The following is a 71725-nucleotide window of genomic DNA, read 5'->3' as shown; positions in this document are numbered from 1 at the left end:
ATCTTTTAGGACCGAGATGAGGAAAACATTTTTTACACAGAGAGTGGTGAATCTCTGGAATTCTCTGCCACAGAAGGTAGTTGAGGCCAGTTCATTAGCTATATTTAAGAGGGAGTTAGATGTGGCCCTTGTGGCTAAAGGGATCAGGGGGTATGGAGAGAAGGCAGGTACAGGATACTGAGTTGGATGATCAGTCATGATCATATTGAATGGCGGTGCAGGCTCAAAGGGCCGAATAGCCTACTCCGGCACCTATTTTCAATGTTTCTATGAGATGAGAAAATCATTTTTTACACAGAGAGTGGTGAATCTGTGGAATTCTCTGCCACAGAAGGTAGTTGAGGCCAGTTCATTGGCTAGATTTAAGAGGGAGTTAGATGTGGCTAAAGGGATCAGGGGGTATGGAGAGAAGGCAGGTACAGGATACTGAGTTGGATGATCAGCCATGATCATATTGAATGGCGGTGCAGGCTCGAAGAGCTGAATGGCCTACTCCTGCACCTATTTTCTGTTTCTATCAACAGTTCAACGCCTTGCTGAATTTCTTGCTTCGATGCGGTCAGATTAGCAAGAAAGGAAAACTGTTGTGCAACTTCACCGTACACAGTACCTCTTCTTTTTAAAGGTACACAAAATTGCTGGGGAAACTCAGTGGGTGCAGCAGCATCTATGGAGCGAAGGAAATAGGCGACGTTTCGGGGTTCGGCCCGAAACGTCGCCTATTTCCTTCGCTCCATAGATGCTGCTGCACCCGCTGAGTTTCCCCAGCAATTTTGTGTACCTTCGATATTCCAGCATCTGCAGTTCCCTTTTGAACACCTCTTCTTTTTAAATTGGTTTCAGTGCATCTCATATCGGAATAAAGGATTTTATCCTAAACTTATGTCTTGAAGAGAGTTTATCTAAAGCACTAGGACCAGAGGCACTTCCATCATTTCCTTGCCATTTCCTTACTCTTTGTCTTCCTTTGACAGTTCTGTAGTTAACATCTGGCAAGGTGGCCTTTGCTTGTTGCTCAAGCTCATCACAATCTTCTCTAATTTTGTTTACAAAATCCTGAAGTAAACTGTACAAACTTGCACAAGTACTCAATAACAGTTTGGTTTTCTGAATGGCTTTGTTGACCTTGTGGAAATAACCTAGCAGACGGGTCAAAGAATGCAGCATAAACACAAATTCCAGTTCTTCCATTTTCTGCAAAAGATTGTTAGCTTGAAGCCTGGTATCACCCTTCACATTATCATCAGAGTACAAATGACTGAGGGCATCAGTGATAGCGCTGTAACTTTCCAAAATAGCTTTTGTGGCTTTTGCTTGTGCCTCCCGTTGGGTACTATTTCTTAAAGGATTGTTCCTTATTGACCATTATATTGCAAAACCTGATTCAAATCTGAATTAAATCTACTTGAAAAAGGCTAACATAACAAAACAAACTTCTTAATAAACAGACAACTCACAAAGCAGTTTGGTAGACCAATTCAAAACTTTCTAATTATCGGCCGATGGAAGTGGCAAGGAAAACAAACCCCAGCCAAGTGAACAACACAGATAATTGGCTGTCCTCTCTCCACTTCCCTGAACACAGAATTACATAGTATTGTATACTGTTGAGGCGGTTGATGTGCCGCCGGCAGTTTAAAATAAAATGGTCTAAGGCCGGAAGATGGCCATGAAGGGGGGGTCCAAGAGGAGGGGGTCCGTTGGAGACGGGAGAAGGGATCATCAATGGGGGCGAGGGCTCCTTCCCATGGAAGAACGGTGTGAGGCGATGTCTGGTGGGGGTGGTGGGTGGTCAGGGGATAGGGGGGTATGAGGACTGTAGTGTGGGTGAGGAAGAGCTGGGGTCACATGGTTTGAGGGGAATGGGGAAGACCCAGTGGAACAGCCACTAAGGTTACCAGTGTTGGGGGGACTAACACCAGGACCCAGCGCAGTCAAACCCAGGGGAGTGGGAATCTGCAGCGTGGAAACTTTAGGCCCGGTGCTGAATCCAGGCTGCAGGTAAGGCGACGGCTGTGGGCTGCTGGAGGGCGGTGGAGTGGCGAGGGTCGGCGGGAAAAACCTGGGAGGTCCCGGTGGGCGGGTGGACGGTGGGGAGGAGAGGTTCGACGAGTCCAGAACTGCTGTAGCTTTGGGAGCAACAACAGCAGCAGCAGGAGGAGATTAGCAAGAGATACGACTGATTGGCTCTAGCCCAAGTGGGAGGAGAGAAGTGAAAACAGTTTAAGTACAGGTCAAGGACAGGCAGACTTGACTCAGAACTGCTGTAGCTTTGGGAGCAACAACAACAGCAGCAGCAAAAGGAGATTAGCAAGAGATACGACTGATTGGCTCTAGCCCAAGTGGGAGGAGAGAAGTGAAAACAGTTTAAGTACAGGTCAAGGACAGGCAGACTTGACTCAGAACTGCTGTAGCTTTGGGAGCAACAACAGCAGCAGCAGAAGGAGATTAGCAAGAGATACGACTGATTGGCTCTAGCCCAAGTGGGAGGAGAGAAGTGAGTCAGTGCTGGGAAAACAGCTGAAAACTGAGGAATTTGGTTTGTAAATTGGTAAATCAGGCAATTTATCAGTCAATTTAAGTAAGACTGCTCTTAAGGAGCGGCAGTGAGTGAGCGCCCTGTGAGAAAAGTGTGAGTCTTTGGCTCGAGAGTCTTCGGAGAGGAGGCTGAGGAGAGGAGACTACGCAAAACACTGCAGAGGGAGAGACGAAAGAAGGAGATGTCAGGCAAGCTGATTCAGTGTGATGCTTGCAGTATGTGGGAGGTCAAGGACACCGCTGGTGCCTCTGGCTGCTACAAATGCGAAAAGTGCATCCAGGTAGAGCTCCTGAAGGGCCGTGTTGGGGAACTGGAGAAGCAAGTGGATGACCTCCGGTTCGTCCGAGAAACGGAGTCGTTCCTCGACAAGTCTTACAGTACGATTGTTACACCTAAGGTACTGGAAGAGAGAAGGTGGGAGACAGTGAGAACGGGAGGGAAGCTTGGAATGCCAACAGCCCCGGGTGTTGTACCTCTTGTGCACAGGTTCACCCACTTAGAAGCTGTCGGGACAGAAGAGGTGTTTACACTGGGCGGCGGACTGGCTTGTGATGCGAATAGGGCTGTTGAGCCAAAACCAAAAAGGCCTAAGGCAGGCAACGCCATTGTAGTAGGAGACTCCATTGTGAGAGGTACGGACAGGGGTTTCTGCGGCAACAGACGGGATGCGAGGATGATGTGCTGCCTTCCTGGTGCCAGGATCCAGGATGTCACGGACAGAGTGCAGAAAATCCTCAAGGGCGAAGGTGAACATCCGGAAGTGGTAGTGCATGTCGGCACAAACGATGTCGGAAAGAAGGGGATGAATATTCTGCAGCGCGACTTTAGAGAGCTCGGAAAAATGCTGAAAAGCAGGACCTCCAGGGTTGTTATCTCCGGTTTGCTTCCAGTTCCTCGTGCTGGCGAGAGCAGGAACAGGGAGATACGGGACCTGAACGTGTGGCTGAGGAACTGGTGCACGGGGCAGGGATTTAGATTCTTAGATCACTGGGATCTGTTTTGGGGTAAGGGGGAACTGTACAAAAGGGACGGATTGCATCTTAACAGGTGTGGGACTAGCATTCTGGCAGGCAGGTTTGCCACTGCTACACGGGTGGTTTTAAACTGAATAAGGGGGGTGGGGTGTCGAATGGGCTAGTGGAGGATGGAGTTAAAGGGAAAGGGTTTCTTAAATGTGTGAGCGTAGAGACAGAGGGGTGTAAAATGAGGGTAGAAGCAATAGGTAGCAAGGTGAAAAGTAAAAGTGGCAGGCCGGAAAATCCAGGGCAAAAATCAAAAAGGGCCACTTTTCAACAAAATTTTATAAGGGGTAAGAGTGTTGTAAAAACAAGCCTGAAGGCTTTGTGTCTCAATGAAAGGAGCATTCGTAATAAGGTGGATGAGTTGAATGTGCAGATAGCTATTAATGACTATGATATAGTTGGGATCACGGAGACATGGCTCCAGGGTGACCAAGGCTGGGAGCTGAACATCCAGGGATATTCAATATTCAGGAGGGATAGAGAGAAAGGAAAAGGAGGTGGGGTAGCGTTGCTGATTAGAGAGGAGATTAACGCAATGGAAAGGAAGGACATTAGTTTGCAGGATGTGGAATCGGTATGGGTAGAGCTGCGAAACACTAAGGGGCAGAAAACGCTGGTGGGTGTTGTGTACAGGCCACCTAACAGTAGTAGTGAAGTTGGAGATGGTATCAAACAGGAAATTAGAAATGCGTGCGACAAAGGCAAAACCGTTATAATGGGTGACTTCAATCTACATATATATTGGGTGAATCAAATTGGCAGGGGTGCTGAGGAAGAGGATTTTTTGGAATGTATGCGGGATAGTTATCTAAATCAACATGTAGAGGAACCAACGAGAGAGCAGGCTATTTTAGACTGGGTATTGAGTAATGAGGAAGGGTTAGTTAGCAGTCTTGTTGTACGTGCCCCCTTGGGCAAGAGTGACCATAATATGGTTGAGTTCTTCATTAGGATGGAGAGTGACATTGTTAATTCAGAAACAATGGTTCTGAACTTAAAGAAAGGTAACTTTGAGGGTATGAGACGTGAATTGGCCAAGATTGACTGGCAATTAATTCTAAAAGGGTTGACGGTGGATATGCAATGGAAGACATTTAAAGACTGCATGGATGAACTACAAAAATTGTTCATCCCAGTTTGGCAAAAGAATAAATCAGGGAAGGTAGTGCATCCGTGGATAACAAGGGAAATCAGGGATAGTATCAAAGCGAAGGATGATGCGTACAAATTAGCCAGAAAAAGCAGCATACCGGAGGACTGGGAGAAATTCAGAGACCAGCAGAGGAGGACAAAGGGCTTAATTAGGAAAGGAAAAATAGATTATGAAAGAAAACTGGCAGGGAACATAAAAACTGACTGCAAAAGTTTTTATAGATATGTGAAAAGAAAGAAATTAGTTAAAACAAATGTAGGTCCTTTGCAGTCAGAAACGGGTGAGTTGATCATGGGGAACAAGGATATGGCGGACCAATTGAATAACTACTTTGGTTCCGTCTTCACTAAGGAAGACATAAATAATCTGCCGGAAATAGCAGGGGACCGCGGGTCAAAGGAGTTGGAGGAATTGAGTGAAATCCAGGTTAGCCGGGAAGTGGTGTTGGGTAAATTAAATGGATTAAAGGCCGATAAATCCCCAGGGCCAGATAGGCTGCATCCCAGAGTACTTAAGGAAGTAGCTCCAGAAATAGTGGATGCATTAGTAATAATCTTTCAAAACTCTTTAGATTCTGGAGTAGTTCCTGAGGATTGGCGGGTAGCAAACGTAACCCCACTTTTTAAGAAGGGAGGGAGAGAGAAAACGGGGAATTATAGACCAGTTAGTCTAACATCGGTAGTGGGGAAACTGCTAGAGTCAGTTATTAAAGATGGGATAGCAGCACATTTGGAAAGTGGTGAAATCATTGGACAAAGTCAGCATGGATTTACAAAAGGTAAATCATGTCTGACGAATCTTATAGAATTTTTCGAGGATGTAACTAGTAGCGTGGATAGGGGAGAACCAGTGGATGTGGTGTATCTGGACTTCCAGAAGGCTTTCGACAAGGTCCCACATAAGAGATTAGTTTACAAACTTAAAGCACACGGCATTGGGGGTTCAGTATTGATGTGGATAGAGAACTGGCTGGCAAACAGGAAGCAAAGAGTAGGAGTAAACGGGTCCTTTTCACAATGGCAGGCAGTGACTAGTGGGGTACCGCAAGGCTCAGTGCTGGGACCCCAGCTATTTACAATATATATTAATGATCTGGATGAGGGAATTGAAGGCAATATCTCCAAGTTTGCGGATGACACTAAGCTGGGGGGCAGTGTTAGCTGTGAGGAGGATGCTAGGAGACTGCAAGGTGACTTGGATAGGCTGGGTGAGTGGGCAAATGTTTGGCAGATGCAGTATAATGTGGATAAATGTGAGGTTATCCATTTTGGTGGCAAAAACAGGAAAGCAGACTATTATCTAAATGGTGGCCGACTAGGAAAAGGGGAGATGCAGCGAGACCTGGGTGTCATGGTACACCAGTCATTGAAAGTGGGCATGCAGGTGCAGCAGGCAGTGAAGAAAGTGAATGGTATGTTAGCTTTCATAGCAAAAGGATTTGAGTATAGGAGCAGGGAGGTTCTACTGCAGTTGTACAGGGTCTTGGTGAGACCACACCTGGAGTATTGCGTACAGTTTTGGTCTCCAAATCTGAGGAAGTACATTATTGCCATAGAGGGAGTGCAGAGAAGGTTCACCAGACTGATTCCTGGGATGTCAGGACTGTCTTATGAAGAAAGACTGGATAGACTTGGTTTATACTCTCTAGAATTTAGGAGATTGAGAGGGGATCTTATAGAAACTTACAAAATTCTTAAGGGGTTGGACAGGCTAGATGCAGGAAGATTGCTCCCGATGTTGGGGAAGTCCAGGACAAGGGGTCACAGCTTAAGGATAAGGGGGAAATCCTTTAAAACCGAGATGAGAAGAACTTTTTTCACACAGAGAGTGGTGAATCTCTGGAACTCTCTGCCACAGAGGGTAGTCGAGGCCAGTTCATTGGCTATATTTAAGAGGGAGTTAGATGTGGCCCTTGTGGCTAAGGGGATCAGAGGGTATGGAGAGAAGGCAGGTACGGGATACTGAGTTGGATGATCAGCCATGATCATATTGAATGGCGGTGCAGGCTCGAAGGGCCGAATGGCCTACTCCTGCACCTAATTTCTATGTTTCTATGTTTCTATGAGGTGGGTAGGCCCGGTGCGGCGGTGAGGTGGGTACGCCTGGTGCGGCAGTGAGGTGAGTAGTCCCCCGGTACGGCGGCGAGGTGGGTAGGCCCCCGGTAGGGTGGCGAGGTGGGTAGGCCCGTTGCGGCTGCGAGGTGGGTCGGGCCCCGGTACGGCGGCGAGATTTTGCGGGGGGGGAAAAGGGTTAAATAAACTACATACCTTTTGCTTTGTCCTGCATTTCCAATGATCCAAGGATCTGTGGAGCAAATTCCTCTCCACAACAAATATATACCTCACATGCATTTTAATCCCTCCCCCCGCCCCCCTCCACATCACCAAAGCCTCCGGAATCGCAAGCACAACGCCACCGATGGTAGATTTTGTAACAACGCCACCATCTCAAATGTTTAACATACCTTGGTGCAGCGAGCAGAGGTCCTCCTAGATCTCGAGGCCCTATGTTTAAGCTTATCTAGTTTATATGTAATTCTGGCCCTGCCCACACCTTTCGTTGCTTTTGTTTTTCAACTTGCTCTCATGTGCCTCAGACTCTATAACTACAATGTGTTTCACTTTACGAATTTTGTTTCTTATGAAGATTGCCAAGCAAGCATTACTTTTATGATTGGTATTAACTTACAGTCGTAGGTTACAAGGAAGTTGTGATGAGAGAAAAATCAATGCTATTTTGGCTAAGATTGTTTTGGGAGCAACACCCTTTCCATTAATAAACCATTTGAAATTGAACATTAGCAGACACAAATGCAGACCGAACAAAACAAATTGTAAATGTCGGCTACACAACTACACCTCATTTTTATTTTAGCCTGCTTCCAGTAATCAAACTCAGACAATGAACACAGTTGGCCTCTAATTTTTATTGGAGTGATCACATTTACAATAATAGAAGTCAGAAAATGAATGAATCACAATATTATGGCACTCAATATTTCATAATGCATTTGCTTACATGTCGCAGTACATGGAACAGTGTCACTCATTTTTCATTTGTTGCTTCCCTTGACATCTCTTGGCTTTAACCAGCCAGTCAACATCGGGGGTACACAAAATTGCTGGGGAAACTCAGCGGGTGCAGCAGCATCTATGGAGCGAAGGAAATAGGCGACGTTTCGGGCCGAAACCCTTCTTCAGACTTCTTCAGTTTCACAACCTTACTCCAGTCAACATCGGGGACCAGTTTCTGGGCAGTTGTGATTTTCATGTCATTTAGATGTCTGTGTGTCAGCTGCGAGCGCAGTTTGGATTTGTTAATGTTCATTATGGAGAGGTGTTTGGTCTGGGGGGGTGTTGGGTCTGAGAGGGTGTCTGGAATAGGGGAAGGTGAGTGGTCTGGGGGCTGTCTGGCCTGGGGGGAGGGTGTGACTGGTTTGGGGGGATGGGGGGTGATGCGCTGTCTGGTATGGGGAGGGGGATGTCTAGTCTGGGGGGGAGGGGGATGCCTAGTCTGGGGGGTGTCTGGTCTAGGGGGATGTCTGGTCTGGGGGGGTGTCTGGTCTGGGGGGGTGGGCAGTGTTGGGTCTGGAGTGAGAGTGTGTGTGGTTTGGAGGGGAGGAGGGGGTGCCGGGTCTGGGGGGGGGGGTGAGCAGGTGTCTAGTCTTGCGGGAGGGAGGCGTCTGGTCTGGGGAGGTGTCTGGTCTGAAGGGGTGTCTGGCCTAAAGGGGTGTTGGGGATGGGGTGTCTGGTCTGGGGGGGGGATTGTCTGGTCTGGGGAAGAAAGGGGGTGGCTGGTCCGGAAGGGGGGGGCGACGCGAAGACTCACCTGCTGGCAGGCGGTGTCCGGAGGGACACTGCGATCCACCCCGAGGGTCAGGAGCGGTCTCCATCAGCGCAGTGAGCAAGGCAGTCGCTGATGGCGATGGCGATGATGAGCCGGGTGCTGGGAGCGTCCATGGCGGCGCCGGGTGGGGGGCGCCCAACCGCCAGCGCAATTCAAACTGCGGCGGCGCGGCCTCGCGCTCCCTCTCCCGCCGCGCGCGCAGTGGTCCCCGCTCGCCGTCGCATGGGCGCGCAATGGTTGCCGCCCGCGGGAGCAAAGATACGAGAGGAGCTAACCTTTGCGCGGGAGCGCATCCCAGGTTCCGCTCGAGGCGCCGCCGCCCGCATCAAGTGAAGGGTTTAATTGTCAAATGTTCATTCTCACCTCTGGCATGCCGCCTGTCCCACTCAGCTACTCCAGCATTTGTCCGTCTATCTTCGGTGTACAATGTACAGATACATAATAAATAGTCCTGAATATACTTTATTTCCCCCAAATCATCCCGCGGGCCCCTTTCGAGTTTGACACCCCTGCTCTACAATCAGATGATACTAAACATAAATACAATCAAGTTAAAATCAAGTACAGTAGGTAGAGCAAAGGGGAAGTTGCAGAGTGCAGAATATAGTTCTCAGCATTGCAGCACATCAGTTCCAGGGAACAATGTCCAATGTTCACAATGGGGTAGAGGTGAATAAGCGAGTTCGGTATTCCGACTGCCCATGCCCAGGTCATAGGTCACTATGCATAAACATTGCTGTAAAGCAGTGGAGCTGTGTACATACACATTCATTTCTTCCGATTTTACCAGCTTTGATTCTTCAAGATAAATAAATACTGCTTTCAAACTACAAAAAAATTTGCATTTATTGTTCCTTTGTTGTCGTCAGTCCGGGGCTGTCGGTTGGCCCGGCGGGAGTTGAGCTACTTCTCCGCGCTGGCTGTGGGCACAACCCGCATGGTCGCGGGGAGAACATTAAATCTCCGTACAGACAGCACCCATAGTCAAGATCAAACTTGGGTCACTGGCGCTGTGAGGCAGCAACTCTACCGCTGCGCCACTGTGCCACAAACATCTCTGGTGTGGAGCCTGAGGAAACTATTTCATATTGACTTCATCAAATGGAAATATTTTCCCAAACACAACATAATGTTAACGTGAAAGACACAAAAAGACTTTTCTTGGAGATTGACCAATTCTTGATTAGTAAGGGTGTCAAAGGTTATGGGGAGAAGGCAGGAGAATGAGGTTGAGAGGAACTAATAGTGGAGTAGAATGGCAGAGTAGACTCAATGGGCCGAATGCCCTAATTCTGATCCTTTGACTTATGAACTTATTAAATTGCTGGAGTAACTCAGCGGGTCAGGGAACATATCAGGGGAACATGGATAGCAGACGTTTCGAGGAGGGAACCTTGCTTCTGATGCTGTCTGACCCGCTGAATTACTCCAGCACTTTTTGTCTTCTTTTTTTGTAAACCAGCGTCTGCAGTTGCTTGCTTTGTACAATAATTCTCAAGCTCTCTCTGTGCTTCCACAGCTGGGAAATGCTTGTCTACCTGGGCGTGATGCTGTTGTTCTGCTTCCTGTACTGGTGGTACAGAGACATTAAGCAGATAACGGCGGTATCGGACAAGCACGTGTACATTACGGGCTGTGACTCTGGCTTTGGACATCTTCTGGCCCAACACCTGGACAAGCAGGGTTTCCACGTCCTGGCTGCTTGTTTCACCGAGCAGGGGGCCCAAGAACTGAAGGACAAGACTTCTTCAAGACTCAAAACCTTCCAGCTTGATGTCACCAACTCCGAAAGCATTGGGAAGGCCGCAGAATTTGTCAAGTCCCAGGTTAAAGACAAAGGTCATCTCAAACATTTTAATCTTTGCCATAGAGAACATAGAGTGTACATTTCATCTTTGCCATAGAGAACATAGAAACAGGCCTTTCGGCCCAACTTGTCCATGCCGACCAAAATGCCCCATCGACACTTGACCCTTTTACCCGCATTTGGCCTCAAAACTTAGATGTAGAGATACAGCGTGAAAACAGGCCCTTCTGCCCACCGAGTCAATGCTGACCAGCGAGCCGCCCATACACTAGCACTATCCATTACGGACAATCTAAAGCCAATTAACCTACAAACCTGCATGCCTTTGGCGTGTGGGTGGAAACCAGAGCACCTGGAGAAAACCCAGGCGGTCACGTGGAGAACATACAAACTCCGGACAGACAGCACATACTGTATAATCAGGATCGAACCCTGGTCTGGGGCCATGTAAGACAGCAACTCTAGCGCTGCGCCACGCATAAACCTCTCCTATCCATATACCTGGTATGTCATAGAGATGTACAGCATGGAAACAGTACAATTGGCCCATGGCCCTCTAAACCCTTCCTATCCACATATCTGTCCAAATGTCTTTGTAAAGTTGTAATTGTATCCACTTGTATAGCTTCCTCTGGCAGCCCGTTCCAGATACAGACTACCGTGCGAGTGAAACAGTTGCCCGCTGAGGTGCCTCTCCTCTCATCTTATGCCTGTGCCCTCCAGTTATAGGATCATCTATCCTGGGAAAAAGACTGTGAGCGTTCACTTTAACCATGCCCCTCATGATCTTGTACATCTCTTGTCACCCCTCAGCCTTCTACATTCTAAAGTAAATGATCCCAGCCTGTCAAACCTCTTCCTATAACTAAAGCCTGCTACCCCAGACAGAACTCTGTCTCCATTTTAGTAGTGGAATTACGAAACATGTATTAGGAAGGCACAATATGATGCAGGCATTAAATAACACAGAGTGTTGGAGTAACTCAGCAGGTCAGGCAGCATCTCTGGAGAACATGAATAAGTGACATTTAGAGTCTGAGAAGGGGTCTCCAACCAAAGCGTAGCCTATCCATGTTCTCCAAAGATGCTGTCTGACCTGCTGAGTTAAGCCCCTGTCCCACTTAGGAGACTTAAACAGCAACCTCTGGTGACCTTGCCCACCACCCAAAAAAAAATCAAGGTCGAGGTGACCTGCAACCTCCTACCACCTCCCAGGCATATGTTGAAAATCTTCCTCGACTGAAAAAAACCGGCTTCGACTAGACCTGCGACTAAAAAATCATCGATTTAAAAACGGCAACCTATTGGTGAAGCCATGGTGAAAAAATAGCAGCAACCTAGATGAAGCCTCGACACGTGGAAACCACTTTCGACCATTAGGGAGAGTGACCAAAACCTCCGGTGGCCTCATGGAAACCTTGGGTGGGGGGGGCAAGGTCACCAGAGGTTGCTGTTTAGGTCTCCTAAGTGGGACAGGGGCTTTACTCCAGCACTTTGTGTCCTTTTGTGCATTAACCAGCGTCTGTGGTTCTTTGTTTCTAAAACACAGGCACCTCACGTTTTACATGTGTTTGATTAACTGTAAGTGTTTTTGAAACAACTCACTTGTAAGTTTAATAGCAAAACTTGATTTGCACGCTGGTATTTTTGGAATACTGTGCAGGTATTGACTAGTGATAGTGGTCACATATACGTTTTTGACTTGCGTGCAGATCTTCAAGCATGTAACCCACGCATAAAATGCAGGCTGCCGTATAATAGGAATGCTCCTCCTGCATAGCCACCTGCATTTTATGCTGGTGCTACGTACAATTCTGATGTGTTATTACGTATAATTGTTGCCTCTATACATTCTGAAGAAGGGTCCCGACCCGAATCATCACTCATCCCACAAATTCCACCAGCATGTGCAGTGCCCTACCAAGGGCTCAAACATGCTGGATAAAGTGTCCACCAACATCAAGGATGCATACAGAGCTCTCTCCTGCCCATCCCTGGGACAAACCGATCACCTCTCACTGTTTCTACTGCCTGCATACAAACCCCTCATCCGCAAGACCAAACCTGCAATAAAGACTGTCAACATATGGCCCGAGGATGCCACCCTACAACTCCAGGACTGCTTTGATCGCACCGACTGGGACCTGTTTGCACAACAGGCAACCAGTGGTACAGAGGTAGACTTGGAGGAGTACACATCCACTGTGCTCTCCTACATCAACTGCTGTGTGGAGACTGTCACAGTGGACAAGCAAATAAAGATGTTCCCAAACCGGAAACCCTGGATGAACAAGGAGGTTCAGAACCTGCTAAGGGCACGCAACAATGCCTTTAAATCCGGGGACACTTCTGCCTACAGTGCTGTCAGGTCAAACCTGAACAAAGGTATAAAGAAGGCCAAAGGCATCCACAGGCAAAGGATTGAAGACCACTTCAATACCGCGGACACCAGAAGCATGTGGCAGGGTGTCAGGGACATCACTGACTACAAGAGCAGCCCCGCCTGCCCCCACGGTGATATCACACTGGCCAACGAGCTTAACACCTTCTTTGCCCGCTTCGAAACTGGCAGGAGTGGAATAACCCCGGCCATGGCGGAGGGACAGGTCTTAACACTGAGCACTCAGGAGGTACAGTGCGCCCTGCGTAGAATCAATCCACACAAGGCTGCAGGCCCGGATGGAGTCCAGGGAAGGGTACTAAAGGATTGTGCTGTACAGCTGGCGGAGGTATTCACGAGAATCTTTAACCTGTCTCTATCTCTGGTAATGGTCCCCAAGTGCCTGAAGTCAGCTACCATTGTGCCGGTGCCGAAAAAGTCTAAAGTCACCAACCTGAATGACTACCGCCCGGTTGCCCTAACTCCAATACCAATGAAGTGCTTGGAAAGGCTGGTCCTCTCCCACAACATATCCATCATCCCTGCCTCACTGGACTCTCATCAATTTGCATACAGGGCAAATAGATCCACAGAGGATGCCATCTCTCTGGCCCTTCACACTGTCCTGACTCACCTGGAAAGACAGGGCACGTACGTGAGAATGCTCTTCATAGACAACAGCTCTGCCTTTAATACGGTCATCCCCACCAAGCTCACCACCAAACTCCACCAGCTAGGCCTCAGCTCGCCGATATGCGATTGGATCCTGAATTTTCTGACGGAGCGACCGCGGGCAGTGACACTCGGCCCGGCCTGCACCTATCCTCCACTATCACCCTGAGCACCGGCACACCACAGGGCTGTGTACTGAACCCCATGCTCTACTCCCTCTTCACACACGACTGTGTTCCTGCATTCGACACCAACACCATCGTCAAGTTTGCAGACGACACAACGGTGATCGGGCTGATCACCAACGGTGATGAAACAAACCACAGAGCGGAGTTGCAGAACCTGGCGGACTGGTGCTCACGTAACAACTTGTCCATAAACACCTCCAAGACCAAGGAGCTGATTATCGACTTCAGGAGGTCACATAATGGAGAATACACGCCAACCTCCATCTACGGGGACGGTGTGGAGAGAGTGTCCGGCTTTAAGTTTCTGGGCACTCACATTTCAGAGGACCTCACATGGTCCACCAACACCGCTGCTCTGGTCAAAAAGGCACAGCAATGACTGTTCTTTCTGAGAACATTGAAAAGGACTGGTCTGCCCCAACAGCTGCTGACAACCTTCTACCGCTGCACCACAGAGAGCATACTATTGTATGGCATCTCTGCATGGTATCTCAGCTGCACGGAGGCGGAGAGGAGAGCTCTTCAGCGCGTCGTCCATAGAGCGCAGAAGATCATTGGGACACTGCTACCAGCCTTGGAGGACATCTACCGCACACGGTGCCTCAGGAAGGCCGCCAGCATCCATAAAGTCTCCTCACACCCTTGTAATGGACTGTTCAAACTACTTCCCTCCGGCAGACATTACAAGGCCTTCTACGCCCGAACCTCCAGATTCAGGAACAGCTTCTTTCCCAGAGCTATAGCTGCTCTGAACCGGCCCTGCTGAGTGCCCCCCACCCTCACGGACTGTCTCCCTCGGATGGTCATGTTGCACAGACACATCTGCACTTTAGTCTGTTTTGACTATTTTACTGTTGTAATGTTCTTTGTCCAAACCATGTTCTCGGGGTATCTAAACCTAAATTTTAGTAGTTACTTAAGTTATGATGTCGGATGGAAGCTGCATACTCAAATCTCGGTGCACTTATGTGCAATGACAATAAAATATATTATTATTATTATTATTATCCTTTTCCTCCAGAGATGCTGCCTGACCCACTGGGTTATTCCAGCACTTTGTGTTAACCAGCGTGTGCGGTTCTTTGTTTCTACATTAAAGCTGCTCTGTTGTTTTGTTGAACGATCGCAGGGCTGTGGGGCCTGGTGAACAATGCCGGGATCTCTCAACCCAGTGGTCCGAGTGACTGGCTGACCATTGATGACTACAAGGTGCAGCTGGACGTTAACCTGATAGGACTGATCGAGGTCACGCTCAGCATGATCCCGCTGATAAAGAGGGCGAGAGGCAGGATTGTGAACATGGCCAGCATATGTGGCAGGGTGAGCAACGTCGGAGGATCATACTGCATCTCCAAGTTTGGCGTCGAAGCTTTCAATGATAGTCTCAGGTCAGTACAGCAATGAGAACAGTACAGTACAGTACAGTGAAACTCTGGTAATAGAGTCATACAACATGGAAACGGCACTTCAGCCCAGCTTGTCCACACCGGCCACCAAGTCCCATCTCTGTATTAGTCCCACTTGCCTGCATTTGGTACATACCCCTCTAAACCTAACCTATCCACATACCTGTCTAACTGTTTCTTAAACGTTGCGATAGTCCCAGCCTCAACTACCTCCTCCGGCAGCTCGTTCCATACACCCGCCACCCTTTGCATGAAAAAGTTACCCCTCAGATTCCAATTAAATCTGTGCCTCTACCCAATCTATTCCTCTCATGATGTTATACACCTCTAGAAGATCACACCTCAGCCTCTTGTGCTTCAAGGAATAGAGTCCGAGCCTGCTCAATCTCACTCCATTTCTCATACCCTCAAGTCCTAGCAACAAATCTGGCATCAAACACTGTTCTGGAAGGACTCAGTAGTTCAGGCAGCATCTGTAGATCCATAGTCATAGAGTGCGAAAACAGGCCCAGCACAAATTGCTCCCGCGATCATCTACACTAGTCCCAGCTGACTATCCCAAATATTATCTGCCAGAGCCATCTCCTGTCCCCTTTTTGCCCCCCTGATTTCCTTTTTTAACTTGCTGTTCAGTTTATTTTAGTTTAGAGATGCAGCGTAGAAACAGGCCCTTCGGCTCACCGAGTCCGTGCTGATCAGCAATCCCCGCAGACTAGCACTATCCTAAACCCACGCTGGTCATGGGGAGAACGTATAAACTGCACACAGACCCTCCCCACTCCGCGCCTCCCCACTCTGCCCCCTCCCCACTCTGCCCCCTCCCCACTCCCCACTCTGCCCCCTCCCCACTCTGCCCCCTCCCCACTCTGCCTCCTCCCCACTCTGCCCCCTCCCCACTCTGCCCCCTCCCCACTCCCCACTCTGCCCCCTCCCCACTCTGCCCCCTCCCCACTCCCCACTCTGCCCCCTCCCCACTCCCCACTCTGCCCCCTCCCCACTCCCCACTCTGCCCCCTCCCCACTCCCCACTCTGGCCCCCTCCCCACTCCCACTCTTCCCCCTCCCCACACTGCCCCCTCCCCACTCCCCACTCTGTCCCCCTCCCCACTCCCACTCTGCCCCTTCCCCCACTCCCCACTCTGCCCCCTCCCCACTCCCCACTCTGCCCCTTCCCCACTCCCCACTCTAACCCCCCCTCCCCACTCTGCCCCCTCTCCACTCTGCCCCCTCTCCACTCTGCCCCCTCCCCACTCTGCCCCCTCCCCACTCCCCACTCTGCCTCCCCCCCACTCTGCCCCTCCCCACTCTGCCACCTCCCCACTCTGCTCCTCCACTCTGCCCCTCCCCACTCTGCCCCCTCCCACTCTGCCTCCTCCCCACTCTGCCCCTCCCCACTCTGCCTCCTGCCCCCACTCTGCCCCTCCCCACTCTGCCTCCTCCCCCACTCTGCCCCCTCCCCACTCTGGCCTCCTCCCCACTCCCCACTCTGGCCCCCCTCCCCCACTCCCCACTCACTCTGCCCCCTCCCCACTCCCCACTCTGCCCCCTCCCCACACTGCCCTCATCCCCCTCCCCACTCCTGCCCCCTCCCCACTCCCCACTCTGCCCCTCCCCACTCCCCACCCTGCCCTTCCCCACTCCCCACTCTGCCCCCTCCCCACTCCCCACTCTGCCCACTCCCCACTCTACCCCCTCCCCCCTCTGCCCCCCCCCCCCCTCTGCCCCCTCCCCACTCTGCCCCTTCCCCACTCTGCCCCCTCCCCACTCCGCCCCCTCCCCACTCTGCCCCCTCCCCACTCTGCCTCCTCCCCACTCTGCCCCCTCCCCACTCTGCCCCCTCCCCACTCTGCCTGCTCCCCACTCTGCCTCCTCCCCACTCTGCCTCCTCCACACTCTGCCCACTCTGCCCCCTCCCCACTCTGCCCCCTCCCCACTCTCCAAATGCCTCCTCCCCACTCTGCCCCCTCCCCACTCTGTCCCCTCCCCACTCCCCACACTGCCCCCTCCCCACTCCCCACTCTGCCCCCTCCCCACTCTGCCTCCTCCCCACTCTGCCCCCTCCCCACTCTGCCCCCTCCCCACTCTGCCCCCTCCCCACTCTGCCTCCTCCCCACTCTGCCTCCTCCACACTCTGCCCACTCTGCCTCCTCCCCACTCTGCCCCCTCCCCACTCTCCAAATGCCTCCTCCCCACTCTGCTCCCTCCCCACTCTGCCCCCTCCCCACTCCCCACACTGCCCCCTCCCCACTCCCCACTCTGCCCCCTCCCCACTCCCCACTCTGCCCCTCCCCACACTGCCCCCTCCCCACTCTGCCCCCTCCCCACTCCCCACTCTGCCCCCTCCCCACTCTGCCCCTTCCCCACTCCCCACTCTGCCCCCTCCCCACTCCCCACTCTGCCCACTCCCCACTCTACCCCCTCCCCACTCTGCCCCCTCCCCACTCTGCCCCCTCCCCACTCTGCCCCCTCCCCACTCCCCACTCTGCCTCCCCCCCACTCTGCCCCCTCCCCACTCTGCCACCTTCCCACTCTGCCTCCTCCCCACTCTGCCTCCTCCCCACTCTGCCCCCTCCCCACTCTGCCCCCTCCCCACTCTGCCTCCTCCCCACTCCCCACACTGCCCCCTCCCCACTCTGCCCCCTCCCCACTGCCCCCTCCCCACTCTGCCCCTTCCCATTCTGCTCCTCCTCACTCTGCCCCCTCCCCACTCCCCACTCTGCCCCCTCCCCACTCTGCCCCCTCCGCACTCTGCCTCCTCCCCACTCTGCCCCCTCCCCACTCTGCCCCCTCCCCACTCTGCCCCCTCCCACACTGACCCCTCCCACACTGACCCCTTATTGTGATTCTGGACAGCAGGTTATTGGGTCACATCAGACGCTGCCGACTGGGGCATCGCAAACACTGATCCCTCTTTTGCCCAAAATCAATCGGATGAACGAAAGCACACACCTGCAAGATGCTTGAAAGTCCGTAACAATGCTATACTCTGTGCTCTGATGTTTCAGGAGGGATCTACAATGCTTCGGAGTGAAGGTGGCTTGCATCGAGCCAGGCTATTTCAAAACGCATATAACCAACCCTGACATAATAAAGGAGAAATTCATCAAGCTGTGGGACCGGTTACCACGAGATGTGCAGGAGGATTACGGGGATGACTACCTGGACAAAAGTAAGCAGTTTCTATACATACCTCATGTCCTTTCATGTCAATTCAATCTAATTGGATTTGACAATGATCCATATGGATAGTGCCACTGCCTCACAGCGTCAGAGACCTATAGATCGTAGTTAAGTTGGAGTAATAGAGGCCAAGAGTCATACAGCATGGAAACAGACCCTTTGGCCCAACTTGCCCACACCGGCCAACATCATAAGTGATAGCAGAATTTGGCCATTCGGCCCATCACACCCAGGCCATTCAATAATGGCTGATCTATCTTTCTCTCCTAACCCCATTCTCCCGCCTTCTCCCCATAACCTCTGACGCTCGTACTAATCAAGAATCTATCTATCTCTGCCTTAGAAATATCCACTGACGACCTCCGCAGCCATCTGCGACAAAGAATTCCAGATTCACCACCCTCCGACTAAAGAAATTCTTCCTGTCCCATCTACACTTGTTCCACCGGCCTGCATTGGGCCCCTCGAAACCTGTCATAGAGTCATCAATTGATACAGAATGGAAACAGGCCCTTCAGCCCAACTTGCCCACACCGGCCAACATGCCCCAGTTACACTCGTCCCACCTGCCAGCATTTGGTCCACATCCCTCCAAACCTGTCCTATCCAGGTACCTGTCTAACTGTGTCTTAATGAATGCATAGTTCATGAACCTGATGGTTGTTGGGAAGAAGCAGTCTTGAACCTGGAGATTATGGTTTTTAGGCTCCTGTACCTTCTTCCCAATGGTCGTAGGGAGATGAGAGCGTGGCCAGGATGGTGTGGGCCTGTGATGATGCTGGCTGCCTTTTTGACGCAGCGCCTCCTGTAGATCCCTTCGATGGTAGGGAGGTTAGTACCCATGGACCGGGCAGTGCCCACCTCTCTCTGTAATCTCCATCATTCCTAGACGTTCGAGTTGCCGAACCAGGCCATGATGTAGCAATGTTACAAAATTTTGAGATTTTAAAAAGCAAGTCTGCAATTTATCCCATCAGATAAAGCATAAAAAGAAGTTTAATTTGACACCTAATTCACTTTCATATCTTCAGTATTAAAACAGTTATGGCAATTTTCATATTCGGAAATTAGCATCTTGTTCCCTATTGATTTTCCATTGACTTAACACAAAAGCTGTGATCGAGGACAGTCTAAAGTCAAGTCAAGTCACATTTATTTATATAGCACATTTAAAAAACAACTCTCGTTGGCCAAAGTGCTTTACATTTGTTATAAGAATAGCACAACAAAACAACAAAAACTACATACATATATACATGTAGCCCTCACTCAGAGGACGTCAGGAAAGGCTTGGGAGTATAGATATGTCTTTAGTCTTGACTTAAAAGAGTTGATGGAGGGGGAAGTTCTGATGGGAAGGGGGATGGTGTTCCACAGTTTAGGAGCTGCAACCGCAAAGGCGCGGTCGCCCCTGAGCTTATGCCTAGACCGTGGGATATTCAGCAACCCCAAGTCGGCCGATCTGAGGGGCCTGGAGGTGGAGTGGTGGGTGAGAAGACATTTTATGTAGGTGGGGGCAAGCCCATTGAGGGCTTTGTAGACATGGAGGAGAATCTTGAAGTTTATACGGAACCGCACAGGGAGCCAGTGGAGAGAGGCCAGGATCGGGGTGATGTGGTCCCTTTTTCGGGTGCCCGTCAGGAGTCTCGCTGCGGCGTTTTGGACCAGTTGCAGGCGGGACAGGGAAGATTGGCTGATGCCAGTGTAAAGAGAGTTGCAGTAATCTAGGCGGGAGGAGATGAATGTGTAGATGATCCTTTCCAGGTCATCAAACTGGATGAATTTTTTAATTTTAGCTATCGTCCAAAGCTGAAAGAAGCTAGCTTTTACCACGGCATTGACTTGTTTGTCAAATTTCAGTGCTGAGTCAAATATCATGCCAAGGTTTTTGACCTTGACCCTAAAGCCCATAACTTTCTTAAAAATTAAGAGAACTGAAAGAAATTTTCAGTTATTATAGATTGAAGCATTCTGAAACAAATATTAAACAATCTTATTTGGATGACCTGAAATTAAAGCATATAATTAGTTAGTTACCCAATTGTAGCTAATTCCAAAATTCAATTACTAGATCTAAACATCTATCCATTTCTTAAGGAAAGATTAACATTTTTAAATAGCCTAAGTGTCCAAAGAACATTCGCACAAGAATTCACAATAAAACATGATTTTTAAATCTCATTGACATTAATTTATAGGCCAAATGGAAGGGATTTAGTGTTCAATTGCTGTAAATTAATGGCCATTTAAATCAGCTTGCCAGTGGGATTCTGTGGAACGCGCTGGTTTAGAACGCTGCCATTGCGGTGAATTTGTAACCCATGTCAGCATGAAAGATATTGCGGAATTTGAATGGGCCCCCAAGTCAGCTACTCGCAACATAACATTTTGTATAAAGGGATCTTAAGAAGCCCTTTTTAATGTAATAATAAACAACCTACCTTGCCTTGTCCCCTACATGAGATCCATTGTCGGGGTTCGCGGCTTTAAAGGATGATTTTTAATTTACTATAACAATTAAATAATCCAATTTAGTTTCAAAATACCTGCAGCGAACAAATTTCGCAGCGATTTTTCGTCAGCAACTAAGTAGGCTGAACAACCTCGATTTCAACAGCCTAGAGAAAATTGCGTTTTAAACCCCCCTCTCAAAGGCACCAAAGTTGCGCACACGGGCAGCGGCAGAACTGCAGCACCGCTGAAGGTAAGTTTTGCAACATACCTACATGATGCAACCAGTCTCTACTGTACACCTGTAGACGTTCAAGAGAGTATTTATTGCCATGCTGAATCTTCTTAGGAAGTAGAGACATTGTGCGGATGTATGCCCATCTTGGTCTTAACTTTTCCCAAATGATAATGGAAGTTTTTTTACTTGAAACTCTGCCTGTAGAAGCTTAATAGAGTATTTATCAACAGCCCTAATCTCCCCGATCTTCTAGAAACAAGGAACTGCAGATGCTGGGTTATACCAAAGATAGACACCAAGTGCTGGAGTAACTCAGCGGGGCCGGCAGTATCTTTGGTGAACATGCATAGAGATGCTGCCTGATTCACAGAGTTACTCCAGCACTCTGTGGAACATCACCTATCCATGTTCTCCAGCGATGCTGCCTGATCCGCTGAGTTACTCCAGCACTCTGTGAAACGTCACCTATCCATGTTCCCCAGAGATGCTGCCTGACCCGCTGAGTTACTCCAGCACTCTGTGAAACGTCACCTGACCCGCTGAGTTACTCCAGCACTCTGTGTCTATCTCTTTAATCTTCAGATTGACAACATGAGCATGATTAATAAATCTAAACCTAATGCTCTCTGGTGTGGAGATGATTTGTTTTAAACCTGCTGTTGGGATTGTGTTGCAGCTTGTTCACTCATCAAGAAGTATATTGAGAAGCTGGCCGAGCCGAACCTGATGAAGGTCGTGTGGCGGATCCACCACGCTCTGACCTCCGTTCACCCTCGCTCGCGGTATGCCGTGGGAATAGACGCTAAACTGCTCTGGATTCCTCTCTCCTATATGCCAACAGCATTCACTGATTTTCTGTTGGAGCGGGACAAAGTTAAGCCAGCAAAAGCTGTCTATTAACAACTTCCTTGAGACTGATGTGTAGGAAAGAACTGCAGATGCTGGTTTAAATCGAACATGGACACAAAATGCAGGAGTAACTCAGAGGGACAGGCAGCATCTCTGGAGAGAAGTCGAAACCCTTCTTCAGACTGGAGAAGGGTCAGTCTCGACTTCAGTCAAGACCCAAAACATCACCTGTTCCTTCTCTCCAAAGATGCTGCCTGTCCCGCTGAGTTACTCCAGCATTTTGTGTCTATCCTTGAGACTGATATTGTACAATGAAAGGGAATTGGAATAGAATCATAGAGTCATTGGAATATGGTAGAATAAAATTCTATTCTATCAGGACCATTTCTAATCAAGTATCATCAGATAAATCATGGTAAAATGTCAACGCTAAATTACAATTATTTGTTGATTATTTTTATAAACTTGATGGATATCAATGTATTGATTAATTGTAAGTGTGATGTGGATTCAAATGCATGTATCACCAATGGACATACATTTTGTCAAGAAAAGGTCATAATCCCGATGTATGTGTCTTCCTCCATTCTTTTGTTAGCACTAGTGTATAGACTAATCTTCTACAGATTGCTGGACAGGATTCAACAGCTTCCCTGTTAACTTTTTGCAAAACAACGAGGAACTTTCCAAGGCAGGATCGCCATAAACATTTGGTGTAGGTTAAAGTAGCCAATGTTTATCATGAAAAATGTGGTTGGAATTGAGATCCAATTGCCTCTTCCCAACAAGACATCAAGAGTTTCAAAGAAATAAAGGAAGAGAAGAATGGTATCAAATGTGTGACACACAATGTTCATCCACAAGTATGGAGAGAATTTTGCTGGAAGAATCTATCTCGCTTTTTTATAACACCCAAAATAAAAAGCAGACAACTTGCTGTCCAACAACACTGTTGGAGGCTGTGTGGGAGTACGGAGGCAGACCACTCGCATATTTTCTGGAACTGTGTAAAGATAAGGCCATACTGGGAAAATGTTAATGTAGCTGTAAATAATATCTTGGGTTATAAAATCCCAAATACCTGCCCTGTGATGTATCTGGGGCGTATTAAAGATAGTGTAAAAATAGAAGATACATATTTGATTAAAGTTTTGCTTGCAGCAAGTAAGAAGGCCATTACCAGGCAGTGGCTTAATGAAAAAAGTCCAAAACAGGAACAGTGGTTGGCAATTGTGCGAGACATCTTTAATATGGAGAAATTGACATATTCCTTGAGAGTCAAGGAGAATTCATTTGAGAAGATCTGGAAAAAATGGACTGTTTATTTGAGCCATGACACCAATTAGATAAATGCCGAGCTAGATATGGGAAGATTGCGTTATATAGAACTAGATGGTATGTTTGTATGAATGTTGAATTATCTCCAGATAACTAATCAATGTAATGTTTTTTCTTTTTTTAATTTGGTAAGTGAACCACACGGTCTTATTCTAATTTTTTTATTTATTTACTTCTTTTTTTTTTTCCCCCCCGATCTACTTATTTTTTTATTTTGATTGCTGTTTTTCTTCCTTTGTTTTATTTATGGTGATGGTGTTGCACTGTTTTGAAAATATCTCTTAAAAATCAATAAAAATTTAAGTGGAAAAAAAAAAGAAATAAAGGAAGAAAAAAGTCATTTTGAGATTGTCAGATATATATACAGCAGGGGATCAGGCCCTTCAGCCCATCTTATCCACGCTGAACAAGTTAACACACTGGGATAGTCCCATTTTCCTGCTTTTGCCCATTTCCCTCTAAACTCTTCCTATCCATATATCCACCCAAATGTCTTTTAAAAGTCATTATCTGCTTCCATGGCTTCATCTGGCAGCTCGTTCCAGATACAGACTACCCTCTGAGTAAAATAGTTGTCCCTGAGGTCCCTACCAAATCTCTCCCCTCTCTCCTCAAACCTGTGCCCTCTAGTTTTGGGATCCTCTACTGTGAAAAAGATTGTGAGCGTTCACTTTATCCATGCCCTCTTATGATCTTGTACACCTCAATAAGGTCACCCCTCAGCCTCCGACGCTCCGAAGGAAAATGACCCAGTCTGTCCATCCTCTCCCTGTAACTCCAGCCCGCAAGCCCAGGTAACATCCTGGTGAACCTCTTCTGCACCCTTTCCAACTTAATGATATCCTTCCAGTAGCTGGATGACCAGAACTGCACACAGTATGCCAAGTGTGGTCTCACCAACAACTTGTACAGCTACAGGATGAGTGTGGTCATCTTTACTGTCCCCTAGTGTTTTCTCTTGGCCTTTGTGCAGTGACGCTGAGTCTGATAAGATAGTATTGGAATCTCACTCGTATTCAGACGTATGTACAGTAAATATAGACAATTAAAAGTTGTTTGCAATATGCTTTGCAAGGTCAAGCCTAGATAGTTGTCACTAAATTTAGTTTATTTATTGTCATGTATACTGAGGGACAGTGAAAAGCTTTATTTTTGCATATGATCCAGTCAGTGGAAAGACTATACATGATTACAATCAAGCCGTCCACAGTACAGATACAGGATAAAGGTAATAATGTTTAGTGCAAGATAAAGTCTAATAAAGTCCGATTAAAGATAGTCCAAGGGTCTCCAATGAGGTGGATGGCAGGTCAGGACCGCTCTAGTTGTTGGTAGGGTAGTTCAGTTACCTGATAACAGCTGGGAACAAACTGTCCCTGAATCTGGAGGTGTGGGTTTTGACACTTCTGTACCTCTTGCCTGATGGGAGAGGGTGTGACTGCAGTGTGACTGGTCTTTGATTATGCTGCTGGACTCGCTGAGGAAACGTGAAGTGCAGATGGAGTCAATGGAAGGGAGGTTAGTTTGCGTGGTGGTCTGGACACTAGGCATCATGTATCATGAAGGATGTGCTGGCACTGGAGAGGGCCAGAGGAAGTTTACAAGAATGATCCCAGGAATGAATGGGTTAACATATGATGTGCATTTGATGGCACTGGGCCTGTAATCGCTGGAGTTTAGAAGAATGAGGGGGCAACTCATTGAAATGCACCGCATAGTGAAAGGCTTAGATAGAGTGGATATGGAGAGGATGTTTCCACTAGTGAGTGAGTCTAGGATTAGTCATGGCCTCAGAATTAAAGGAAGTCCTTTAGGAAGGAGAAGGAATTTCTTTAGTCAGAAGGTGGTGAACCTGTGGAATTCTTTGCCACAGGTTGTGGAGGACAAGTCAATGGATATTTTTAAAGCAGAGATAAATAGATTCTTGATTAGTATGGATGGATGTCAGGGGTTATGGGGAGAAGGCAGGAAATTGGGTTAGGGAGTTAGGAGGGAGAGATAGATGAGAAATGAATGAATGGCAGACTTGATGGGCCGAATGGCCTAATTCTGCTATTACTCCTATGACATGACCTTATGAGTTTTATATGACTTTGGTTATAGGACTTTATATAAACTTTGGTTAGGTTGCATTTAGAGTATTGTGTGCAGTTCTGGTCGCGGTAATACAGCAAGGATGTGGAGGCTTTGAAGAGGGTGCAGAGAAGGTTTACCAGAATTATGCCTGGATCAGGAAATATTAGCTACAGGGAGATGTTGGGCCGACTCGGATTGTTTTCTCTGGAAGTTGTGGAGAGAATTATCTAAAATTATGAGAGGTAGTGATGAGTTAGATCATCAAAACCTTTTTCTCTGGATGAAAAATTTAAATACTAGGGGACATAGCTTTAAGTTGAGAAGGGCAAAGTTTAACTGCAGAATGAGTTTTTGGTTTACACAGAGGGTGGTGGGTGCCTAGAACGTACATGCATGTGCAAGGAATGGAGGGATATGGTTTATGTGCAGGTGAAAAGAAGATAGGTTTAGCACCAGGATCAGCACAGACATTGTGGGCCGAAGGGCCTGTTCTTTTGCTGTACTGTTCTATGTGCTACGACAAGTTTTAATCTGCGTTCTAAGCGATTGAAACTGGACGTACTCTGATGATAATTCTATATCTTGTTTCAGGACATTAAACACAACCTTGTTTGAAAGTTGGGAGATACTAGGTCCCTATCCATCCTGTTGTCTCCGGAATGCCGGGGGTTGTGCCGAGACGGTTGGATGTATAAAAAATTATGAGAGACGTAGATGGGGTAGACAGTCAGAACCTTTTTTCCATGATGGAAAAATCATATACTAGGGAGCTTAGCTTTAAAGTGAGAGCTGCAAAGTTTAAAGGTGGTGTGTGGGGCAAGTAGTTGACACAGAGGTTTAATTTAGTTCAGAGATACAGCATGGAAACAGGCCCTTCTGCCCACCGAGTCCACACCGATCATTGATCACCCATTCACACTAGTTCTCCCACTGCACACTCGGGGCAACTTACAAAGGTCGATTAACCTACAAATCCAGGTGTCTTTGGATTGTATGTGAGAACTTGCAGAGAGAACGTACAAACTCCACACAGGCAGCACCCGAGCCTTTGGTGCTGTGAGGCAGCAGCTATACCCAGTGTGCCACTGCAACTCTTATGTTGGCGTGTGCCTGTAAGTGTTTGATTCTAATGTTGACATGAGAGAGGAGAATGAGTAGAATATTCCAACAGTAATTAGGAGAGCTGAGAAGCATAATGGGATAATGGGGAAGGGAGTTAGGTACGTGCAGGAGGGAACTGCAGATGCTGGTTTAAACCAAAGATAGACACAAAAAGCTGAAGTATCTCAGCGGGACAGGCAGCATCTCTGGAGAGAAGGAATGGGTGACATCTCGGGTCGAGACCCTTCTTCAGAATCCAAAGAAGGGTCTCGGCCAGAAACGTCACCCGTTCCATCTCTCCAAAGATGCTGCCTGTCCCGCTGAGATACTTCAGCTTTTCGTGTCTATCTTCAGGAATTAGTTAGTACAGGAAAGTGGAAAAACTTAGGAAAGTCATGACTCTGCTTCTGGCTGGAGGTAGTGCAGGAGGAAGCCCCTGATTCAGGCAGGATGAGAGATACAAAGTGATAAAAAAAGATGCCACGGCCAAAAGATGAAGAGATGTAAGACAGACCCATCACGGAAAAATATGTCCAATTATCCCATTAAAATGTTTTCGATGGACTCACATGGCCTTATAAGCAATCTTCACAAAAGCGACAAGCTTACACCATGTAAGAGGAACAGACTGGGCCGTTAATATACCATGGCCCTGGAGTTACTCATTAACTAATTACCAACTAATTACCAACAATGGCAATGCTGGAAGGCGCTCCCGTGTGGGCGGCCCGGCGCGGGGCTGGAAGGCGCTCCCGTGTGGGCGGCCCGGTTCCCGGCTGGAAGGTGCTCCCGTGAGGACCGCCCGGCTCCCGGCTGGAAAGCGCTCCCGTGGGGTCAGCCCGGTGCGGGGCTGAGACGCTCCCGTGTGGGCGGCCCGGTGCAGGGCTGAGACGGTGCTCCGGCGGCTGAGGCGGCGTTCTGGCGGCGGCGACCTGAATCCGGGGCTCGGCCGCGGGCCAGTGGATGACATCGTCGGGAGCTCGCGGGTCACAGGTTGATGCCTGTTTTCCAGGGCTCCCGTGGCAACAACTGCGTCCGCTGGACTGGAGGGCGGCCAGGGAGGTCAGAGCCGATGATGGACTGGGCAATGTTTACTACTTTTTGTAGTCTTTTCCCCTCCAGGGCGCTCAAGTTGCCGAACCAAGCCAAAATGCAACTGGTCAGCATGCTCTCTACTGTGCACCTGTAGAAGTTAGAGAGAGTTCTCCCTGACAAACCGACTCTCCGTAATCTTCTCAGGAACTATAGGCACTGATGTGCTTTCTTAATAGTAGCATCAGTGTTCTCGGTCCAGGAAAGATCGTTAGAGATGAGCACGCCCAGGAATTTGAAGCTCTTGACCCTTTCAACCATCGACCCATTCATATAAACGGGACTGTGGGTCCCCATCCTACTCCTTCCAAAGTCCACAATCAGTTCCTTAGTTTTGCTGGTGTTGAGGGCCAGGTTATTGAGCTGGCACCATATGGACAGTCGCTCGATCTCTCTCCTATACTCTGACTCATCCCCATCAGTGATACGTCCCACAACAGTGGTGTCATCAGCGAACTTGAAGATGGAGTTTGCACTATGAACGGCTCCGCAGTCATGAGTATAGAGTGAGTACAGCAGGGGGCTGAGCACGCAGCCTTGAGGTGCTCCCGTGCTGATTATTATCGAGGCTGACACATTTCCACCAATACGAACAGACTGTGGTCTGTGAATGAGGAAGTCGAGGATCCAATTGCAGAGGGATGCGCAGAGACCCAGTTCTGCAAGTTTGGTAACCAGCTTGGAGGGGATGATTGTGTTAAATGCCGAGCTGTAATTAATGAATAACAGCCTGACATATGAGTTTTTGTTGTCCAAGTAGTCCAGAGCAGAGTGGAGGGCCAGCGGAATCACATCCACCGTTGATCTGTTGTGGCGGTAAGCGAACTGCAGTGGGTCCAGGTTTTTGTCGAGATAGGAGTTGATTTGCGCCATGATCAACCTCTCAAAGCACTTCATCACCACAGGCGTTAGTGCCACTGGTCGATAGTCATTGAGGCATGTCACCTTGCTCTTCTTGTGCACTGGTATAATTGATGCCCTATTAAAGCAGGTGGGAACCTCAGACCTCAGAAGTGAAAATGTCCGTAAAAACTCCAGCCAGTTTGTCTGCACAGGTTTTTAGAACACGACCGGGTATACCATCAGGTCCAGGCGCATTTCGAGGGTTCACCCCTCTGAAGGATTTTCTGTCGGCCTCTGTGACTGAGACTGAAATACCATCACAGCGAATGGGGCTCGGGAAAGCACATCAGTATTCTCCCTATCAAAGCCTGTGTAAAACGCATTGAGCTCGCCAGGAAGAGATGTTTCGCCAACATTCGAGCTGCCTCCGGATTACGCCTTGTAGGAGGTGATTGCATTCAGGCCCCGCCACAGCTGCCGAACATCTCTCTCATCCACCAGTTTGGAGCAGAAGTCCCTTTTGGCCTTTTTTATGGCCTTACCAAGGTCGTATCTGGACTTCTTGTAGACCACTGTATAATCAGACATGAATGCCCGGTGGTACACAAAATTGCTGGAGAAACTCAGCGGCTGCAGCAGCATCTATGGAGCGAAGGAAATAGGCGACGTTTCGGGCCGAAACCCTTCTTCAGCCCGGTGTCTGGTCTTCAGATGAGTGCGGATCTCAAAGTTCATCCAAGGTTTCTGATTGGGAAACCCTCGGAAGGTTTTGGTAGGGATGCAGTCCTCCACACATTTCTTTATGAAGTCTGTAACAACTGTGGTCTATTCGTTCAGGTCCATTTGCGAGTCCTTGAACATCGCCCAGTCTACAGACTCCAAACAGTCCTGTCTGTTGAACTGTTCTCACCTCCGGGGGTACGCTCTTTAATTGCTGCCTGGAGGAGTCATAGTCATAGTCTATTTGAGTCATAGAAACCTAACAAAAGACAGTGCGAGTCAAAATATAGATGTACCCGACATTCTTTTTCAAATTTTGAGAGAACCAGTAACATGTATTCAATCAGGGCTCGAAATTAGCGGTTGCCCTGGTGCCACTTATCACCCAAAGTGCCGCCAGGCAACCTAAACGTCGAGTCATTTTGCACGGCTTAGCAACTTAGTTTATACCGAAGTTAGACACAAAAAACTGGAGTAACTCCGCGGGTCAGGCAGCATCTCTGGAGAAAAGGAACGCGACATTTCGTGTCGGCAATGGCTGTCGTGCAGGGCAAAGATACTAGGTGCGTGGTTACGAAGGGTCGGAGCGAATGACGGAGCAGCAGCGGCCGCAACAGTGGCTCTAACTCTTTATCCTCCTGCACCCCGCCCGCCCTGATAAGGGCCGCCGCTTGCAAACCCGCTAATGGCGCTTTCAAAACAAACCCTCCCGCACGCCGAAGGCTCCCCCTCCCTCCCTCCTCCCTGCCTCAACGTGCGGGAGGATTTGTTTTGAAAGCGCCGTTAGCGGGTTTGCAAGCGGCGGCCGCTATCAGGGAGGGGGAGGAGGAGGCGGAGATGGAGCCTCTGTCGTGGCCGCTGCTGCCGCTGTGCAAGGCCCGTCATTCGCTCCAACCCTTCTGAAGCAGCTGCACCATAGACCTTATAGCTATAGGATCTTTGAGCTGCACCGCTCGGCCCCGCACCTTGCTGTTGGCTGGCGGAGGAGGGAGGCAGTGGCGAGGAAATCCCAATGGCCAAGGCAGCGGGGCGATGTTGTTCGAGGAGCGCTGACCCTCCTTCCTTCCTTCCTCCCCACCTCTCCCCCCCCTCTCTCTTGTACCCCCTCCACTCCTCCCTTATACTGGGCCCCTCCTCTCCATCCTGCACTGATCCCCATTCCCGCCTCTATTCAGTCCTCACTGACATCCCATGGGTTTCCCTCCCCATCTACTCCCCCCTCCCCTATCTATTCATCCTGCACTGAGCAACCTATCCACCTCGCATTGATTCTCCTGCCTCCCGCCCATCCATCCTACACTGGTTCCCTAATTCATCCTGTACTTACCCCCCTTCCCATCCAACCTGCACTTCTCCTCCATTAATCCTGTACTGATCCCCCATCCATCCTGTACTAATCCACGCATTCATCCCGTACTGACCCACCCTCTATTTACCCTGCACCTTCCCCTCATTCATCATGTAGTGAAACACCATTCATCCTGCACAGACCCTCCGATCCACACTGTACTGACCCACCTCCCCCCATTCATCCTATGCTGACCCCCCCCCATCCATCCTGTACTGATCCTACCATTCAAGAAGAATGGGGGGAACAGTCTGAAGAAGGGTCTCGACCCGAAACATTGCCTATTTCCTTCACTCCATAGATGCTGCCTCACCCGCTGAGTTTCTCCTGCACTTTTGTCTACCCCCATCCATCCCGTACTGAACCTCCCCATTCAACACCACTGACATCCCCCGTGCTCTCCCCTCACAATTTTACCGACTGCTTTCTAACCCCCCGCCCCCGCCATCTATCCACCCCGCACTGATTCACACACACACCCCTCCCTGACCCTATTGTGCTGGAAATGTTTGTTTTAGTCCATAAGGATGGATTAATTATATTGTGAACACGTGAAACATTAAAACCGCAGTGTTCGATTGTCACTGCTGCCGTTGACACATTATTCCAAAATTAACGGCAAATGAATGCTCTTAATATGGAGTATCAGTACTGTAGTTATTTAATGAGCAATATTCACAACTATACTTTGGATGTATCCAGGCTTTACTACTACAGTCGATCATATACATCACAAATTTGGTCAGGAGATATTTCAGTTGAAATTTTAACGTTAATTCTGAAGTGGGAATGATGGAAAAAGAGTTTATCAATGATTTTATTTAAATCTGGTGCTTACAAACTGGGTATCTTCATTGCTGTTCACAACACGTACATCTAATCTGAATGTCTGGTAATGTGGTGTCTTGACACCTTTAACTATATTACCAAAATAACATTTGCTGCAGTTATGTCCTTTGGCCATCTCTTGTCAGTTAGTGTAATGTTTAACCTGTCAGATGGGTACAGTCGGTTTTAACAGCTATTATCATAAAATGCCTATAGAAATTTCCTTCCAACCTGTATATTTTGTTGTTGATAAATTAGGTGGGAAGCGAGAATGTTTCTGTACCAATAGCAATAACGACCCATGCTATAAGCATGTTATGGTAATTTTCAGTCCTTCACAGAAAACATGCTTGCATCAATCTGTAGTGTGCATGGTTAAACATATATGTTACCATGGTCCAGGATTTATTGACACAGGTTGATCATATGCTGAATAATCCAGCCACATTTTAGTTTGGGAGTGGAAAGAACTAATAGAAATTGCATTAATTGCAATGTGTAAAAAGAGTTCAGATACTGTATTATAATTTTGCAGCATGTCATTGTGGAATATATCATGTCTTGATTGGTGAATATGTTTAGTTTGTGACTTTATTTGAAGCAGAAATAATATGTGAATGCTTCATTGAGTATAATTCCGACTGGTTAACTACGCACTTCGTCCTAGCACATTATCTCACGCATCATGCAAATAGTCTTAAATGACCACCTAAGCTGTTATTTGGCAACCTAAAAAGCTGCCAAGGTTGCCCGGCTGGCAACAGGGAAAAAAAGTTAAGCGAGAGCCCCGTTCAAGCACTTCATTAATGAACAAATTGAAAATGCAGTTTGAATCTAAGTACCTGGTATTGCAGTAGTTCACAGTTCATATCAAAGGTGCCAAATTTCACAACACACCGAGTCTCATGCTAATTGTCATTTGTAGATTTACGCTTGCGTAGGTTTGCCGTTTGTTTTCTGTCTTGCTCCACAACTTCACTGCTACTGAATCACTGTGAACTGGTTGAAGCTAAATCAGCCATCTCTTGGTGAGCTTCTTCCCTTCGTTTTGCTTTAGCATTTGCACATGCTTCCTTGCACTGCATCTTTCCAGCAAGTATCTTGTCACTAGATCCGAATGATGCGGTACGATCTGTCTTCATTGATTGAAGAAATTGAAGATCTTCTTGAATTTTTTATCAACCTCTCAGCATTTGGTGGCCATTATTGAAAAGTCTTATTCAGACTTGAAAAGTTCAGTGTCCATTTGTTTGAGCTTAGCAAGAGTAGCTGGTGCTGTTCTGGTATAGCCCTGATTTTTGCATTTTCATCTAACAGTTTTATCATCTTCTGAGAAGCCTTGATCTCAGAAATCACCGGAATGTTTGCTTTTCCATAAAATGGAAGAACTTTGGCAAGAAATTTTTTTGCAGCTTCAGGTCTAGCTCGGGATTCTGAGACTCCCTTCTGAAGGTGATGCATCAAACAGCGTAGTACTTAGCGACATGTTGGTAGACGTGAACCTGTGATTTCTGCATCTGAAGATGTAATTCCACTTCCAAGACCAAAGATTCCAGCTGTTTTATGTGTCACCTTTGCGGCAGAAGTAGGTGTGCTAGATCGTTCTGATGGTGGAGTTGATGGTGCTTGACTTCCAGTTGATTGGTCGTCCATTTTCAGCTGTGTAAAACTTTATTTCACAATAGGCAAATGAAAGCAAGAAAAGTCACAAGATGCAAAAGCAGGGATGAAAATGATAAATAATCCCAATTCACCAACACAATGAGGCTTGCAGACAGTCCCCATCTCTACAAATAGACAGGGGAGTTTCCACACACATGCAATTAGATATTCCCATTGTCAAGCTTTTGGTAATGTACTTTCCAGCACACTAAAAATAGACTTGACTTAATCTTTCACAGAATTGGAAGAGAAACCAAATATCATCAATTACCAATTTGTATGAGAAAGCACCAGCTGTAAAACCACATGTATTTCTATGAAATTCGCCCAAACTTGCAAAAAATATATATGGCAGTTATTATTGTGCACATATTTAAACTCCAAAAAAGCTGCCTTATGTTGTTTTAAACATATTATTTGAACAAAAACGACTCACTAGAACATAGCATTAATATGCACAATAACCACTAAAGGCAGCTAATATATGTTACATTCATTAATGGATCCTATTCGAATAGTTGCCGTATGCACATAGTAGAGGACGTAGCCCTCCAACTACCGGTGGACCCCCTAAACAACTTCCGATTTAATTTAATATTCACAGAGGTTATTATTTTCTCCAATAGAACCTTTTAAGACTAGGCAGAAGTTAATTACTTACTATGAGCACCCTGTGTGTGTGCACATGCGCACAGCTTAGAGGGAACATTCAAATGATTGCATAAAAACCAAAAGGAATTCAAGTGGCTGCATAAAAAAACAGTTGAATCCATATGCTGTTAATATTGGCCAAGTAAAACATGTCACAAATTGGAGAATCTCTGCATTTGCAAAGCCTGCTTGTCCTCTTTCTGTGAAAGGTTGCAGGGCTATAAGTCATGGCTCCAAGGTATCTGGACCCTGGGAGGAAGTTGAGGATAAGGTGAGGACCAGATGTCCTTCTTATTGTTAATATGTATGAGGGTTTTGCGGAAGGAGCTGAGCAGGTTTGCAAATGTATGATTGGGATTGGTCATAGGATGGGGTGTTGTAAAGTATTGTTAATTATGTTGCAGAGGGTTTGTGCTGTTATCTTATGATTAGTTAAAGTGAGGAGCCTTGTTCAAATCATTTATACTACCTGGGGAAATGTTCCTTTACTTTGGTGAGCTGCCTTCCATCTGGAAGTTTCAGTGGAAACAATGTAATGGGGTAGTTTGCGATTGGGTTAGGAAACTGTCAATAAATATATTATATGATCTATATTTGTGATTGGCTTCTAGGGGCTGTCCCCTCATATAGTTTCGCGCCATGGGTCCGATACCTGATAAAAGAGGGGACACCACATAGATCGGAGTCGATCTTCTGGGAGTGCCCTCGGGACTGTGTGACTTGCTGGAGGTGTCTATTCGCACAAGGCTGAAGCGCTTGGACGAGTAGAGACAAGAATTGGACCCGCGGTGTGGTTAGGTATTGTATAGGAAGTTTGTTTGTGTTAGTGAGAATAAAGAATTAGTTAATCCAGCACTGGACTCAGTGTTTGACTGAACCAGACTGAGGGGATAATCTGTAGGAGCATAATTACAATGCAACCAGTTTTTATGCAACCAGTTGAATTCTTTTTGTCTACCAGATGAAGTCAGACTCACTGTGTGGACTGGAGATATTCTTAGTACAACTCTCACCAACTTCTACAGATGCACTACAGGAAGCATTTGATCAGGATGCATCACAGCTTGGTTTGGGAACGGTTCCATCCAAGCGCAATTGTAGCAAATTGTGGACACAGCCCAGACCATCACACAAACAAACCTTCCTTCTATTGACTCCATTTATACCTCACGCTGCCTCGGCAAGGCCAGCAGCATAATCAAGGACGAGTCACACCCTGGCCACTCCCTCTCTCCCCTCTCCCATCGGGCAAAAGGTATAGAAATGTGAAAACGCACTCCTCCAGATTCAGGCACAGTTTCTTCCCAGCTGTTATCAGGCAACTGAATCATCCTACCACAACAAGAGAGCAGCGCAGAACTACTATCTACCTCATTGGTGACCCTCGGAGTCTCCTTGACCGGACTTTGCTGGCTTTACCTTGCACACAACGTTATTCCCCTATCATGTATCTATACACTGTAAATGCATTGATTGTAATCATGTATTGTCTTTCTGCTGACTGGTTAGCACGCAACAAAACCTTTTCATTGTACATCGGTACACGTGAAAATAAACTAAACTCAATTCAACCGGCTGAAACTGAACTGAATATTAATAATAATAATAATAATACATTTTATTCATGGGTGCCTTTCAAGAGTCTCAAGGACACCTTACAAAATTTAGCAGAGTAAAAACATGTAAGCGGAATGAAATAAATAGTAAAAACATCACCAGTACACAAATTAAAGACAGAATTCAATCCAAAGACAAAAATCAAAAACACAATATGAAGAGAGAGCAGCGGCAGCTAAAGCGCGCCAACATACACTCTCCCTTCCGGCAGCCATCTTGGACACAGAATAAAATAATCATTTACACTCAAAAAAACATCCCCCCACAATGGTTACCACTGTGGGGGAAGGCACAATGTCCAGTCCCCATCCCCAGTTCTCCCATAGTCAGGCCTATTGAGGCCTCCACAGTTGCCTCAACGGAGGCCCGATGTTCCTGGTCGTTCTTGCCGGGTGGTGTTGCTCCGGCGTCGGGAGAGTCCTCACAGCGGCTGGGACGGCTGGAACGGCCGATTCCCTACCGGAGTCCGTGGCATTCCGAAGCCGACAGGGCCGCGTCGGTTGGTGCTCCGAGGCTCCCGATGTTAAAGTCGGCGCCGCCGCCCGCGGCTGGCCGCTCCACAGTCCCGCAGCACGACGGTGTTGATCACGGTGGTCTCAGCATACCGGAGCTCCAGCGCGGCGACCCAGCGCGGCCACCCAGGCAAGGCATCGCCCGCTCCGCTCCGTGATAGCGCTCCAGCGCTGTGCCGCCACCAAAGCTGAAGGTGCTGGGCGGTATTAGCATATGGAAGGTATTAGCAACCCCCTTCCCATCACTGGTATAATGGCACTTTAATTTATTAAAGCTTTATTTCAGACACAGGTCCATATAACACATCAAACAGTACAAAGAATTACAAAGATACATGAAAAAATTGCATATTAGCCTAAAATATATATAAGCTATTGCACCAATGCTGTCTTAGCCTAGAAGTGAATCTATAGCAGCTTTTCAGAGGGCTGACTAGGGCTTCAATTATGTGGTTCTCTGATTTGTCCAGGCGACACATAAATCTAAACAGCGTCACGTGTGCAAAGCACAGTGAAATTCTTTGGTGCAAACACCACGTCTCTGTGCGTCCTTCCACCCACCTTTCCTTGTGGGCATCTCACCAAGTAAACAAACAGCGTTCATGGATGGGTGGAGATTACCGACTCTCATTTGAATTGGACAAGAGATCTGATAAGGAAACGTGCCGATTAGATTTGCACAGCTTTGCTTAAAACTTTCTCCTTCCCTGGAGAGGAAGTGTGAGTGCCGGCAGGGAAAGGGTTGGCATTAGTGCAGGAACTGCATGATGTGAAGGAACTGAGGTTGTGCTGTTTCTCACAGTGGTTTAAGGAATGTAGTCGGAGAGCTGAACTTTGCCCTTATTTGTGTCAGCTGTTCCGTGCTGCTGTGGGAGGAGCTTTTGTCATTGCAAGTCTTCACTGTTCCTGGAAAATCTACACAGAGAAGACCACACACACACACACACACACACACACACACACACACACACACACACACATAGCTGGAGGGAAGCAGAACAGAGGCAACAGACAACGCCTCTGGTGCTCCAGAGCACATCAACATTAGGGCAAACTCTTTGCTGCACAAACTGCCGAGGTCGATCCAAGGTAAGGAAAGTTTGAGGTGATCTTCTCATGGCCTTTCTGAAGCTGTTGTTCTGGAATGTTTAAACTGTGAAGTGGCTCGGTCACTATGTACCCGGTATGTACGCACAGACCTTGGTGACTGTTTGGGTTCACTGTATTCTCTAACGCTCCAGCAATGCCAAATCCCTCTCCCAATCTTCGCCAGTTAATCTGTACTGAGAGGAAAGAAGGAGGGGGAAGGAAAAAAATCCCTTGGCTGTTGTACATCTTGTTCCTTCCCAACGGTGCCTCCTTCTTCAATAACTCATTGTGAATTCAGTTCAGATTAGGGTTGCCAACTTTCTCACTCCCAAATAAGGGACAAAAGGTAGCGTGCCCGGCTAATACGGGACTGTTGGCAACCCTATGTGCAACTGATGCGCATATGGGGGCCTGTGATTGTCTGCATGAGATAACCACTGATGAGGTGTTTGCACAGTAATCAACCTGAACCAGGACAGGTGAATCACTCGTGTGTGGCATCAACAGCACATGCAACACGCATGCTGTTGTATCAGATCTAGGATCTGTCTGTAAGCCTGCCCTCTGGTGGTTACAGAGTACAGATGCTCCACGACTTACGATGCTTCGACTTACGATATTTCGACTTTACGATGGTGCAAGAGTGATACACATTCAGTAGAAACCGTATTTCATTAGCCTGGCCTCATGGCAGATTTAAGGGGCATCGGTGCTCAGGGAATTGGGGAACGCTTCGACCGAACAGGGGCGGTGGTGGGAGTGGGGGTGGGGTGGGCGGTTGAGAGACGACAAAGGGATTTCATAATTAAAACGTGGAAATTAAAAACACTCCCAGAGGCAGAGGACTGAAGAGGAGAGAGAGGGAGGGGAAACTAACCCGGAGAATGAAAGCCCACAAGCGCCTGGCGGCCCAACCCTGAGCACTCTGGTGATGGTACAGAAGATTAGGTGTATTAATATATTAATTGCATTTTCGACTTACGATATTTTCGATTTACGATGGGTTTATAACCCCATCGTAAGTTGAGGAGCACCTGTAGTGGCAGTCAAATACGGGACAAGGACGGTCCCGTATGGGGCAAACCAATTTAGTCCAATATACGGGACGAACCAGCTAATACGGGACAGTTGGCAACACTAGCCGTTGTACATCTTGTTCCTTCTACAATAACTCACGTTTTAGTCAGTTCAGATGTGCTTTCCCCTGCAAAATGTCACCAAAACATTTCTGCCTCTCCAACTGTTTAAATCATAGAGTCAGAGAGTCTTGTGGAGCATACAGCATGGAAACAGGCCCAACTAGCCCACACTGGCCAACATGCCACATCTACACTAGTCCCACCTGCCCATATCACTCCAAACCTATAATATCCATCTACCTGTCTAAATGTTTCTTAAGTGATAGCACCTGCTCTGGCATTTTGTCACATACATCTACCACCCTTTGCGTGAAAATGTTACCCCTCAAGTTCCTATTAAATCTTCCCCCCTCTTTCAAGAGAGTTGAAGAGTGTTTACACAAATATCAAAGTGATTAAGATCTGACCACCATCTACATGGATTCAAATTGTTCATGCTGTAATCTATATTACTAAAAGTCTGATCTTGACCGCTTTTGGCCCACTGTGCTGCGATTTCCGGCCGTCATTTTTGGCCACCTCGCTCAGAGCCCCCCTCCGCCTTCCGGGACCAGAGGATTTTTCCCATCGATGATAAATCAGAGACATATTAATGTTTTTTTTTAAATCCCCATTCTCTCTGCTGCCCCCGCTGGCGGCAGGGGGAGGGACTATAACACCCGGAAGTGTAGTGCCTCACTCAGTCTCTGCCAGACCCAGGAAGCGAGAGGGTCACGGCTCTCTGAGCAGCGAATAACACTGAGCGCACGTCCACTCCACGGCGAGACGCCTCGATGCGGCTCTAAAGTGGCTGCAGCCCAATTGTTTGCCTCGCCTTTTTAACAAGTTTGTGTTCACAAAATGAATTTTGGTTGTCAGGTGGCTGCAGCCCAATTGTTTGCCTCGCCTTTTAAAAAAGTTTGTGTTCACAAAATGAATTTTGGTCGTCAGGTGGCTGCAGCCCAATTGTTTTCCTCGCCATTTTAAAAGGTTTGTGTTCACAAAATGAATTTTGGTCGTCAGGTGGCTGCAGCCCAATTGTTTGCCTCGCCTTTTTAACAAGTTTGTGTTCACAAAATGAATTTTGGTAGTCAGGTGGCAGCAGCCTAATTGTTTGCCTTGGCTTGGCTTTTAAAATCGAAGGTAGACACAAAATGCTGGAGTAACTCAAGGGGACAGGCAATATCACTGGAGAGAAGGATTGGGTAATATTTCAGGTTGAGACACTTCTTCAGACTGATGTCAGGGGAGTGGGCAGGACAAAGATGGAATGTAGTCAGAGACCATAAGACTGGTGGGAGAACTGGGAAGGGGGAGGGGATGGAGAGAGAAGAAAAACAAGGACTATTTGAAGTGCGAGAAGTCAATGTTCATACCGCTGGGGTGTAAGCTACCCAAGAGAAATATCAGGTGCTGTTCCTCCAATTTGTGTTTGGCCTCACTGACAATGGAGGAGGCCCAGGACAGAAAGGTCAGTGTGGGAATGGGAGGGGGAGTTGAAGTGCTGAGCAACCGGGAGATCAGGTAAGTTAAGACAGACTGAGTGGAGGTGTTTAGCGAAAAGATCGCCAAGTCTGCGCTTGGTTTCGCCGATGTAGAGAAGTTGACACCTGGAACAGCAATACAGTAGATGAGGTTGGAGGAGGTGCAAGTGAACCTCTGTCTCACCTGGAAAGACTGTTTGGGTCCATGGATGGAGTCAAGGGGGGGGGGGGGGGGGGGTAAAGGGACAGGTGTTGCCTCTCCTGCATTTGCAGGGGAAAGTACCTGGGGAAGGGGTGCTTTGGGTGGGAAGGAAAGAGTTGACCTGGGATTTTCGGAGGGAATGGTCTCTGCAGAAAGCAGGAAGGGGTGGAGATGGGAAGATGTGGCCAGTAGTGAGATCACATTGGAGGTGGCGAAAATATTGGAGGAATATATGCTGTATGCGACGGCTGATGTGGTGGAAGGCTAGGACAAGGGGACTCTGTCCTTGTTATGAATGGGGGGAGTGGGAGCAAGAGCGGAGCTGTTGGATATCGAGGAGACACCTGTATGGGGCTCATCTCCTAAAGAATGAGGACATCTCCGATGCCCTGGTATATAAAACCTCATCCTGGGCGCAGGTGCGGCGTAGACGGAGGCATTGGGAGTAGGGGAGTAGGGGATTGATTCTTTACAGCTCAGGATGTAGATATACAAATGCAGGCTGTGTGTAAAACAATGTGCAGAAATTCAATCAACCTCTTTGATCTTGAGGCGTGACTGTGTGGGAGTTGTAGAGATATGACTGGTTATTATTGGCAGGGCAACCATTCAGTTCCCTTGTCCTCATTCTGAACAGTTCAGTAACTCTGCGGGTATGATTGCAGTGGTCTTCTAAAGCAGACAAAGCATAGCTAATAGTACTTTGTACTTACACCCCAGCAGTATAAATATCGACCTCTCACTTCAAGTAACCCTTGCTTTCCCTCTCTCTCCCTTTTACACTGTGTTTACACAAATATCAAAGTGATTAAGATCTGACCACCATCTACATGGATTCAAATTGTTCATGCTGTAATCTATATTACTAAAAGTCTGATCTTGACCGCTTTTGGCCCACTGTGCTGCGATTTCCGAGAGAACAACGCCACCTACGGCCGTCATTTTTGGCCACCTCGCTCAGAGCCCCGCTCCGCCTTCCGGGACCAGAGGATTTTTCCCATCGATGATAAATCAGAGACATATTAATGTTTTTTTTAAAATCCCCATTCTCTCTGCTGCCCCCGCTGGTGGCAGGGGGAGGGACTATAACATCCGGAAGTGTAGTGCCTCACTCAGTCTCTGCCAGACTTAGGAAGCGAGAGGGTCACGGCTCTCTGAGCAGCGAATAACACTGAACGCACGTGCACTCCACGTGAGACGCCTCGATGCGGCTCTAAAGTGGCTGCAGCCCAATTGTTTGCCTCGCCTTTTTTAAAAGTTTGTGTTCACAAAATGAATTTTGGTTGTCGGGTGGCTGCAGCCCAATTGTTAGCCTCGTCTTTTTAACAAGTTTGTGTTCACAAAATGAATTTTGGTTGTCAGGTGGCTGCAGCCCAATTGTTTGCCTCGCCTTTTTAACAAGTTTGTGTTCACAAAATGAATTTTGGTTGTCAGGTGGCAGCAGCCTAATTGTTTGCCTTGGCTTGGCTTTTAAAATCGTTCGATGTCAGCACAAGAATCCATTCGGCCCACAATGTCTATACTAGCCCTCTGTAAACCAGTACCTTCGGCCCGCAGCACCCATACAACGCAACAGACAGCCCCCCCCCCCCTCCCCACCACTGGCGAGCAATATTGGAATTGGTGGAGAGGTGGAATATTGTGTTGGTGGCCAGCCCTCCCGTGTGATGCTGGGACCCAACGGGTCCCACTTTGTCTAGTAATTAATAAAGCCCTTGTTAGAATCAAGTACACAGGACAAGATGTTAAGAAGTCCCTTGTGCAATAGGTGGGGAGCATTTCACGACATTCGTTGATTGTTGAGAGTGATAGACGCTCAACATCGGTGGGGGGCGGGGGGGAATACGTATATCTTGGCCTGTGTATCCTTCAGGACAGTTGGGCACAGGACACATCATCAGTAGTGTACCCTTGCATCACTGGGTGTTTCGGCCTTTTAACACTATACACCCTCCACAAGGGCGGCCCGCTGCAGGATGATCAGCCCTCAGTGCGTGTCCCGTGTCAAACCGTCCCAAAGATTCACCCTGACGTACTTGGGGCCCAGCATGGGTCTTTCTGCTTGAGCCAAATCCACCGGCTGCTTCTTTCAGCCGCCGCTGAGAGTGATCTTATGGTCTTCCGCAGAGCCTGACCGTGGATTCCAAGCTCCTTCAGCAGTCTGATGGTAGATGACGCAACAAATCCTCTGCATCCCACTTCAACTGGATAGACTTTGGTGTTCCAGCCACGCTGCGTTGCCTCTGCAGCAAGCTCTGCGTAGCGCAGCTTCTTACGCTCATAGGCCTCCTCAACAGAGTTCTCCCATGGAACTGTGAGCTCTATGATGTAAGCAGTCTTCTGTGAAGGGGACCAGAACACCAAGTCTGGCCTGAGGTTGGTGGAAGCAATTTCAGGTGGAAAAATTAGTTGTCGGCCGATGTCCGCCAGCATCCTCCAGTCACGGGCCCTGCATAGGTTTCCTTCTTCTGATCTGGTGGAAGGATGTTTAGATGTTTTCAGTCCTTCTCGGACAAAGGTTGTTGCCCTTGGGGGGGGGGGGGGTTGCTTGCTCTCGGAGGCAAGGAGTTGGTCGCACACCGCCTGTTCTCAAGGGCTGATGCCAGGCTTTTTAGTACCAGATTATGCCGCCACGTGTATCTCCCTTGCGTGAGGCTGGTCTTGCAGCCGACCATGATGTGTTTGAGGGTCGCTGGAGTTGGGCAGAGGGCACAGGTTGGATCCTCGCCGTACCACTGATGGAGGTTCTTTGGTGATGGAAGCACGTCATAAGTCGCTCTGATGATGAAGCTGATCTTGCTTGCTTCCATTTCCCATAGTTCTTTCCAGCTGATCTTCCTCCGCTCCACACCTTCCCACTGCATCCATTGCCCCTGTTTGGCAAGAGAGACCACCTTTGCACTTCTTGCGGCCTCCTCCTGTCGCCGCACCACCTCGACCACCAATGTCCTCCGCTCTGATGTGGTGGCCTTTCGCCAAGTTGGTTTACTTGTCGTAAGGCCAAAGCCTCCTCTTCCCTGCTGGACTTGCCCCACGATGTCTTTGTGTCTCAGGGCTGATGAAGCTTGCTGTACTGCATCAGATGGTGTCCACTTCCGGCCAGTTACTAGGGGCGGCGCAACAGCACTGATGGTCTTGTCTCTAGAGTCCTTCAGTGTCATCTGGAGTCTTACTTTAGAACACTTGTATTCCTCTGTTAGACTGGTGAGAGGTAGTTCCAGGACCCCTTTGCCATATAGGCCGATGTTAGTTAGACATCGTGGGACCCCGAGCCATTTCTTCGCGTATGAAGTTATGGTTCGCTCCATCTTCTCCACAGTTGTTATTGGGGCTTCATAAACGGTCAGTGGCCACATTGTCCGAGGAAGGAGTCCAAACTGTAGGCACCAGAGCTTCAGTTTCCCAGGCAGTAGGGTCTGATTGATGTTCTCCAGGCCATTGACAATTTCTTGCCTTAGTTGTTGCACCTGCTCTTTGTCCTTGAGACTTGCGTTGTACCATCTGCACAGGCTTTTAACTGGCTGTTCAGACACTGTTGGTATTGGGTCGTCACCGATGCAGAACCTTGTGTCTCTAAGCACCCCCTTGACTATGGAGATGCTTCGAGATTTACTTGGTTTGATTTTCATTCGGGCCCACTTGATGTTCTCCTGCAGCTTTCCAAGTAGCGCTTGGTGCATGCTGCAGTAGTGGTTAGTGTTGTCATGTCGTCCATGTATGCCCTGATGGGTGGCAGACGGAGCCCAGCCCTGGTTCGTTCACCGCCCACCACCCATTTTGAGGCCCTGATGATGACTTCCATGGCCATTGTAAAGGCCAAGGGTGAGACTGAGCAGCCTGCCATGATGCCTACTTCCAAGCGCTGCCATGTTGTACTGAAGTCAGCTGTTGTGAAGCACAGCTGCAGGTCTTGGAAACAGCTCTTGACCAGTGTGGTGATGAGCTCTGGCACATGGAAAAAGGCAAAAGATTCCCAAAGGAGTTCATGGGGAACTGAACCAAATGCATTGGCCAGATCGAGGAAGATCACATGTAGGTCTCTCTTGTCCTTCTTAGCTGCTTGGATCTGGTGCCAGATCATGCTTGTATGCTCCAAGCAGCCCGAAAATCCTGGAATTCCTGCTTTCTGTACAGATGTATCAATGTACTTGTTTGTTACCAGATAGGTGGACAGCCTTTGTGATACAATGCTGAAAAAGATTTTTCCCTCGACGTTGAGGAGACATATTGGCCGGAATTGGCTGATGTCTGACGCATCCTTTTCTTTAGGTATTAGCACGCCACCGGCCCTTCGCACGCCTTGGGTATTGTTTGCTTCTTCCACACCACCCTCATGAGCTTCCATAGAAAGCGTAACACATCCGGTGCGTTCTTGTAGAGCTTGTATGGTACTCCGTTTGGCCCCAGAGCTGATGCTGCTCTTGCTCGCCGGACAGTGTTCTCTACCTCCTTCCATCTCGGAGGGCTGGTGTCCAGGTTGAATTAAGGTGGTTGAATAGGCGGGATGTCATGTGGGATGACTAACTGCTCATGCCTTTTCGTGTCTTGGTGGGCCTTTTCCAGGTGTTCCTCCAATTCCCGTTTTGATGTTTTCAAAGTTCCACTTTTTTCCTTTGCGAAGAGGTCTTTGATGAACTTGAAAGGGTCTTTGTAGAACCGTGTTCTTGTGTGTACTTTCTTCTTGCGAAGTTTCCTCAAGTTCTCTGCTTTTCGCAAGTTTGCCAATCGGGTCTTAATGTCCTCTTGGAGTAGCATGAGACCTTCTCTCTCTGCCTCAGTTGCTTTTTTCCATTGCTTTTTCAACTGTCTCCTCTCTCTGATTAGCCTCTCGATCTCCTGCTGCCTACTGGACTTGATTGGTGTTGGTAATTTCTTTCCACCTCTCCCTTTACTCACCCCAAACCGTTCTTCTCCGTAGCTGTAGATTGTGTTGCCCATCCTTTCAAGCTTTTCCACTGCTGTGCCCGCTTGTTGCTCCAAGATATGTATAAGGTCACTGTTGACCGTCTCCCACTCTTTCTTTTCAACAGCTTTGGACCATTTCACTCCAGGTTTGTGCCCTTTGATCTTTCCCTCCAATGGAGGTCTTTGTCGTTGTTGCGTGGGCTCCTCCACCGGCATTTCTGTGCTTGTATCACCCTCTTCAGTGACATGGGTGCTGATGCTCTGCGAACTTTGGTTTGAGTCCCGTCGCTGTGCTTCACTCGACTGATTTGACTGGTTGCTTCGTAAGAAGTACTGGTCAATGCGAGGCCCATGTCTCTGCTCTCTCAAGCACTTTTTCTTCCCTTGGTGGATCTTCAAGCCCTTCACTGATGTAATTTTCTCCCAACCACAAATGCACACCTGAAGTTTGTGTCCCGCAGCTGTTGTGGATGTCTCATGTGCCATGCTCTCCTTGTCCGTAGTCGTTTCCGTTCCTGGGTCTGTAACCGTGTTATCAATCGGTGAGCCATCTTGCGCCCCCGCTCTCGCAGGCTCTAGGGGTATTTTCTTTAGTTTACTTTTAGTAGCATTTTGCGGGTGTCTCCAACTAGCTGAAACACCGTTGGGGACTGCTGTCATGGGTAGCTAGCCCATTACGGCCCCAGTGGGGTCTGTTCCCTCCTGTCAGCTGTCTCTCCAAGCTGTCACGTGGACTTTCCCATGTTGTCAGCTGTCCTTTCACAGCAGTCACTGGACGAGTCCAGATTATCAGAATCAAGTACACAGGACAAGATGTTAAGAAGTCCCTTGTGCCAATAGGTGGTGAGCATTTCACGACATTCGTTGATTGTTGAGTGGTAGACGCTCAACATCGGTGGGGGGCAGGGGGGAATACGTATATCTTGGCCTGGGTAACCTTCAGGACAGTTGGGCACAGGACACATCATCAGTAGTGTACCCTTGCATCACTGGGTGTTTCGGCCTTTTAACACTATACACCCTCCACAAGGGCGGGCCGCTGCAGGATGATCAGCCCTCAGCGCGTGTCCCGTGTCAAACCGTCCCAAAGATTCACCCTGACGTACTTGGGGCCCAGCATGGGTCTTTCCGCTTGAGCCAAATCCACCGGCTGCTTCTTTCAGCCGCCTCTGAGAGTGATCTTATGGTCTTCCGCAAAGCCTGACCGTGGATTCCAAGCTCCTTCAGCAGTCTGATGGTAGATGACGCAACAAATCCTCTGCATCCCACTTCAACTGGATAGACTTTGGTGTTCCAGCCACACTGCGTTGCCTCTGCAGCAAGCTCTGCGTAGCGCAGCTTCTTACGCTCATAGGCCTCCTCAACAGAGTTCTCCCATGGAACTGTGAGCTCTATGATGTAAGCAGTCTTCCGTGAAGGGGACCAGAACACCAAGTCTGGCCTGAGGTTGGTGGAAGCAATTTCAGGTGGAAAAATTAGTTGTCGGCCGATGTCCGCCAGCATCCTCCAGTGTTCAATGTTCTCTCAAGCAAATAATGAGAGCAAGATTATTCCACCAAGATAGACTACTGAGGCTCAAAGGAAATTGGAGGAACAGTCCCTCACATTTAACTTGGGCAGCTTACACCCCAGCGGTATGAATATAATTTCTCTAACTTCAAGTAACCCTTGCTTTCCATCTCACTCCATCTCTCCCGCATCCTAATTCCCCGCCCAGTCTGTGTCTTCCTGATTAAATTTTATCTTTGTATGCCTCGTTGTCACCTTCCCCGAGCAAACAATAATCTATCCTACATTTTCCTTGAACTTCATCCCCTTTCATGTCTCGTTTTCACACTTTACCCTTCCATATCTCCGAAGAGTTACTCCAGTATTTTGTGTCTATCTTCAGTGTAAACCTGCATCTGCAGTTCCTTCTTACACAGTAGTTTGTGCACGTTTGGGTAGGAGGGAAATCTGTTTATGAAGCGCAAGACGTGTTCTACGCCTTCATTAGTCAGAGGGTGGTGGATCTGTGGAGGCCAAGTCAATGGGTATTATTAAGGTGGACATTGATGGATTAGTGATCAGTACGTGTGTCAGGGTTCTGAGGAGAATGAGGTTGAGAGAGAAAGATAAATTAGCCATGATCGAATGGCAGAGTAGTCTTGGTGGGCCAAATGGCCTAATTCTGCTCCTTTTGACGGCACGGTGGCACAGTGGTACAGTTGCTGTGTCACAGCTCCAGACACCTGTGTTTGCTCCTGGCTACGGGTGCTGCCTGTACGGAGTTTGTACTTGTGACCTGCATGGGTTTTCTCCGGGTGCTCTGGTTTCCTCCCACATTCCAAAGAAGTGCAGGTTTGTTGGTTAATTAGCCTCTGTCAATGGTAAAATGTCCCTAGTATGTATGATAGTGTTAGTTTGCATCGCTGGTCGGCCGAAAGGGCTATTTCCGCACACTATTTCTAAATTAAACAAAACATTTGAAATGCTGAACTCATGAGGACATGAAGGAATGAGCTTTAAAAACATTCATGCCACTGTCTGGGGTTAAAGTAAAGGCAGCAGTGATACTGAGGCCACAATAACAGTGTGGTACGGCACTGTGATCTTACGCTCTACCTACGAATCATATGTCTTCAAACTTTAGAGATACAGCGTGGAAATTGGCCCTTCAGCCCGAGCCAACCAGCGATCATCATCATAGTTTCATCCTACACTAGGGACAATTCACAGAAGACAATTAACCGACAACCTTGTGCATCTTTGGAAAGTGGGGGAATCCAGAGCACCCGGAGAAAACCCACGTGGACACATGACCATAAAAACACTTTTGTCTCTTGGCTTTTGACTTTGTCTTTCCGCTGACTGGTTAGCATGCAACAAAAGCTTTTCACTGTTCCTCGGTACACGTGAAAATAAACTAAACTAAGACACTTGTCTCTGGCACTGTAAAGCAGCAACTCGACCACTGTGCATCCCCTGGATTTAGGTTTATGTTTATTGTTGTTCCGTGAACCGAGGTGCAGTGAAATGTTTGGTGTTTGCACACTCTACAACAAAACTCATTTTAGATCACGGGCCGGATTGAGCAAAATGCGACCATGCGGGCCGGAACAGTTGTGCACGGGCGAACGCATGCGCGTGTCCTCCCACACCTTTCGTTGCTTTTGTTTTTTCAACTTCCTCTCATGTGCCTCAGTCTCTGCTATAACTACAAAGTGGTTCACTTTACGAATTTTGTTTCTTATGAAGATTGCCTAGCAAGCATTACTTTTATGATTGGTATTAACTGGTATTGGTAGGGTACAAGAAAGTTGTGATGAGAGAGAAAACAATGCTATTTTGGCTAAGGTTGTTTTGGTAACAGCACCCTTCCATTAATAAACCATTTGAAATCGAACATTAGCAGACACAAATGTAGACCTAACGAAACAAATTGTAAATGTCGGCTACACACCTAATTTTTATTACCCTGCTTCCAGTAATCAAATTCAAACAATTGACACAGTTAGCCTCTATTATTTATTGAAGTGATCACATTTACAATAATAGAATAGTCAGAAAATGAATGAATCACAATATTATTGGTCAGTGGGGGCGCTACAAGCCTGCAGCCCTGCCAGCAGCATGTTAGTTTTATCTACATTTTTAATTAATTTTGTGTGTCCTAATGTGTGTTTTTGGTGTCTCTCTGTGTGTCTTGTGTGGGGGGGTGGTGTGGGGGGGTAAGGGGGAAACCGTTTCGGTCGCCTCCAACACAGAGAGGCGACTTTTTCCATGTCGCCTCCCCTGTGGCCTAACATCGAGGATCGGTGCGGCCTTTCCCGGAGACGTGCCCGGGGCTTCAGCAGCGGGCGCAGCGCAGACTATCGTTGCAGAGCGGGCGAGCCCTCGCCAGGGGTGGCTAGCGGGGAGCGCTCCGTTCGCTAGCCCACGGCAGCCTGAACTCGCGGTCTGCGGAGATCCAGCTGGCACGGCGTCCGGGGCCTGGGATCCCCCGCTGGGGACCCCGGAGAAGAGCTCCGACCGCCGGCCCGCAGCCTACTTCTACAGCAGGCGCGGTGGGGATTTACCATCAGGAGCGAGGTTCCTCGCCGGGGACCCCTGGAGAAGAGCTTTGACTGCCGGCCCTGCAGTCTGCGGTGCTTCCGGCCGCAGCGCAGTGGGGACTTTAGATCTTCGACCGCCGGCCTGCGGCCTACACCATCTGAAACCGCGGTCTCCGGTGGGGAAACACCGATTCTGGACTTACCGGGAATTTTACCTTGTCTGCTCATCTGGACACCCACAGCGGCGGCTGTGGAGGGTTGAGGTCTCGACCACGGGGGAAAATGGAGGAGGACTGGCCAAATTTTGTGCCTTCCACCACAGTGATGAATGCTGTGGTGGATGTTTGTGTTCCATTTTGATTGTGTTTTTGTGTGTTCTTTTTTCATTGTACCGCTGCTGGCAAATTCAATTCACTTGCACTTTATGCATTTGCTTACATGTCGCAGTACATGGAACAGCGTCACTCATTTTTCACTTGCTGCTTCCAGACGCCTGACATCTCTTGGCTTTAACCGACCTGTCAGCATCAGGTAGGTATGTTGCAAAGCCTACCTGAAGTGTCGCTGAAAATCTGTCGCTGCGGGTGTGCGCGATTTTGGCGCCTTTTAGAGGGGGGCGGGTTTAAAACGCGATTTTCTCTAGGATGTTCAAATCGAAGATGTTCAGCCTAGTTAATTATTAACGAAAAATCACTGGAAGACCCCGTCGCAAAAGCTATTATTAGTTTTAAAGGCCTCGTATAATAGTTATAGTAGTTTAAAAATCAATCTCTAAACCCGCGACCACCGGCAGCTGTCAGGGTCGCATAGAGCAAATAATAGAAGGTAGGCTGCTTATTTTTACATTAAAAAGGGCTTCTTAAGATCCCTTTATATAAAGTTTAATATTGCGAGTAGCTCATTTTGGGCCCATTATATCCCGCAGTATTTTTCTGGGCATTTGAGGCACAAATCTACCGCAATGTGAACGTTCTAAACCAGCTCGTTCACAGGAACCCACTAGAAAGCTGATTTAAAATGGACTTTAATTTACAGCAATTGAACACTAAATTCCTTCCATTTGGCCTATAAATTAATGTAAATGAGATTTAAAAATCATGTTTTATTGTGAATTATTTATGAATATTATTTGGACACTTAGGCTATTTAAAAATGTTAATCATTTATTAAGAAATGGATAGATTTTTAGATCTAGTAATTGAAGTTTGAAATTAGCTACACTTGGGTAACTAACTAATTATATGCTTTAATTTCATATCATCCAAGTAAGATTATTTTATATTTGTTTCAGAATGGTTCAATCTACGATAACTGAAAATTTCATTCAGTTCTCTTAATTTTTAAGAAGGTTATGGGCTTTTGACTGTCCACGATCACAGCTTTTTTGTTATGTCCATAGAAAATCAATAGGGAACAAGATGCTAATTTCCGAGTATGAAAATGGCCATAACTTTTTAAATACTTGAGATATGAAAGTGAATTAGGTGTCAAATTAAACTTATTTTTATGCTTTATCTGATGGGATAAATTACAGACTTGATTTTTAAAATCTCAAAATTTTGTAACATTGCTACTTTATGCATTTGCTTACATGTCGCAGTGCATGGAACAGCGTCACTCATTTTTCACTTGCTGCTTCCAGACGCCTGACATCTCTTGGCTTTAACCGACCTGTCAGCATCAGGGACCAGTTTCTGGGCAGTTGTGATTTTCATGTCATTTAGATGTCTGTGTGTCAGCTGCGAGCGCAGTTTGGATTTGTTAATGTTCAATATGGAGAGGTGTCTGGTCTGGGGGGTGGGGGTGATGCACTGTTTGGTATGGGGGGAGGGCGATGTCTAGTCTGGGGGGAGGGAGGGTGTCTGGTCTAGCGGGGTGTCTGGCCTGGGGGCGGGGTGTCTGGCCTGGGGGGGGGGGGGGGGGGGGGTGGGGTTGAGCGGGTGTCTAGTCTTGAGGGAGGGAGGCGTCTGGTCTGAAGGGGTGTATGGCCAAAAGGGGTGTCTGGTCTGGGGAGGACGGGGGTGTCTGGTCCGGAAGGAGGGGGGGGGGGGGGGCAACGCGTCGGGTGGTCGCCAAACCCAGGCGAAGACTCACCTGCTGGTGTCCGGAGGGACACTGCGATCCACCCCGAGGGTCAGGAGCGGCCTCCATCAGCGCAGTGAGCAAGGCAGTCGCCGATGGCGATGGCGATGATGAGCCGGGTGCTGGGAGCGTCCATGGCGGCGCCGGGTGGGGGGGCCCAACCGCCAGCGTAATTCAAACTGCGGCGGCGCGGCCTCGCGCTCCCTCTCCCGCCGCGCGCGCGCGCAGTGGTCCCCGCTCGCCGTCGCGTGGGCGCGCAATGGTTGCCGCCCGCAGGAGCAAAGTTACGAGAGGAGCTAATCTTTGCGCGGGAGCGCGTCCCAGGTTCCGCTCGAGGCGCCGCCGCCCGCATCAAGTGAAGGGTTTAATTGTCAAATGTTCATTCTCACCTCTGGCATGCCCCCTGTCCCACTCAGCTACTCCAGCATTTGTCCGTCTATCTTCGGTGTACAATGTACAGATACATAATAAGTAGTCCTGAATATACTTCATTTCCCCCAAATCATCCCGCGGGCCCCTTTCGAGTTTGACACCCCTGCTCTACAATCAGATGATACTAAACATAAATACAATCAAGTCAAAATCAAGTACAGTAGGTAGAGCAAAGGGGAAGTTGCAGAGTGCAGAATATAGTTCTCAGCATTGCAGCACATCAGTTCCAGGGGACAATGTCCAATGTTCGCAATGGGGTAGAGGTGAATAAGCGAGTTCGGTATTCCGACTGCCCATGCCCAGGTCATAGGTTACTATGCATAAACATTGCTGTAAAGCAGTGGAGCTGTGTACATACACATTCATTTCTTCCGATTTTACCAGCTTTGTTTCTTCAAGGTAAGTAAACACTGCTTTCAAACTACAAAACAAGTTGCATTTATTGTTCCTTTGTTGTCGTCGGTCCGAGGTTGTCGGTTGGCCCGGCAGGAGTTGAGCTTCTTCTCCGCGCTGGCTGTGGGCACAACCTGTGTGGTCACAGGGAGAACATTAAATCTCCGTACAGACAGCACCCATAGTTAAGATCGAACTTGGGTCACTGGCGCTGTGAGGCAGCAACTCTACCGCTGCGCCACTGTGCCACAAACATCTCTGGTGTGGAGCCTGAGGAAACTATTTCATAATGACTTCATCAAATTGAAATATTTTCCCAAACACAATCATAATGTTAACGTGAAAGACACAAAGAGACTTTTCTTGGAGATTGACCAATTCTTGATTAGTAAGGGTGTCAAGGGTTATGGGGACAGGCAGGAGAATGGGGTTGAGAGGAATTAATAGTGGAGTAGAATGGCAGAGTAGACTCGATGGGCCGAATGGCCTAATTCTGCTCCTATGACTTATGAACTTATTAAAATGCTGGAGTAACTCAGCGGGTCAGGGAACATACCTGGGGAACATGGATAGGTGACGTTTAGAGGAGGGAACCTTGCTTCTGACCCGCTGAATGACTCCAGCACTTTTTGTCTTTTTTTTTGTAAACCAGCATCTGCAGTTCCTTGCTTTGTACAATAATTCTCAAGCTCTCTCTGTTCTTCCACAGCTGGGAAATGCTTGTCTACCTGGGCGTGATGCTGTTGTTCTGCTTCCTGTACTGGTGGTACAGAGACAGTAAGCAGATAACGGCGGTATCGGACAAGTACGTGTACATCACGGGCTGTGACTCTGGCTTTGGACATCTTCTGGCCCAACACCTGGACAAGCAGGGTTTCCACGTCCTGGCTGCTTGTTTCACTGAGCAGGGGGCCCAAGAACTGAAGGACAAGACTTCGTCAAGACTCAAAACCTTCCAGCTTGATGTCACCAACTCCGAAAGCATTGGGAAGGCCGCAGAATTCGTCAAGTCCCAGGTTAAAGACAAAGGTCATCTCAAACATTTTCATCTTTGCCATAGAGAACATAGTGGACATTTCATCTTTACCATAGAGAACATAGAAACAGGCCGTTCGGCCCAACTTGTCCATGCCGACCAAAATGCCCCATCCCCCATTTGGCCCTTTTACCAGCATTTGGCCTCAAAACTTAGATTTAGAGATACAGCATGGAAACAGGCCTTTCTGCCCACCGAGTCCATGCTGACCAGCGAGCTACCCGTACACTAGCACTATCCTACACATTAGGGACAATCTAAAGCCAATTAACTTACAAACCTGCATCTTTGGCGTGTGGGTGGAAACCAGAGCATCTGGAGAAAACCCACGCGGTCATGTGGAGAACATACAACTCCGGACAGACATACTGTATAATCAGGATCAAACCCTGTGCCACATATAAATCTCTCCTATCCATATACCTGTTATAATGTCATAGAGATGTACAGCATGGAAACAGGCCAATTGGCCCATGGCCCTCTAAACCCTTCCTATCCACATATCTGTCCAAATGTCTTTATAAAGTTGTAATCGTATCCACTTGTATAGCCTCCTCTGGCAGCCCGTTCCAGATACAGACTACCGTGTGAGTGAAAAAGTTGCCCGCTGAGGTCCCTCTCCTCTCATCTTAAGCCTGTGCCCTCCAGTTATAGGATCCTCTATCCTGGGAAAAAGACACTCTAAAGACACTCCTGCACTCTAAAGTAAATGATCCCATCCTGTCAAACCTCTTGCTATAACTAAAGCCTGCTACCCCAGACAGAACTCTGTCTCCATTCTAGTAGTGGAATTATGAAACATTTATTAGGAAGGCACAATATGATGCAGGCACTAAATAACACAGAGTGCTGGAGTAACTCAGCGGGTCAGGCAGCATCTCAGGAGAACATGAATAAGTGACATTTTGAGTCTGAGAAAGGGTCTCGACCCAAAGCGTCGCCTTTCCATGTACTCCTGAGATGCTGTCTGATCTGTTGAGTTACTCCAGCACTTTGTGTCCTTTTGTGCATTAACCAGCGTCTGCGGTTCTTTGTTTCTAAAACAGAGACACCTCGTGTTTTACATGTGTTTGATTTACTGTAAGTGTTTTTGAAATAACTCGCTTGTACTTTTAATAGCAAAACTTGATTTGCACGCTGGTATTTTTGGAATACCGCGCAGGTATTTACTGGTGACAGTGTGGTCACATATACGTTTTTGACTTGCGTGCAGATCTTCAAGCATGTAACCCCCGCATAAAATGCAGGCTGCTGTATAATAGGAATGCTCCTCCTGTATAGCCATCTGCATTTTATGCTGTGCTACATCCATTCTGATGAGTTATTTAGTATCATTGTTGCCTATATATATTCTGAAGAAGGGTCCCAATCCGAATCATCACTCATCCTTTTCCTCCAGAGATGCTGCCTGACCCACTGGGCTATTCCAGCACTTTGTGTCAATGTTTGGTACAAACCAGCGTGTGCGGTTCTTTGTTTCTACATTAAAGCTGCTCTGTTGTTTTGTTGAACGATCGCAGGGCTGTGGGGCCTGGTGAACAACGCCGGGATCTCTCAACCCTCTGGTCCGAGTGACTGGCTGACCATCGATGACTACAAGGTGCAGCTGGACGTTAACCTGATAGGACTGATCGAGGTCACGCTCAGCATGATCCCGCTGATAAAGAGGGCGAGAGGCAGGATTGTGAACATGGCCAGCATATGTGGCAGGCTGAGCAGCTTCGGAGGATCATACTGCATCTCCAAGTTTGGCGTCGAAGCCTTCAATGATAGTCTCAGGTCAGTACAGCATTGAGAACTTGTCCCAGGTATTGACTTTCTTTTTAATACGTGCACAGTACAATGAAACTCTGGTAATAGAGTCATACAGCATGGTAACGGCCCTTCAGCCCAGCTTGTCCACACCGGCCACCAAGTCCCATCTGTGTACTAGTCCCACTTGCCTGCATCTGGTACATACCCCTCTAAACTTAACCTATCCACGTACCTGTCTAACTGTTTCTTAAACGTTGCGATAGTCCCAGCCTCAACTACCTCCTCCGGCAGCTCATTCCATACACCCACTGCCCTTTGCATGAAAAAGTTACCCCTCAGATTCCAATTAAATCTTTCCCCCTTCACCTTAAACCTATGTCCTCTGGTTTACAATTCCCCTGCCTGGGCACGAGACTCTGTGATTCCTCTCATGATGTTATACACTTCTAGAAGATTACACCTCATCCTCTTGTGCTTCAAGGAATAGAGCCTTAGCCTGCTCAATCTCACCCCATTTCTCATACCCTCAAGTCTTAGCAACAAATCTGGCATCAAACACTGTTCTGGAAGGACTCAGTAGTTCAGGCAGCATCTGTACATACATAGTCATAGAGTGCGGAAACAGGCCCTTTGGCCCAAATTGCTCCCGCGACCATCTACACTAGTCCCAGCTGACTATCCTAAATATTATCTGCCAGAGCCATCTCCTGTCCCATTTTTGCTCCCCCGATTTCCTTTTTTTACTTGCTCCAGTTTACTTTAGTTTAGAGATACAGCGTAGAAACAGGCCCTTCGGTTCACCGAGTCCGTGCCGATCAGCAATCCCCGCAGACTAGCACTATCCTAAACCCACGCTGGTCATGGGAGAATGTACAAACTGCACACAGACCTCTCTCCACTTCCCACTCTGCTTCCTCCCCACTCTTCCCCCTCTGCCCCCTCCCCACTCTGCCCCCTCCCCACTCTGCCCCCTCCCCACTCTGCCCCCTCCCCACTCTGCCCCCTCCCCACTCTGCCCCCTCCCACACTGACCCCTCCCACACTGACCCCTTATTGTGATTCTGGACAGAAGGTTATTGGGTCACATCAGACGCCGCCGACTGGGGCATCGCAAACACTGATCCCTCTTTTGCCCAAAATCAATCGGATGAACGAAAGCACACACCTGCAAGATGGTTGAAAGTCGGTAACAATGCTATACTCTGTGCTCTGACGTTTCAGGAGGGATCTACAATGCTTTGGAGTGAAGGTGGCTTGCATCGAGCCAGGCTATTTCAAAACGCACTTAACCAACCCTGACATAATAAAGGAGAAATTCATCAAGCTATGGGACCGGTTACCACGAGATGTGCAGGAGGATTACGGGGATGACTACCTGGACAAAAGTAAGCAGTTTCTATTCATACTTCATGTGCTTTCAGGTCAATTCAATCTAATTGGATTTGATAATGATCCATATGGATAGTGCCACTGCCTCACAGCATCAGAGACCTATAGATCGTAGTTAAGTTGGAGTAATAGAGGCCAAGAGTCATACAGCATGGAAACAGACCCTTTGGCCCGACTTGCCCACACCGGCCAACATCATAAGTGATAGGAGAATTTGGCCATTCGGCCCATCACACCCAGGCCATTCAATAATGGCTGATCTATCTTTCCCTCCTAACCCCATTCTCCCGCCTTCTCCCCATAACATCTGACGCTCGTACTAATCAAGAATCTATCTATCTTTGCCTTAAAAATATCCACTGACGACCTCCGCAGCCATCTGCGACAAAGAATTCCACAGATTCACCACCCTCCGACTAAAGAAATTCTTCCTGTCCCATCTACACTTGTTCCACCGGCCTGCATTGGGCCCCTCGAAACCTGTCATAGAGTCATAGATTGATACAGAATGGAAACAGGCCCTTCAGCCCAACTTGCCCACACCGGCCAACATGCCCCAGCTACACTCGTCCCACCTGCCAGCATTTGGTCCACATCCCTCCAAACCTGTCCTATCCAGGTACCTGTCTAAATGTTTCTTAATGAGTGCATAGTGTTCAAGACCCTGATGGTTGTTGGGAAGCAGTTTTGAACCTGGAGGTTATGGTTTTCATGCTCCTGTACCTTCTTCCCAATGGTCGCAGGGAGATGAGAGCGTGGCCAGGATGGTGTGGGCCTGTGATGATGCTGGCTGCCTTTTTGAGGCAGCGCCTCCTGTAGATCCCTTCGATGGTGGGGAGGTCTGTACCCGTGATGGACCGGGCAGTGCCCACATCTCTCTGTAATCTCCATCATTCCTGGGCGTTCGAGTTGCCGAACCAGGCCATGATGCAACCAGTCTCTACTGTACACCTGTAGACGTTCAAGAGAGTATTCATTGCCATGCTGAATCTTCTTAGGAAGTAGAGACATTGTGCAGATGTATGCCCATCCCCCTCTTGGTCTCTTAACTTTTCCCAAATGATAATGGAAGTTTTTTGACTTGAAACTCTGCCTGTAGAAGCTCAATAGAGTATTTATCAACAGCCCTAATCTCCCCGATCTCCTAGAAACAAGGAACTGCAGATGCTGTGTTATACCAAAGATAGACACCAAGTGATGGAGTAACTCAGCGGGGCCGGCAGCATCTTTGGCGAACATGCATAGAGATGCTGCCTGATCCACAGAGTTACTCCAGCACTCTGTGAAACATCACCTATCCATGTTCTCCAGCGATGCTGCCTGACCCGCTGAGTTACTTCAACACTCTGTGAAACATCACCTATCCATGTTCTCCAGAGATTCTGCCTGACCCGCTGAGTTACTCCAGAACTCTGAAACATCACCTATCCATGTTCTCCAGCGATGCTGCCTGACCCGCTGAGTTACTCCAGCATTGTGAAACATCACCTATCCATGTTCTCCAGAGATGCTGCCTGACCCGCTGAGTTACTCCAGCACTCTGTAAAACGTCACCTGACCTGCTGAGTTACTCCAGCACTCTGTGTCTATCTCTTTAATCTTGAGATTGACAACATGAGCATGATTCATAAATCTAAACCTGATGCTCTCTAGTGTGGAGATGATTTGTTTTAAACCTGCTGTTGGGATTGTGTTGCAGTTTGTCTACTCATGAAGAAGTATATTGAGAAGCTGGCAGAGCCGAACCTGATGAAGGTCGTGTGGCGGATCCACCACGCTCTGACCTCCGTTCACCCTCGCTCGCGGTACGCCGTGGGAATAGACGCTAAACTGCTCTGGATTCCTCTCTCCTACATGCCGACAGCATTCACTGATTTTCTGTTGGGGTGGAACAAAGTTAAGCCAGCAAAAGCTGTCTAGTAACAACTTCCTTGAGACTGATGTGTAGGAAAGAACTGCAGATGCTGGTTTAAATCGAACATGGACACAAAATGCAGGAGTGACTCAGCAGGACAGGCAGCATCTCTGGAGAGAAGGAATGGGTGACGTTCCGATTCGAGACCCTTCTTCAGACTGGAGAGGGGTCAGTCTCGACTTCAGTCTTGACCCAAAACATCACCTGTTCCTTCTCTCCAAAGATGCTGCCTGTCCTGCTGAGTTACTCCAGCATTTTGTGCCTATCCTTGAGACTGATATTGTACAATGAAAGGGAATTGGAATAGAATCATAGAGTCATTGGAATATGGTAGAATAAAATTCTATTCTATCAGGACTAATTCTAATCAAGTATCATCAGATAAATCATGGTAAAAATGTCAACGCTAAATTACATTTATTTGTTGATTATTTTTGTAAACTTGATGGATATCAATGTATTGGTTAATTGTAACTGTGATGTGGATTCAAATGCATGTATCACCACTGGACATACATTTTGTCAAGAAAAGGTCATAATCCCGATGTATGTGTCTTCCTCCATTCTTTTGTTAGCACTAGTGTATAGACAAATCGTCTACAGATTACTGGACAGGATTCAACAGATTCCCTGTTGACTTTTTGCAAACCAATGAGGAACTTTCCAAGGCAGGATCGTCATAAACATTTCGTGTAGGTTAAAGTAGCCAATGTTTATCGCGAAAAGTGTGGTTGGAATTAGTAAGATTAAACGAGAACTTACCAGATTGAAGTTTGATCTTTATTTTATGAGGAGCTACGATGATGGATTACGTGAAGAGCCCGTCAGCCCGCATGCGCGTCAACCTTCAAAGCAGCGGTGTGGAGTCACAGACAGCAAGCATTGACCTGAGAATAGTAAGATTCGAGAAACTAGAACTACCAGCTGATTTTTATGAGGAGGGGTTGGGAGCGGAGTCACATGAGTGACTACGTGAAGATTTTAAAGCTCTGTGACTCCATGCTGTGGAACGAATCCATGTGTCACACATTGTATAGTTGACCAAATGTAGAGTGGACAAAAAACTGTTCAGTCATGACATAAATGACCAAATTGACAATTTAATGTACAAAAGAAAACAACAACAATAGTCACCTCTCTACCCGAGAGGGACTATGAAACCGAACTTAAAATTGAGTTCGCAAACACGTTCGGTCTGGCTAAGGGTTTGTTATAAAACGTCTGAAACGTGCGTGCTGAGGACCATCCTGCAGCCGATAAAATCTGGTCTAGCGGGACGTCCATGACCCTCGCTGCGGACGTAGCTGCAGCCCTGGTGGAATGAGATTTAAACATTTTAGTATCAACCCCAGCATCTCCCAGAACCCGTTTCAGCCACCTGGAAATGGTCTGAGCTGAGACCCTCTTATGCGGTTTCTTGTGGCTGACCAATAATGCTAACTCAGACCCCCTAAGCCCCTTGGTGACCTTGATGTATTGCTGGAGGTGAGCAACTACACATAATTTGGGATCCAAAGGGTATGCCATGAACTGTAATTGAGGACCCGAGGTACCTGGTCTACTCTGTTTGATAGGGTCATGCACAAAAAAGGTGATACCACTGGCAGAGGTGAGCATCCTGTCCAGACGTAGCTTCTGCAAGGACTGGACCCGTTGAGCTGACACTAAAGCCATGAGCATGGCCACCTTGTGCGTGAGCCGGAGTAGAGACAGGGATGTTGCTGGAGACCTTGAGCGAAGTAAAGTTAGGACCACCCCTACATCCCAAATTTCAGTGTATCTGGGCCTAGGAGGGTTCGAATTGAAAACTCCCCTCATGAAGCTTGACACTAAAGGGTGAGACCCCACAGACTGGTGTTCTGAACTCGGCAGCAAGTATGATGACAGCGCACTTCTAGCACAATTTAAAGCACTGTAGCTTAATTTCTCATCGAAATGCAACTTCGAGAGGAACTCCAAAACATCCGTAATGTGCGCTGTGTCATACGAGATATCGGACTGCGCACAGAACTCTTCCCATTTCCTAATGTATGAGGCATATTGTTTTTGAGTACTGCTTCTCCAGGCCGCAGTTAGCACATCCACCGGACGATCAGCTAGTCCCAGTCTGAGGAAAGGTCTTCTCAAAACCTGCAAATCAATAAGTTCAGCCGATCAAACAGAGGATGACTTCACCAGAAATGGGATTAGTTAGCAGAGACCTGCTTTTAGGAACCTTCATGACAGGTTCTACAACCATGCCCAGGATAAGAGGATACCATGGCTGAGTGCGCCAGTCAGGGACTACCATAATGCCGGAGGCAGAGTCCTGCTGAATTTTTTGCAGACATCGACTGACAAGGCAGAATGGGGGTAATGCATAGAGAATGTAGCGAGAATGCGTCTACCGCTACTGCCCCTGGGTCTGGTTCCAATGCAACATACTTCGGTAACAGATGATTTAATCTTGAAGCGAACAAATCCATATCCGGTGTTCCATACCTAGAAACAATATCCTTAAACACTCTATGATTCAACACCCAATCTGTGTTGTCATTGAATTTACGTGACCTGGTGTCCGCCACCGTGTTGAACCTACCTGGGAGGTAGGTAGCTGAAATCCAAATATTTCGTATGATAGACCAGTGCCAAATGAGGGTAGCCAATTTATCACAGGATACTGGCTCTGTTCCACCCATGTGATTTATGTATGCCACCGCTGTAGTGTTATCTATCTGTAATTGAACATGCAGATGGTGCATGTTCCCACAATATGCCTTCAGACCATAGAGGGCTGCGAGCAACTCCAAATAGTTAACACCGTGCACCTGCAAAAAAGATAGCTCATGCACATTCCATCTGCCATAGCAGCTAGAAACAGTGTCAGTGGCGCCCCATCCCAGAGCACTGGCATCAGTCTAAAACAATAGAAGGACTTTCGATCGAAATATTGCCAGAACAATGCAAAATATTGGCTTTCCACCACTGCAGCTCGGCAATGGCTTCAGCCGGTAAATGCATTGCCCTGTCAAAGTGGCCCCAATTATGTTTGAGTGCCTGTACCTTTGCTCTTTGTAATTGCTGATAGTGCAAAGGTCCATATTTAGCTGCTGGAAAAGCAGCCACCAATTTCCCAATTAAGCTGGCCACTTGCCGAATTGCAGGCAGCTGCTGCATGATAAGATGATTGCAGGCTTCTATTAACTTCAATCTCTTTCCCTCAGGCAAAGTCACAGACAGGTGATTGGAGTTAATAGTAAATCCCAAATAATCCATAACTCTGGATGGTGTCAACCTGGATTTTACTGGGTGAATTAGGAACCCCAACTGCTCAAACACAAGTTTGGTGGCTGAGACTGCCGAAATAGCCAATTCCATAGTTTTTCCTACAATGAGGATATCATCCAAATAAGCCATTACTATGTGTTTCTGTGCTCTTAATAGAGCAAGAGCAGGTTTCAATATTTTAGTGAATAACCTGGGAGCTGAGGTTAAACCATGAGGCAACGCTTTAAACTGCCATAGCTGCCCCATCCAGTTAAATTTCAGGTATTTCCTGTGATCCTTGTGAACAGGCACTGAGTAGTAAGCATCTTTGAGATCGATGCATGCCATGTAACATCCCCTGGAAATCAATTGTTTGGCAGTAACAAAGCTTTCCATTTTGAAATGTTTGTACTGCACAAAGGTGTTAAGTTGGGTCAAGTCCAAGATGATGCGGTACCCCCCATCCTTCTTTTGCCTGGTAAATATGTTGGATACGAATTGGTGAGGTTCATGACTGGTTTTTCCAATTACCCTTTTTGCACATAATGTTTCAATTTCAGCCTGAACTTCCAAACCATCCTGTTTTGAACGAACAAAGATGCGGTTTGGAGCATGCTGCGTGGGTGGCAGAGAGCCAGCCAGCAAACTCAATTTGGAACCCGTCTATATTGCGCAGTATGAACAAATCAGAAGTTATCCACCGCCACTCATGCAAAAAGAAACAAAACCTACCACCAACATGCGATAGACCCACACCCGGTATGTTACATAGCGAACCAGACCCACCTACCTCCGTGAGTGTTGGTGGACTCTGGATATTTATTTCCTTCCCCGATGTTTGGGGATTTGAGGTGCTGGTGGGCGCCAGCTGTTGGCCGGCTTGGGCCATGTCCTAAAAAAGACTTCCGGCTGGCTCTTTCGGTCCTCGAGCTGGAGTTGGTTTCCGCAACCGGTCTTGTGCGGGTCGAGGCATACGGGCGCTGGCGTCGAAACGACGACTGTCTGCTTGCTGGTGGAGCCCGAAGTAGCCCCACAGCCTTTGACTCGTCGTCCAGGTCCTTCACCTGCCTGGACAGGTCTTCTCCAAACAGTAAATTGGGCGGCTGCACATTACTGGACTTACACAACCCCACAAACTTGGGGTTGAGAACAGGACGAATGGCATTCTTGCAAAGCAATTAATTTCAAAGTGTGCATTGCACAACAATGCCATTGCGTCCCGTTGAGCCTCAGATAATGCGACCTGACGAATGCTGTCAACTCCGATGCCAGCAGGTCCAAAATTCTCTGCAATTTGACCTCTTGGGTCTTAATGCCACCACCAATATAGCTCCAGATGGAACTGTTCACCGCCGGTACCTTGAGGGAGGCGCAGTTGCTGGGCGCGTGGTACCTCATGGCTGTCTCCATCATCACCTGCTCTTGAAGCTGGTGGGAAGCGAGGTAATTAATACTGGCCGCCAGCTCTTCGTCCAGCGGCTCACCAACCAGCGACAGCATTGCGAACTTGGAGACCATGGTTGGCACTTCTGCTTCTCGCGGGTCCCGTATCGAGCGTTCCACCGCCCAGGAATGGTGGTCTACACTCCCATCCTCGGATGGGGACATAATGCAGCCCTGCACCAGGCGCTGCTGCGGGACCCGCTCTGATATAACTCCCGACCGAGGAGCATATCATGTTGGAGCATCTTCTCCATAAGATGCTCCACTCGGGAAAAGCGTCTGACAGCGCTTCCCGCTGGAGGAGGCGAACCCTCCCGGCCGGACTCATCTGAGTCAACCAGCCTGTTGGACTTGCACTTGGCCTTCCCGACCCGCGGGGCAGCCAAAGTGCTCTCCATGGGCACCAAGCCCGAAGTCGCTGGCTGAGCTGTCAGCGACCGCGATGGTGAAATGGACTGCCGCCCGCTGACCGTACTTCCGCGGTCTTCTGAAGCGGTTCTTCCTGCAGCCCGTCGAGACTTCACCCTCGCCTTATCCATGATGTTCTTGCTGTAACAAGAACAGAAGACAAACGACCGCAGACTAAGTTCAAGAACTTACCTGGAGGTCTTTTAAAATTTACCGCTGGTGGAGCGACGCGCCTACCAGCCAGTCAGAGCGCCATGCGTTTGACGTAATGACGCGCATGCGGGCTGACGGGCTCTTCACCTAGTCACTCACGTGACTCCGAAGTAAAATAAGATCCAATTGCCTCTTCCCAACAAGACATCAAGAGTTTCAAAGAAATAAAGGAATAAAAAAGTCATTTTGAGATTGTCAGATATATACAGCAGGGGAACAGGCCCTTCAGCCCATCTTATCCACACCGAACAAGTTGACACACTGGGATAGTCCCATTTTCCTGCTTTTGCCCATTTCCCTCTAAACTCTTCCTATCCATATATCCACCCAAATGTCTTTTAAAAGTCATGATTTTATCTATTTCTATGGTTTCCTCTGGCAGCTCGTACCAGATACAGACTACCCTCTGAGTGAAAGAGTTGTCCCTGAGGTCCCTCCTAAATCTCTCCCCTCTCTCCTCAAACCTGTGCCCTCTAGTTTTGGATGAGTTGGATGATCAGCCATGATCATATTGAATGGTGGTGCAGGCTCGAAGGGCCGAATGGTCTACTCCTGCACATATTTTCTATGTTTCTATGTTTCTATGTTATGTGGAGAAGGCAGGAGAATGAGGTTTAGGAGGGAGAGATAGATCAGCCATGATTGAATGTCGGAGTAGACTTGATGGGCCAATTGGCCTAATTCTGCTCCTATTACTTATGACATGACCTTATGAGCTTTATAGGCCTTAGGTTATAGGACTTTATATAAACTTTGGTTAGGTTGCGTTTAGAGTATTGTGTGCAATTCTGGTCGCGGCATTACAGGAAGGATGTGGAGACTTTGGGGAGGATGCAGAGAAGGTTTACCAGAATTATGCCTGGATCAGGGAATATTAGCTACAGGGAGATGTTGGGCCGACTCGGATTGTTTTCTCTGGAAGTTGTGGAGAGAATTATCTAAAATTATGAGAGGCAGTTAGATCATCAAAACCTTTTTCTCTGGATTAAAATGGAAACACTAGAGGGCATAGCTTTAAGTTGAGAAGAGCAAAGTTTAACTGCAGAATGAGTTTTTGTTCTGGTGGGTGCCTAGTACGTGCTGCCGGGGTGGTGGTGAAGGCAGATACGACAGTGGTATTTAAGAGAGTATTGTACATGCATGTGCAGGGAATGGAGGGATATGGTTTATGTGCAGGTGAAAAGAAGATGGGATTAGCACCAGGATCGGCACAGACATTGTGGGCTGAACGGCCTGTTCTTTTGCTGTACTGTTCTATGTGCTACGACAAGTTTTAATCACCGTTTTAAGCGATTGAAACTGGACTTACATAGAGACTCTCTAATGATAATTCTGTATCTTGTTTCAGGATATTAAACATGACCTTGTTTGAAAGTTGGGAGATAGTTGGTCCCTATCCATCCTGTTGTCTCCGGAATGCCGGAGGTTGTGGCGAGACGTGTTGGAAGTATATAAAATTATGAGAGAAGTAGATAGGGTAGACAGTCAGAACCTTTTTTCCATGATGGAAAATTCAATTACTAGGGAGTTTAGCTTTAAAGTGAGAGCTGCAAAGTTTAAAGATGGTGTGTGGGGCAAGTAGTTGACACAGAGGTTTAGTTTAGTTCAGAGATACAGCATGGAAACAGGCCCTTCTGCCCACCGAGTCCACACCGATCATTGATCACCCATTCACACTAGTTCTCCCACTGCACACTCTGGGCAACTTACAGAGGTCGATTAACCTGCAAATCCAGGTGTCTTTGGATTGTGTGTGAAAACCTGCAGGGAGAACGTGCAAACTCCACACAGGCAGCACCCGGGCCTTTGGTGCTGTGAGGCAGCAGCTATACCCAGTGTGCCGCTGCAACACTCTCATGTTGGCGAGTGCCTGGAAGTATTTGATTCTAATGTTGACATGAGAGAGGAGAATGAGTAGAATAATCCAACAGTAATTAGGAGAGCTGAGAAGCATAATGGGATAATAGGGAAGGGAGTTAGGTAGGTGCAGGAAGGAACTGCAGATACTGGTTTAAACCAAAGATAGACACAAAAAGCTGGAGTAACTCAGCGGGACAGGCAGCATCTCTGGAGAGACGGAATAGGCGATGTCTCGGGTCATCCCGAAACGTCACCCGTTCCTTCTCTCCAGAGATGCTGTCTGTCCCGCTGAGTTACTCCAGCTTTTTGTGTCTATCTTCGGGAATTAGTTAGTTCAGGAAAGTGGCGAAATTTAGGAAAGGCATGACTCTGCTTCTGGCTGGAGGAAGTGCAGGAGGAAGTGCAGGAGGAAGGAAAGATTCAGGCAAGATGAGAGATACAAAGTGATAAAAAGATGCCATGGGCAAAAGATGAAGAGATGTAAGACAGACCTGTCACGTGAAAATGTGACCAATTATCCCACAAGATGTTTTCGATGGACTCGCATGGCTTATATGCAACTGAAATCTTCGCAAAAGCGACAAGCTTACATGGTGATAGAGGAACAGACCGGGCCGTTAATATTCCACGGCCCTGGACAAACCCATTAACTAATTACCAACAAACAAAATTTAACCAATCAATCTGCTTACTTAGTGCCAGTTCTTCTGCATGTGAAATTGTGATACAGCTATTGCTTCTGAATTAGTTGTCTTTGAAATATTTAAGGGGCTGTCGCACTGTACGAGCTAATTCAAGAGTTCTCCTGAGTTGCCCCTGATCCAAACTCGGAGAATTATGGTAATAGCCGCTCATAGGTACTCGTTGAAAATTTTTTAAAAACTTCACGAGCTTACCGCGTTTCCCGAGTACCTGCCGTTAGCGTTACGAGCCACTAAGAGACGTCCCGAGCTCCGACATACCCGCTATGTACATTCTACGTACTTCCACGAGTTTGATTTTTATTTAAACTCGGGAGAGCTCTTGAATTACCTCGTACAGTGGGACAACCCCTTTATGTTTACTTCCAGATTAACATTAAAATGATACTCATTATAATTCTCCAAGTGGCTTAATAAAGAAATGTGAGTGTGTGTAATTTCCAGATTTTGTGTTCTCTCTATTAGATTTAGACAAGGGAGGGGAACGAGTTCACCTGTGATTGTAGATCATCACATATCCACTTCCTCCACAGATGCTGCCTGACCCACTGAGTAACTCTAGCAATTGTGTTTTGAATATACTCATACTAGTTTAAAGGGAAAAAAAGGAACTGCAGATGTACATAATCATGAGAGGAATAGATTGCGTAGACACACAGTTTCTTGCCCAGAGTAGGGGAATCGAGAACCAGAGAACATAGGTTTAAGGTGAGGGTGAGGAAAGGTTTAATAGGAACCTGAGGGGCAATTTAGTTTGCACACAGAGTAGTGGGTGTATGGAACGAGCTGCTGGAGGAGGTAGTTGAGGCAGGAACTATCGCAACATTTAACAAATCCTTTGGACAGGTAGATGGATAGGAAAGGTTTAGAGAGATACGGGCCAAATGCAGGCAGGTGGGACCAGTGCAGATGGGGCATGTTGGTCGGCATGGGTGAGATGGGTCGAAGGGCCTGTTTCCGTGCTGTATGGCTCTATGATGAGAGTGGGCATGCAGGCTTAAGTTCATAGGAGCAGATTTAGGCCATTCGGCCCATCAAGTCTTCTACTGCCTTCTCCCCGTAACCTTTGACACCCTTACTAATCGAAAACCTGTTGCTCTCCGCTTTAAAAATACCCATACTTGGCCTCCACAGCCGTCTGTAGCAATGAATTGCACAAATCAAATCAAAACTTATTTTTTCTCGTTTATTACATTGTTTACAGTGTACAAAAGAGTTCTGTTGTGCTGCTGCAAGTAAGAATATCATTGTTCTATCTGGGATATATGATAAAACATTCTTGACACGTGAAATTATATCAAATAATTTAAAAATTGCAGAACTGCAGTTGTACAGTGCAAAATAAGGCCCTTCGGCCCACTATACTGCCCTACATGAATCCTATTGACACACATATTAGCTGTGTACTGCTTTGTATACTTGTCTAGATATGCCTCGATGGTGTACAAGTCCCTGCCTCTTCAGGTTGTGCATTCCACATTCCAGACACACCGGGGTGACAGTATTGCTCAATTCCCAGCATTGATAACTCAACAGGATGGAAAATTGCCAATATTACCCTGCTGCACGAAAAGGGAGCAAGGCAGAATAGTGGGAACTATAGGCCAGTTAGTCTGACTTCGATGTTTGGTAAGATTTTAGAGCCCATTATAAATGATGAGGTTACGGAGTACTTAGAAGTTCACGATAAAATAAGCCTGTCCCACCTGCCTGCATTTGGCCGACATCCCTCTAAACCATCTAAGATCTTTGGTTCCCAGATCCCTCGCATGCCCCGGGACTGGCTGCAGTTACACAATACACAACACAATATACAATACACAATACAATTTATTTGTCATTTGAACCCCATTGAGGTTCAAACGAAATGTTGTTTCTGCAGTCATACACACAAGAAAAAAACCAAGACACAACACAATTTACACAAACATCCATCACAGCGCATCTCCTCCTCGCTGTGATGGAAGGCAAAGACTTATCTCTCCCCTGCACTCCCCATTCCCCTCCCGATGTCAGAGTCAAAGCCCCCGGCGGGCAATGGTAATTGTCCCGCGGCCATTTACGCCACGCCGGGTGATGCAAGGCCGCGCTCCGGGTCTTGGTGTTGGAGCCCCCGGCGTGCGCTAGCAAAGTCCCACAGCCATTCCAAGCCGCGCCGGGCGATGATGTAAGCCCCCGCTCCAGGTACTCTTCAACCCCGCAACTCGGGCGTGTGAAGTCGCCGTTGCGGAAGCCCCGAAAAACGGTCTCCCAGCAGGGACCCCCGGGCTCCCGGTGTCATTGTCCACCAGACCTGCGGTAAGCCTCCGAATCTCCGGGGTCAGGTCACAGCCGAGCGCCACCACAGCTCCTCCCGCTCCGAACTCGGCCAGCTCCACGATGGTGAGTAGGTCCACAGCTCCGCGACTGGAGCCCCAGGTTCCTGCTGGAGGCCGCTCCACGGTGCTAGGCCCCAACGACAACGGAGACCCGACAGAGAAAAGGTCGGGTTCTCCGTGCAGGGGATAGATTTTAAAAGTTTCCCCCGCCACCCACACACATACCCACACACATACACATACACAAAAAATAAAAATAAAAACTACATTCAAACGAGAAAAAAATAAATAAAAAGACAGACGGACTGCAGAGGCCGCTGCGACGTGAGTCGCGCCGCCCACTTCTGGTGTTCCCAGGTCGCTTGTGTGCCCCGGGATTGGCTGCAGTTCCCAGGCAGCGAAAACTAAGTGAAAAAAAAAATACGCCTGCGGGCCGGATGATTTCGGGTTACGGGCCGGATCCGGCCCATGGGTCGTAGGTTGCTGACCCCCTGCTCTAAGCCCTTCCTATCCTTGTACTTGTCTAAAACCTTCTTAAGCGTTGCAATAATATCTGCCTCAAATACCTCATCCAGAGGTATATCGTTTGTTGATACAACATGGAAGCAGGCCCTTCGGCCCATCCAGGCCCTTCGGCCCATGATCACCCATTCACACTAGTTCCACATTATCCCACTTTCTCATCCACTCCCTACAAACTAGGGGCAATTTACACAGGGACAATTAACCTACAAACCCGCACGTCTTTGGGATGTGGGAGGAAACCGGAGCACCCGGAGAAAACCCACGGTCACAAGGAGAACATGTAACTCCACACAGACAGGGTCGAACAAGGGTCTCTGGCACTGTGAGGTAGCAGCTCTACCCGCTGTGCCACTGTGTTGAGAATTCATGTCCTGTTCCAATTGCTATTATGCCGCCCTAATATTCCTTTTAAAATTCCTGCCACAATAAGATGGTAAAGGTGACAAATATATTGCACACAAACAGTTGAAAGAAGTCTCCATGTTAATCAAATCATTCTATAAATATATTAACTTTATAATTTCTGAACTAGAGGAAAAAGAAAACAAAGTGAAATGATTTATCATTAAGCTTGAATACCAAGCCGAAACCTCAGCAGCGCCTCTAACAGGCTGCACTGGAAATTAATACTTAGAGATACAGAGGGGAAACAGGCCATTCGGCCCACCGAGTCCATGCTGATCAGCGATCACCCTATACACTGGCACTATCCTACACACTGGAGACAACATACAATTTTACCGAAGCTAATTGACCTACAAACCTGTACGTCTTTAGAGTGTGGGAGGAAACCGGAGAAAACCCGCGCAGTCACAGGGAGAACGTACAAACTCCGTACAGACGACACCCGTAGTTGGGATCGAACCCAGCCGCTCTACCGCTGTGCCACCGTGCCGCCTTTGAGTTTTTCAGCTGACTGATAGAGATGCCTGTGCCAATATCTGAGTGACGATAACATCCTCCAACCTCGGCTGAAACCAGGTAGGTATGTCCCGTGAATGCGGGTTAATGTCAAAGTGATTCTGCACTCTGACAGTTTCTCTTTCCACTGACCTGCTGTTTTATTTTGCATTTCCTGCACCTGGACTGTCTAGCTTTTGCAGATCAACCAGCCAACATTCCAGCACAATCAGGGCAGCAATCTCCCGAGCAGAAGATCCCAGCGCTGGAACATCACCTGATGCCAACGCTGCCTTCGCCGTTACATCCACCGTGGACATGTCCATGTCTACCACCGTCAAAGTGGTATGTCACCTACAGTGGCTTGCAAAAGTATTCATACCCCTTAAACTTTTCCACATTTTGTCACGTTACAACCACAAACGTAAATGTATTTTATTGGGATTTTATGTGATAGACCAACACAAAGTGGCGCATAATTGTGAAGTGGAAGGAAAATTATACATGGTTTTCAAATTTTTTTACAAATAAAAAACTGAAACGTGTGGCGTGCAAAAGTATTCAGCCCCCTTTACTCTGATACCCCTAAATAAAATCCAGTGCAACCAATTGCCTTCAGAAGTCACCTAATTAGTAAATAGAGTCCACTTGTGTGTAATCTAATCTCAGTATAAATACAGCTGTTCTGTGAAGGCCTCAGAGGTTTGTTAGAGAACATTAGTGAACAAACAGCATCATGAAGCCCAAGGAACACACCAGACAGGTCAGGAATAAAGTTGTGGAGAAGTTTAATGCAGGGTTAGGTTATAAAAAAATATCCCAAGCTTTGAACATCTCACGGAGCACTGTTCAATCCATCATCCGAAAATGGAAAGAGTATGGCACAACTGCAAACCTACCAAGACATGGCCGTCCACCTAAACTGACAGGCCGGGCAAGGAGAGCATTGATCAAAGAAGCAGCCAAGAGGCCCATGGTAACTCTGGAGGAGCTGCAGAGATCCACAGCTCAGGTGGGAGAATCTGTCCACAGGACAATTATTAGTCGTGCACTCCACAATTCGGGCCTTTATGGAAGAGTGGCAAGAAGAAAGCCATTGTTGAAAAAAAGCCATAAGAAGTCCCGTTTGCAGTTTGCCACAAGCCATGTGGGGGACACAGCAAATATGTGGAGGAAGGTGCTCTGGTCAGATGAGACCAAAATTGAAGTTTTTGGCCTAAATGCAAAACGCTATGTGTGGCGGAAAACTAACACCGCACATCACCCTGAACACACCATTCCCACTGTGAAACATGGTGGTGGCAGCATCATGCTGTGGGGATGCTTTTCTTCAGCGGGGACAGGGAAGCTGGTCAGAGTTGATGGGAAGATGGATGGAGCCAAATACAGGGCAATCTTGGAAGAAAACCTGTTAGAGTCTGCAAAAGACTTGAGACTGGGGCAGAGGTTCACCTTCCAGCAGGACAACGACCCTAAACATACAGCCAGAGCTACAATGGAATGGTTTAGATCAAAGCATATTCATGTGTTAGAATGGCCCAATCAAAGTCCAGATCTAAATCCAATTGAGAATCTCTGGCAAGACTTGAAAATTGCTGTTCACAGATGCTCTCCATCCAATCTGACTGAGCTTGAGCTATTTTGCAAAGAAGAATGGGCAAAAATGTCAGTCTCTAGATGTGCAAAGCTGGTAGAGACATACCCCAAAAGACTTGCAGCTGTAATTGCAGCGAAAGGTGGTTCTACAAAGTATTGTCTCAGGGGAGCTGAATACTTTTGCACGCCACACTTTTCAGTTTTTTATTTGTAAAAAAATTTGAAAACCATGTATCATTTTCCTTCCACTTCACAATTATGCACCACTTTGTGTTGGTCTATCACATAAAATCCCAATAAAATACATTTACGTTTGTGGTTGTAACGTGACAAAATGTGGAAAAGTTCAAGGGGTATAAAAACGTTTTGCAAGCCACTGCATATTGAACATGGAGCAGTGCAGCACATTTTTGAAAATTTGAAATAATTTTATTGCCACACAACCAAGGTCGGTGGTATTTGGGTTGCCAGCAGCGGTACAATAATAAAGAACACAACCACATTAAAATTTTACACAAACATCCACCACAGCATTCATCACTGTGGTGGAAGGCACAGAGCTTGGCCAGTCCTCCTCCATTTTCCCCCGTGGTCGGGACCACCACCCTCCACAGCCGTTGCTGCGGGCGTCCAGATGGTAAGGGACAAAGTCAAAGTCAAGGTGAGTCCAGGATCGGCTCTTCCCAACCAGAGACCGCGGCTTCAGGCTGGTGTAAGCCGCAGGCCGGCGGTCAAAGTTTTAAAGTACCTGCCGTGCTGCAGCCGGAAGCACCGCAGTCTGCAGGGCCGGCGGTCGAAGCTCCCCTCCTGGGGTGATGTTAAGTCCATACCGCGCCCGCGGTAGAAGATGGCCGTGGGGCGGCGGTGGAAGCTTCTTCCACCCGGGTCCCCAACGTGAGATCCCGGGCTGTAGACGCCGCACCAGCTGGAGTTCTGCAGACCGCGGCTTCAGGCTGCCGGCTGCCGCGGGCCAGCGTAACGGAGCGCTCCCCTCCAGCGAGGTCTCACCCGCTCCGCGCCGAGAGTCCACGCTGCGCCCGCCGCTGAAGCTCCGGGCGCGTCTCCGGGAAAGTCGGCGCCGATCCATGCTGTTAGGCCACGGGGGAGGCGGCCTGAAAAAGTCGCCTCTCCATGGAAGAGGCGGCCGAAACGGTTTCCCCCTT

The 71725-nt window shown here is 47.9% G+C and overlaps 2 protein-coding genes and 1 long non-coding RNA gene across 3 annotated transcripts in view; 2 read left to right on the top strand and 1 right to left on the bottom strand.

The window, feature by feature from the left end:
• Positions 1 to 8593, bottom strand: part of LOC116975011 — a 19265-nt gene extending 10672 nt beyond the window's left edge. The window contains exons 1-2 of the long non-coding RNA XR_004412509.1: positions 8543 to 8593; positions 7931 to 7933 (exon numbers count right to left, since the gene is read on the bottom strand). This is a non-coding gene — a long non-coding RNA (uncharacterized LOC116975011). The remainder of the gene's footprint in view (positions 1 to 7930; positions 7934 to 8542) is intronic.
• LOC116975010 (short-chain dehydrogenase/reductase family 9C member 7-like) overlaps positions 1 to 21888 on the top strand; it is a 65546-nt gene extending 43658 nt beyond the window's left edge. The window contains exons 2-5 of the mRNA XM_033023667.1: positions 10080 to 10399; positions 14737 to 14995; positions 18018 to 18181; positions 21558 to 21888. Of these exons, the coding sequence (XP_032879558.1) occupies positions 10087 to 10399; positions 14737 to 14995; positions 18018 to 18181; positions 21558 to 21781 (960 nt within the window). The 5' untranslated portion in view covers positions 10080 to 10086 and the 3' untranslated portion in view covers positions 21782 to 21888. The remainder of the gene's footprint in view (positions 1 to 10079; positions 10400 to 14736; positions 14996 to 18017; positions 18182 to 21557) is intronic.
• A 14596-nt stretch (positions 21889 to 36484) lies between these two features.
• On the top strand, positions 36485 to 57495 carry LOC116975009 (retinol dehydrogenase 16-like). The gene is made up of 5 exons (XM_033023665.1): positions 36485 to 36607; positions 51967 to 52286; positions 53814 to 54072; positions 55270 to 55433; positions 57137 to 57495. Exons 2-5 carry the CDS (start codon positions 51974 to 51976, stop codon positions 57355 to 57357), a joined length of 957 nt encoding a protein of 318 aa, XP_032879556.1. The 5' UTR covers positions 36485 to 36607; positions 51967 to 51973; the 3' UTR covers positions 57358 to 57495.
• The last annotated feature ends 14230 nt before the right edge of the window (positions 57496 to 71725 follow it).

The sequence above is a fragment of the Amblyraja radiata genome, chromosome 7, assembly GCF_010909765.2.
Source record: "Amblyraja radiata isolate CabotCenter1 chromosome 7, sAmbRad1.1.pri, whole genome shotgun sequence".
Classification (NCBI taxonomy): Eukaryota; Metazoa; Chordata; class Chondrichthyes; order Rajiformes; family Rajidae; genus Amblyraja; species Amblyraja radiata.
This window is presented reverse-complemented; position numbering and strand designations above follow the sequence as displayed.

Bases quoted from the DNA above. Each gene is read 5' to 3' on its own strand.
- LOC116975009 (XM_033023665.1), top strand. From the start codon at position 51,974: ATGCTTGTCTACCTGGGCGTGATGCTGTTGTTCTGCTTCCTGTACTGG. The intron at 54,073-55,269 runs GTCAGTACAGCA...CTGACGTTTCAG, and splicing joins GCCTTCAATGATAGTCTCAG to GAGGGATCTACAATGCTTTG. The intron at 55,434-57,136 runs GTAAGCAGTTTC...ATTGTGTTGCAG, and splicing joins GGATGACTACCTGGACAAAA to TTTGTCTACTCATGAAGAAG.